We start from the raw sequence: 72,089 nt of genomic DNA, 5'->3' as shown, positions 1-72,089 counted from the left end.
AAGCGAAACAACCCCATAGAGATATGAATGTGTTCTTCAACTGGTCTTTGAGTGCAATCCCTATCATAAAGTACCCCGAGAAACCATCCATAATCGAGTATCTCTCATGTCGAGCCACCTAGTTTAGGATTTCTTCTTGAAATGGCAATGGATAGTGATTTCTCTTGGTTGCGGCATGGCTTGTAGTCGACACATACTCTCCATTTCCCATTCTTCTTAGGGTTTATAACCACTGGCGAGACCCACTCTGATTCTTTTACAGGGTATATGATGCCTGCATCCAGCAACTTATTGATCTCTTATCAAAGGGCCTCTTTTTGGATTTCCCCTAGTCTTCTCAACTTCTGTGCTTTAGGCCTATGCCCCTCCTTAAGAACAATCTTGTGCTCTGCCTCTTTTGCACCAAGCAAATGTTTGTACTCCGTCACAAACAAATTTGGATAGGACTCACGCAGTTGAACATAACCCTCCTTTTCACCTTTGGTCAAATCTTCACTTAACATGCTCAAAACCTCTTATATGCTTAAACCATGAGCTTGAGGCTACATACCTTCTTCTTTAGGTGGGGAGTCGTCTATGATGACTCCGAATAAGTATGCATCTATCTTCATCATGTTGTCCTCGCTCTCCTCTTCCTCTGTGCTAGTATAGCCTTCATCGTAGCCCGTCTCTGTCTCGTACTTGTAGCTCGTCGTGTCACCCTCATCTTTAACTGCCATAGGACAAGAGCTGCTCTCCTTGGTCTTTAAATCAAGCACAACCTTCCTTCCTCTCTCTTTGTCAGGCAAGGTTCCAAAAGCCATGGCCTACCCAAAATGATCGGATAAGCATTATCTCCTGCCTTCATCACAAAGAAGTCTATCAGGCACTCTATGCCCATCACCTTGACATTCACATCCTGAGCCACACCCAGACATCTGGCTTTAGTATGGTTGGCCATCCTCATGTGTACATTCTACTTGACTACTGCCTTGACTCCTGTCTCTCTCATGGTTGCTTCCATCATGACACAAACCTACGCTCCACCGTCTATGTAGACTTGTACCTGCATCCTCTTTTCTATAACAACATCCACTAGCGGAAGAACATCAGTGGGGATACCTACCCTCAATGCCATGTTTTGCACTGCTTGCACATTCCCCCTAGCTCTCGACAGCCTGGTGCTAACACTTGTGGACCATTGCCTCCTTAACTTTGGATTTAAATCTAACAGCTGACCAAAAGTAATGTTTTCTTTTTTATTTTGAACATCACTTACCACATTGTACTCGGGATAGCCACGCCCTAACTGGAAATCCGCTTGCTTGATTTTATGACGCCTCCTTCTTTTGCTAGGCTCGAGCTGCTCTCTACCTTCATACACCTTTTCTTTGCCTTTGCGAGCTCTGGTTTTGCGCTCTATCTCTGTCTCTCTCTCAACTCTTGCTCTCCTATTAACCAAAACTTTGACATCCTGCTTATCCACCTCGATAATATTAACTCTTGGGACTCCACCTCCATTTGGCTGAGCTGGCTGCACAGGATTCTCCACTGCTTGTTCTCTTGGACCATTGAAATGCCCTTGACCTCGACCTCTACCAAAAAGCGGGTAGATGCCTCCTCTTTCTCTCTGTGGTCGAGAACAATCAGGTGCATAGTGCCCCTCTTCTCTACAATTGTAGCACCTGCCTGGCAGTGGCCTTGCCCTGCCCCTTGCTCCTCTTGGTTGTCCTCTATCCATCACACTGAGCGGCAACTCCTACATCTCCTCGGACAAATCTTGTACCGCGCATACCCAATTTTGTGGCACAATAGCTACACCTCGGTTTCCATGATTTTCTTCCTGCATAGCTTCTCTCGGACTTTGTGGTTGAACATGGGCCATTGTCTCATAGCCTGACACACCCTGCTCTATTTTCTTCTTTATCTTTCTGCTCTTCAACCATGCAATTGCTACAGCACCAATATAATTCTCTGGACTCTTGAAATCGACCTGTTCCCACACTTTGGGGTGTAGACACGCCATGAATTTGTCCAGCTTAAAGTATTGTCCATTAGCCAATTGCATGGTTGTCGCTAGTTCTTCCCAACACTCTTCAAAATGACCCAAAAATAGATTGAACTCTTCACTTACATCTTGCTTAAGCGCCTTCAGCTTCGCATTCATCTCGATTGGGCACGCCTCCTTGCAAAAGTCATGAAAAAACCTCGCTCGTAGAGCCGGCCATGCTTGCCTCGACTCGCCTTCCAACGCTTCATACCATGCTTTAGCTTTACCACTCATCAGCAAAGGAAAAGTCTACATCTTGCTATTCTCATTCGGCATACGCAACAATAGTATTTACAACTCAAAATCTGACATCCACTCCTCAGGGCTCTCTTTGCCTATGAAAATTTGTCCATAGCTTCTAGCTACCATGAGTTCCAACGCAAAAAAACGCTTCTTTTTTATATTAAATGGGAGCAATCAACATGCTCCTCCTTGGGAGTACCAAAAGATGGAGAGGGAGAATGGGGTAACATGCCTGGCACAAACACAAGGGCCTCTCTATAGCTCAGGGCATCCAGAGCACCCCTATCCTCTCGGAAAACACCTTCGAAAACACACTTTACACTAGCAGACCACCGCCTACCCAATTTCCACTGCTCACACACTCCCCTTACCCACCACACAAAGCACACCTGCTGCCACGGTCTGTCTCCACCCTTACACATGCTCACAGCCACTCAATCTCACTCTCTCACACAAAACACCGTCGGTCCAGGGGGCACACACATCCACACTGCCAGCACCGAGGAGAAACATGAAAGCAGGAAAAAGGGGAGCAGGGGAAACAACAGCAATAGGGGGAAACGATGGGTTGATTGCACTTCAAAACGCATGTACACTAGTTTGCACTACCATCACCATGGCCATTTTCAAGAAAAAAGTACAAAGCGGTTGATCTATCAGAGAACTCCTCTTTGCAGGCTTCAAACGGCACCAAAAAAAGGCCCCTAATGTGAATAAAATTCGACTTTTATGGGGGGGGGGGGGGGGGGGGGGGGGTTCAACTTTGGAAATTATCTCTTTCATTCCCCATCTGGCATCTTATTTTAGCATCTTTGGGAGGAGGTAACGCCTTTGGCTCCATCTTCTCTCTCTTGCTCTTCTTGCAGTTAAGGGGGTGCAATAGCGATGTCGCTATTGCCCCTAGGCTTTATAATTTTATTTTTTATCTTTTACCCCTTTAGGGTTACTCAAACCTTGCACTGCTCCTCTTTTTACCCTTTGACCACCTCTTGTCCGGTTCATACCTTCCTCCTCTCTCTCTCTTTTCTCTACCCTCTCCTTCTCTTTGGTCCCGGCCTTGCCTTGAACTAGGCCCACCCCTTTGCACTTGGTCCCCATGGCGGCCTCTGGCTCTCTCTCCTTCTTCCTCTCTTTTGCCCTGGCTCCATCTTGCTCTTGCCTTGGCTTGCCTCGGAATGACCCTTGCCATTTCCTTGTACACATGGTGGCCCTCGGGTTCTCTTTCTCTCTCTCTTGCACATTGCGGGACCGCTCCTTTGGCACTTAATCTCCCGGCCACCCCGGCCCTCTCTTCACTTCTGCGGGACGCACCCCTTACCCTACCATTAGCGACATCGCTAAGGGGGGGGGGGGGGGGGGGGTGTCTCCTTTCAAAATAGGGGGCAGGGCTAGTCCCCGTGAGAACTCAGCCACCATTGGAAGCACCATGCCACGTCAGCACCGTGAGCGGACTCCACGTGGCCCGTCGGCTCCTACCTACCCTTGCAACGCCATACAGTGCCACCAAAATAACGGGCATTACCGCCCAGGACAGCGCCTACTCCGTCACGCCCCGCTTGCACCATCATTGAGCTCCACGGGGTAGCTCACCCCTCTTTCATGCCTATGGAAGGGTCACACCCTGCCCCATATACACCAAATATCCGCCACCCTCCGTGGTCTTAAACCCACCAAAAATATTTTGAAAACCCCAATTTTTTGGCCTTCTTCTCCCTGCTCCCATGTTTCTGCCAAATGGTTGGAATCTTGGACTGCCAAGCCGGGTCGGATTTTCACTGAGTCGGCCCCAGGCCATGCAAACCTCATCACCTTCGGACTCCTTTGAGCTCGCTATCCGAGGCCACAAAAAATAGAAAAAATCATCTGCAAACTTTTCACCACCGCCAAATGCCCCCAGCTTGATCCTGTCGTTTCTTGCTAACAAAGTACCCGATTGATGCACCCTCGATTTTCGTTAGCTCCACATGATGCATACTATCTTCGAAATCTTGGTGAGACCAAAAAGATGCCAGATGGCACATCCCTCGATGCGTGCAAATGGGCTCAGACCTGGCCCCCGAAAAAATTTCAATTGACCTTGACTTGCTAACCAGAGTCTCAATCGGCAATCCGAGGAGACAGGCACGCTCCATAATTCGTGCTCTATGCATGTATCCACTAACACCTGCTTGGGCCACCTGTCCCCAGCTGCCTTGCCCGTGAGGGATCTGCAACACCTTCTATCTTTGAATTGCAATATCTTGAGCACCGTGGCTCTGTTTGATGAGCCGTCTGGACCGGCTTCTATATCATACTAAAGCCTACATTCCAGAGCACTGACTTGGCTATTTGGGCACCTTCATCTGCTACCCCAATTGAGCCCTCTTTGAGCCTCCTCGGTCTAAAAAGCCGCATTGAGCATACTTTTCCACTACCTCTTGGCTGCCTAGGACCTTGGTACCTGCCCTAGCCTTCTGCACTACACTTTCCTACTGCCTTTTGTGGGCATAGACCACTTTCCAGCACGAACCAGCACCAACGTTAGTCATTTGGTTAAGAAAAGATCTTGAGCAAAATGTTATGTTCACCCTGTAAATTTAGTAATAGGAACTGCTTTCAACACTTTCTCCTTGTTAAATAGATGCACAACTTTTGAATTTAGTGTTAGTGCTTTACTTTGAACATACTCCAATGTTTTTAGATAGAGCCTTAAACCTCACGTGGGGGTCTCAGATGAGATGGTAGTGGACTGGACTTTTGAAATTTAATTCAATATACAAAGGAGATGCTATCCAAAAAAACTTGGAATTAAATGATGAAAACTACACTTAATCTTAGTACGGCTGATCATCTAGAAACATATGGTCATACCAAATCTATACACACACACGCACACACGCACATGCTTGATTAGCTTTATCAAATTAGGATTGAGGCATCTAGCTACACTCACACTTATTCTTTAGTCATTGTTATAGCTAAGGGTTGTGTTCTCCTGGTGGTGAGCATGGCTTAATATAACCACTTTTTTAGTGAATATGGCTTAGTGGGAGAAATACCTTGATGTATTAACCCTTAAAGTGTGCATGATTGAAGGGTTACCCCCCTTTTCCATTATAATTCCTGTCGGCGTGTATCTAGTATCCTCCCCAATGTAGGATATTGCATGATGTGGCCGTTGTGATTGGTCCCCTACCCCTTTCTCTCATGGTTATTTCTTGGTGTGATGCTGGGCAGCTAGGCGCGGTGTTTGGCCCTTCCATTTTGTGATATCATTTTGATGCACTCCAGTAGACTGGCGAGTTGATGGGACAATATGGGGTCACATCTCTAGGCTACAAACTCTACATATTGGCATGCTACTTATACATGTGAGGGAATTATACCCCCTGAGTTTGGTGTGTTTTAAAAGAGAGAGAGAGAGAGAGAGAGAGAGAGGGAAAATGGCTTGGCTCTGCATTATTACACTTATGCTTCTTGCATAATTAAGTGGGAAGGATTCTACTTCACAGGCGCTATATTTTTTTGTCCATCAAATTTTGATCTAACTTAATCTTTGTTCTTTTTCTGGCTGCTAATGAAAGAAGGATTGGTTGATGTTTTGTTGCTTAGTGTTAACAAAATAGCTCACTCTGTGACAGTAAAGAGTTGTAGATTTTGGTCGTGAATAGAGTTCATTGGGAGTACATTTTGTAAAAAACACCATGATTAATTGTTTATTTTCTATTTTAATTTCTTTACTGAGGTGGTTAGATAATGGACACCAATTGTTAAAAAAGGGGGTACTAGCTCTGATATATGATCCTAAAACACCAAGGCTCCGCATACGTGATCTCTGATTTTCAGCTTGGGAAACATACTGGTTAAAATTACCATAGACTTTGGCTATACATTGATGGAAAGACTTGGACACGAAATTGGATAAGGTTGTTCGTGGGTTATTGCTAGTCTTTTGACTAATGAGGATGCTATCTGTTATAGTGAACACTTGGCCTGTTCACTTTACTGAGCTTGAGACCTTTTGGGAGAATTGGGTTATTGATGTACTAGTCTAAATCTCTATATAACCGTATGCTTATCATTAAAGAGAGTTTGGTTGCTTATTGTGGGTGCTCATGGAGAAGAAAATGGTGGATTCTAGCAATATCTTTTTCTAGTATGACTTTGCTGCTCTACTACCTGGGATTTGGCATAAGTAAGTCAAAAATTGGTCTATGAGGCTTTGGTATGGGACTGGTGACACTTTGGATAAAACAATTATGTTTAATGAAGCCTACTTCTGACATAATGATTGCCCTCCCTAGTTGGGGTTTCATATTTAAAGGATTTCTAGGTATAATAGTGGCTCATTGGGATTTGACATGAGTTTCATTAGCTGCTGGTAATACTGTTGATTGTGGTCTTGAGTGGAGATTTGGTCTATGGATTATTTACCGTTTTTTTAGTCCTAGTCTCTGGCTATTGCTGGTCTTTTTTGGCTATACTTTCTTTTGGGACCGGACTCTATTCTCATAACCTGGTTATATTGGGGTATGGTGTGCTGGTTAAAAGGATTGATTTTTGACTTTGTTTAAAGACCACCTAATTATGGATCTACTCGTTTTTGACTTGTAATATTATTTGTTGAAAAGACTGGCTGGGTCCTCTATGTGACAATCCTTATTGTGACAGTTCGGAGTTTACCTTGGCTAAATCCTAGGTGATCATGGCTTTGTTCACTATTTGCTGGCTTGGTGTGTTGACTTGGTTAGTAATTTGATGGCTTTGATCACATTTATGATGGCCTGACGTTTTTAACAGCTTCAGGTGGTCTAGCATTGTTCTTTTGCTCTACCTGGCTGATGTTATTCTAATGTTAAACCTTGAAGGAATTCCATTATGGCATTTTTGTAACTTGAGTCTTGATAACTAATTTTCAAAATTGATGAATTAGTGTTAGCTAACCCGGATTTTTTGTGGTCTATACTTCTTGCTGCTAGGGAATAGCACTACTGATTACTAGTCACTGGCTTCAGAATGCTCTCAGTCGTTTAGTTGAGTTTGGTTCATCTTGTTAAAGGGTTCGACTTTGAGCCTTACAACATAATTGTTGTCACTATACAAAGCGTTTCTAAACACTGTGAAGCTACACATTTAGGTTTAAATTAGGGATGGTTGGACATGAGGAAACTCTTCAATACGATAAACTGTCACTATAAAGTTTGGAGCATATGGTGCTTACTCTGAAATTGCAGTTTTGACAAGGATAATTTTTTGAAATTACTAGAGTTTTTTCAATTAAGTACTTTAAAGAAATTATTTTAAAAAAGCATGTATAAACTACTTAGAGTTTTCAAATATTTTCTTGGACATTACAATTTGGAAAGACGTCAAAATACTTAAGTTTCCTTGTTTATACGTTTGTATTTTCAAAGCACTATTTAGGACGGTAACTAGGCTAATAATTTTTAAGTTGAAGGTTTGCAGCTGCAAAAATCCAACAGTGCTACACATAGTATGCCTTCACAGTCCCAAAAAGTGAGATCAAAACAGAACAGTCTTGAGCTCTCATCACGGAGAAAGTTTTAGTGATCACTCTAGGAAGGGGCGAGCTGTAAATTCATCAAACTCAGCTCTTGTACTAAAAAGCACAACGTCAGCTAGAAGCCCTAGAGCTTTTAAATCAGAAGCCATTAAGAGAGCGTATGGTTGTTGTAAGTTCCCAATTGACCCGAATTCTCTCAAAATCTAATGACAAGTGCCAGTATGAAGATCATCAAGGACAAAACTTTCAGTTAACTTCCTCAAGACAAAGTCAAAAGCCGACAAATCCAATAGTGTTCAAGCAATTGCATGGGATCAAGCTCACATATGCATATCGAGATGCGGATGGAAATGAATACCAGCAGGTACATGACCGTGTACAAAACCCTATGGATAAAAAAGATGAAGTGAAAGATTATTTCAAGATGGTGAAAAGCCTCAAGCTGCCAGAACAGGTGTGACAAAAAAGTCAAAATCAATAGAAGCTAAAGCTTAGAAGGCTACAAAAAATTCACCACCAAAATCTCCTCCAAAGAGACAAATTAATCCCTCAACAAAAAAACAAACCCATCCTTCCACCTAGATCTATTGCTACTCTCAATCGAGCACATTCATTGGGCAATGGCCAATGGTACTCCGCTTTTGTTCACACTCTAGGAAAGCTCTCCCACCTCCTTTTGCTAGCTTATTCACATCGTGAACATTTGAGCTCTTTACCTAGAGGGGGGAATGTGTAGATGTCCAAGATGGATTTCTCAATGTCATTCCTTATCGATGTGTTCTTCTCAATAATAATGCAGAGATCTCAAGCTCAACATGTACAAATCCTGGATTACTATCACTGATAGACATCATCACAAGCACACCTTGGTGGATACACATATCTTCACCAATGATACTAAAAATGTACCACACCGAGCCAGTCTACCTACCGGAGTGATGGCACACTTCTTCATTCACCTCACTCATTAACGGCTCACACTAGATTGTTGTGCTAGTTTCCCTTTATGTTGTTATATTAAACTTTCCTTTTATGTTTTATAGACCTCGAATTTTAGGTTAATGAAGAAGAAAAAGAACTTTTTTTTTGCCTCCATCTTTGTGCGTGCATGTGTGTGTGTGTGTGTGCATGCTCTCTCTCTCTCTCTCTCTCTCTCTCTCTCTCTCTCTCTCTCTCTCTCTCTCTCTCTCTCTCTCTCTCTCTCTCTCTCTCTCTCTCTCTCTCTCTCTCTCTCTCTCTCTCTCTCTCTCTCTCTATGGTATATGAGTCTGGTTGTGCTTGATGAGCTTGGAGCAGCAAGCAGGAGCAGCCGAGAAAGTGGTCTCGAAATTCTCCAGCACCATCATCAAACGAACTCCAATTGAGGTGCTTCTTTTTGGAGATTGTACATCTCAAGAAAATCTATGTAATCCTTTGGACTACAATTGTGCAGCCGAATTTCCATTCCGGGCACGTTTTGACCCCCATTTTAGAGTAAGAGTGCATTTGTATGCAAAAACGCTAAGATTTGAGATTCTACAGATCTACATTTTGGTGGTTTAGAAGGCTCCACTTTGTTGCATTAGGGGAATTTTGAGGTCACTTTTGTGCCCTGTAAGAATATGTAGAGAGAGAATATATACTTTATTTAAAAAATAGTGAAATGTTTGTAAAAAGGTGAGTTTGCGTCCTTTTTACCTCCGCCGAAACATGTCATTGTCAAATCTTTCTAGGATCTTTAGTATTCTAAAAAATAATCCCTCCAAAACTAACGAAAACGTCAGTTCTGGCCCAAAATTCAAAATTTCACTTGCTGAAACAAACCTTTTCTGTGTCGTCTTCTTCCTCGTATCTGCAGAGCTTTTCTCTATAGTACTATCTCTAACAAATATTGTTAATAGACTTCCATGGAGAAGAGAAGCTTATACCATCTACACATTGAGCTAAATGAAGAATATTGTCCAGTGCGCAAGAGAAACAAATGTGCAGAGGTGTCCTCGTCCATATTTGAAGCAATGCGGCCAGATTAAAAAAAACACATTGATCTCTGGACTGATGGAAGATTGTATCCAGTGGACCCAATGACAAAGAGCACTCCCCCATTATCAAATTGTTCATCTTTGATAAAATTTGTGGGTGATGGTCAAAGAGGGTTGCTGGGTTATACACAGAGTCTTGCGGTAGAGAGAGATATTCTTAAGTTAGAAGATCATTTGGCCAAACAAATGATAAATACTCTTAAACAACAGGTTGAGGAATGTAAAGAGAGCAACGAAATGCTACAAACTCAGCTCAAACAAGCTAGAAGAAAGAATGCAATGTTAGGAAACAGACAAAGAGAAAAGAAGTCAAAGAACATTGAAGCCTTGAGACATGGTGGAGGAGGTTGCAGCAGGAGAATCAGAGCAGCAAGGTATATATGCTTATTTTATATTGTTAAGTTTCTACTATTCTTTGTTAATATGCTTAGGTTACTTTTCTTTGTTAATATGCGTAGGTTACTTTTCTTTGTTAGGTTGTTAATCTTTTTGTTAGGTTGTTATTAAGACCCTATTGCAGCTGTTCTTTATTAATGATTTAATTTAGTTGATCACTGCTTGTTTATTTTTTTGGTGTCATTTGGACAAGATCAATAATCAATTAATTTTGTACCTTTTGATTTAGGACTTTGCTACAACCAAACTCTGCATCAAACATGGAAATGGCAGCTAAACATTATTGTGATGTTTTACCTCTCAAGGTTGCCAAAAAGATTTTCACAGAGAAGAAGTTTAAAAAGGCAAAGGAGCAGTGCATTGAGGGATTTTTGCAGAGCTCTTGCTTGGACAAGGAGGATGTGTAAAGAGAGCAACGAAAAGCTACAAACTCAGCTCAAACAAGCTAGAAGAAAGAATACAATGTTAGGAAACAGACAAAGAGAAAAGAAGTCAAAGAACATTGAAGCCTTGAGACGTGGTGGAGGAGGTTGCAGCAGGAGAATCAGATCAGCAAGGTATATATGCTTATTTTATATTCTTAAGTTGCTACTATTCTTTGTTAATATGCTTAGGTTACTTTTCTTTGTTAATATACGTAGGTTACTTTTCTTTGTTAGATTGTTAATCTTTTTGTTAGGTTGTTATTAAGACCCTATTGCAGATGTTCTTTATTAAATGATTTAATTTAGTTGATCACTGTTTGTTTATTTTGTTGGTGTCATTTGGACAAGATCAATAATCAATTAATTTTGTACCTTTTGATTTAGGACTTTGCTACAACCAAACTCTGCATCAAACATGGAAATGGCAGCTAAACATTATTGTGATGTTTTACCTCTCAAGGTTGCCAAAAAGATTTTCACAGAGAAGAAGTTTAAAAAGGCAAAGGAGCAGTGCATTGAGGGATTTTTGCAGAGCTCTTGCTTGGACAAGGAGGATGTGTAAAGAGAGCAACGAAAAGCTACAAACTCAGCTCAAACAAGCTAGAAGAAAGAATACAATGTTAGGAAACAGACAAAGAGAAAAGAAGTCAAAGAACATTGAAGCCTTGAGACGTGGTGGAGGAGGTTGCAGCAGGAGAATCAGATCAGCAAGGTATATATGCTTATTTTATATTGTTAAGTTGCTACTATTCTTTGTTAATATGCTTAGGTTACTTTTCTTTGTTAATATACGTAGGTTACTTTTCTTTGTTAGATTGTTAATCTTTTTGTTAGGTTGTTATTAAGACCCTATTGCAGATGTTCTTTATTAAATGATTTAATTTAGTTGATCACTGTTTGTTTATTTTGTTGGTGTCATTTGGACAAGATCAATAATCAATTAATTTTGTACCTTTTGATTTAGGACTTTGCTACAACCAAACTCTGCATCAAACATGGAAATGGCAGCTAAACATTATTGTGATGTTTTACCTCTCAAGGTTGCCAAAAAGATTTTCACAGAGAAGAAGTTTAAAAAGGCAAAGGAGCAGTGCATTGAGGGATTTTTGCAAAGCTCTTTCTTGGACAAGGAGGATAAGGTAGGCATTAGCAGAGATGGTTATAGCAAGCTGTTTAGAAATGTGAACTCAATAAGGTTAAGATTGAAACAGACCTGAAGAGATCTTCAAATGGAAACAATGTGCCTAGAAAGGTCTTTGTTGGTGGTGTGAAGGCCAGAGCTTTCCTAGGGTTTCATGGCAAACTAGGAAAGGTAAATGCCAAGAAGGGTTCATCCAATGTGAAGTATAACCAGTGGAAAGCTCTCCACAATGCCATCAAAGATCATGGTCTTGAAGGTACATCAAGAAATGAGGTCCCATAGGATGTGGGCAAGCACATAGGATGCCATTGTGGCAAAATAACCAGCTCTAGAACCAATAAGTCCAGGGAAGAATCCAAAAATTCTGATGGCTTCCTCTTTTTCCACCAATATTAACTTCTCTAACCCTGGAGGAAGCTGATATGAACCAACAACCTTTGCAAGTGCTTTAATTGCAAGCATTGGCAGCAATGGTTCTCTTGTAAACTTGTTATGGAATATAATGACAGTCTCTTTGTTGAGCTTCCCAATAAAGTGTCCCAAGCTCTGGTTCCTTCCTAAATTTAATGGTCTGGAACCCTTCCCCCTGCCAAGGAATTTGTCTATGTCCAGTATTTCAATCTGCAAAAATATGTCTTGGTTAATTGTTTGGCACATTAATTAGACAAAGCAAAATGGTCATAAACATACCTTAGGAGACTCATCCTCCTCAAAAAAGGCAGGTTCCCATATATCAATGGATCTAGTTGCCCTTACTTCATAATCTCTGGTCTTTTCCTCTCCCATATGCTCTATTTTAAGCCTTTTTTGGATCTCATTGAACTCCTCTTCAAAACGTACACCCTGTTGCTCATATCTCAGAACAATGTCCTGCACAAGCTTTCCAACACTTGAGCTGTCAATAAAATTTTCTGCCTCTGTGTCCAAGACTGCTAAGGGGCAAGAAGAGTAATCAATGAATCCTATGTCATTACATCCCCACTCAGCCAAAACTTCCCTTAGATCAAAAAGATGTTGAATGTCATTCAGCAAAACATATTCCTTTTTGTTAACTTTGTATGTGGAAAATGTTGTTGTGCAATGCAAAGGATCAACATCTTCATCCTCAATGTCAACATTCTCCACTTTAGTGATGTTTTCTGCTTTAAATTTTTCAATGTCCAACATCTCAATGCTTTGTAGTTTCTCTTCCTCTTCATGGAACTCCATCTCCCTCTCCTCTTCCTGCTCTTCCTCCTGGTCCTCCTCAGCCTGAGAAATCTGCTTTGGAATCTGTTTGCCCTCTGGTGTTGCGAGTACACTGAAGAAAATGATAAGTCCAAGTTCATACTCTACCAACTGGCAATGCATATTACCATGAAATTCGAAAGGCTTTATGATCTTTTTCTAGTCTGGATGAAGGCTTGAACACTTCTTTGCAATACCTGTCCTTGCCAAGCTACCTGCTTTGCATATATCAAGAAAATGAACAAGATTATCAAGCCTGTGATCTTTGGTCAATGCTGTATATATCTCTATCAATTCACTAATTTGTGTGGAGAAGCCATCCACAAGTAGTTGAAGCTCAAAGGCATCATTAAAAATATCTTTAACACTTTGAAATCTTGCAAGCTCATTAACTTTGTAAAGAAAAGACATCAGCCTCTCATCAGCGGTCTCTTGCATATCCTCTGTATCCATTAGGACAATCCACAAATGTCTGAGAAAGAGAAAAGAGAAGTCCATCAAGACATTAAGAAGTAGACATGACATTAAGAAATATATTTCTTCTATGACTAAAATATATCAATAAAGTACCCTTCCTTAATAATACAAAAAACTAATAATGGTTTACAAACAAGTATGCAAGTTGTAAATCTAAGCAAGCAAGAAAGAATTACAACAAATTGTGTCACTTGCTATGCGAGCTGTGAGGGTGAGGAGAGAGTTGGCACTCAATAAATTCTCTTACGGCGTGTCACTGGGTAAGCGGTCGACACCTTCAAAATTCGCGCACGGGGTGTCGCGGGGTGTCGCTTGGAGGCTTTATTTCTAGCCTTGTGAAGGACAATGAGCGGAAAAGTGGGTTGGGTAGGTTGTTTATATGGCCAAAAATGCCGCCTCGGGGGGTGTGCCAAGCGGTTTCCGCCTCTAAGTTTGTGCCCAACGGCTAGTATGCGCCTAGGGAGTTGCGCATAGCGCCCTATACAAGCCCGAGAAGCACTCAAATTGAGCACATTCTTGCCCAATTTTTTCCGATTCTTGCTACGCTATTATCCGATTCTTGCGGCGCTTTCACAACCCAATTTTACCCGCACTTGGAACAATTGTCACCCCGTCACCCCGTGCGCGATCTTTGTATGTGTGAACTTTTTCCTCGCTTTGCTATTTCGCCTACGGGGTGTCACTTGGTCGCGAGCCGCTTGGAAGGTGAAAACTTCCAATGCTATGGTTATCCCGCACGGGGTGTCATAATAGGAAAAAAATGTTTGTGATTGTTACTAATGTTTGTTGTTTGTTGTGCAGCAATCATTCCTATTCCTTTTGAAGATGGCAAGGACCAAGAAGAACAATCGTCACCCCGTCACCCCGTGCGCGATCTTTGTATGTGTGAACTTTTTCCTCGCTTTGCTATTTCGCCTACGGGGTGTCACTTGGTCACGAGCCGCTTGGAAGGTGGAAACTTCCAATGCTATGGTTATCCCGCACGGGGTGTCATAATAGGAAAAAAATGTTTGTTGTTTGTTACTAATGTTTGTTTTTTGTTGTGCAACAATCATTCCTATTCCTTTTGAAGATGGCAAGGACCAAGAAGACTGCAAGGAAAGTTGATGAGCCTCTATCCAAAGATGAAGAAGAGATTCCTAAGCGTAGCAAAGCTTCAGCTAGTACTTTACCAAACCAACCATCCACTTCTAAAGATCCTGGCAAACCAACCTCTGCTGGCACAAAGAAGACCAAATCTCAGAGGAAGGATTCTTCTCTACCCGACCCTAAAACAAGCAAAAGGAAAGATACACATCAGAGGAAAGCTTCCAAGCCTGTGCAGCTTAAGCCTCTCCTTACAAAGAGAAAGTTCAAGCAGGGGGTCAAATGTCTAAGAGAGATAAGGAAGGTCATAAAGGCCATCAATCTTGCAATTCCCAAACTGCCCTTCCAGAGACTGTGCAGACAAGTTGTAGAGGAGTATAAGATTTCCATGAGGTGGACTAGTACTGCATTGGCATGTATCTAGGAGGCTTCTGAGGACTTTATGATTGAGATTTTCCAAGATGCCTATATTTGTGCAGCTCATGCCCATAGGGTTACTCTGATGGACAAATACATGATCACTCTTAGGAGGCTGACATACATGTTTTCAAAAATTTTGGAGCCTGTCCCTATGCATGATATAAAGGCATTCAATATTCTCAACATTCCTCCATGGAGGAAGCCCAAGGAGCCTGAAGTAGGAGTTTTTGATATTACTGAAGAAGAGGAAAAGGAAAGGAAAAAGAGAGCCAAGTAAGACAAGGAAATTGCAGAGAGAAAGGAGCTTGACCTGTTGGAACCTCAGCCAGTGCCCCTCTTGAGGAGTGTCAATCCTACTGGTTTTGTTGTCACTCTATTCAGTGGGGAGGATCCTAGGGAGGATTACAATTCACTTGACTCTGAGACCTTGGAAATTCTCAAGGACTGGACCAAGGAGATGAATTCTCCACTCCTTATCACATGCCTTAGGTTGTTTTTGTTTTCCTCTGTATTTTTGTTTATAGCAAGAACTCTTTATATAACAAGAACTCTTTATATAACAAGAACTCTCTACTAGGTTAATGATGCATTCATATGAGCCAGACCTTCAACAAAAGGTGGAGATTTTAGACCCTGCTATCTCCCAATTTCTCAGGACAGAGACAAACATTAGAGAGCTCACAAAGTGGTTGACTCATGTGGACTTGGAAATCTGTGAATTTTTCTTGATTCCTTATCATGAGAGGTAAGTTTTCTACCTACACCTTGTGAAGAGAATTTGCTAATTCACGTTAGAAGGCTAACTGAGGCTTGTTTTTATAGCTCACATTGGAGTTTAATTGCAATTGATATTGTGAAAAGAAAATGCTACTTTGTCAATTCTCTTGCTGGAGTACATGGTCAAGCAAAATTGTAAGTATAGCAGCAGACACATTTTGTAAACCATAAGCACATACTTTTAGTAAAGCAGAACCTCATTTATAAAGAATTTTGGATAGTGCTACTATAAGATTTATAGATGATGAATGACATCCATTTTGTAGTGGTGAAGGTTGGAATTCTTTATGCTTTGTTCACTTCAATGGATTATCCTCAAAGATTTTTTCCCAAAAATACATGTAATGAATTGCAGGTTCCAATCCAGCCTGAAAGCCATTCATGTGGATGGAGGGTATTGACAAATGCCAAGCTCCTCTTGGACTTCATATACTCAATGACAATCAGGATATAGAAGTATAGCATATTTCATATTTGCCAGCTGTATTTTTTCTCATTTTATTGTTCCTAAAACTTGCTTTCTATTGCCTTGTATAGATCAACAGAGAGTGCTATGGTTGATAAGAGCAAGGATTATCAAGTATATGATTGAAGCAAATGGAGAACTGCAAGAGGTATTTGAAGATGATGATGTTGAAGAGAAGGGGAAAGCAAAGCTGGAAGATGAAGAAGAGAGTGGTGAGCAGGAAAAGGCAGGTGAAGAGATGGATGATAAGAGAAAGAGGAAGCAGCCTTCAAGCCCTCCAGTCAAGCCCACTTCAAAAAGAAAATCTCCCAGGACAAAAGAGCCCACTTCAAAAAGAAAATCTCCTGCAAAAGCACCAACCCCATTAAGGAAGTCCCCTAGGGACAGGAAAACTCCTGCCAAAAAACTATTCTAGCTTATTGTAGCCCACTTGTATCAAGCTTCTCAGTTCTCTATTGTATCCAATTTTCTATTCTATAGCCCACTTGTAACCAATTGGCCCTGGTATGGACCCTTGTATGTAAGTGCAAATATTTGAAATTGAATACTTGTTTTAAGACTCTGTTACAAAATCAAATCATTGGATGTTTGAAAAAGTTGCATTTCAATAACAAAATAAAGATCCTTTTAAATCATGTGATACAAAATAAGATCCTTGTAGGTCATGTGATACAAAATAAGATCCTCGCAGGGCATGTGTTACAAAATTGCCTTGAAGGATGTTTAAGGCACCAAATGTACAATGCCATCCAAGATGTCCTTGCACTGTAGCCTGCTTTCATTCCTTTTTGATACCTACAAAAACAGTCAAAGTTAAATAAAGAACCAATAAGAGAACAAGAGACTTTTAGGCATAATAGTTACCTTTCTACCATTTACTTGAAAGCAGAATGTTGTGGGCAGTTCAATTTCATCATTTTGCAGGTCCAATCTCAATTGTTGTAAGCTACACATGCCTCTTATCTTTACAATTGACAGATGCTCATTGTTTACCCATATATCAATGTCTTCTATTGGGCTGTCAATGAAGTCCTCCATGTCTTGATCAAGTGGAGTTAGCTGACCACCAACATAGTGCCATCTTCAGTACTAAAATGACATAATGAAGTTTTGTGTCCCTATCATGTATTTGCAAGCAATTGAGCCAGCTTGCACATAACAAGTGATTCCATTCACTGTTTTGGTGTTCCAACCCTCATCCACAAATTCAAGTACATTTGTTGAGTCTAAAGTCTTCACTGAAAACATTGTTCTAGATTTTCTGACTTCAGCATTAGAGAACAAGTCTATAGAAACTACAATGGGCATGAATATAGAAATTCTACTCTGTCCATTTTGATCAGTCGTGTTGTAAGTGATAATGGCTTCAATGGAAGTTCTTGGTCGTTTTGATCGTGATGAAGATTCCATGGTGAAAAAAGAAATGAGCAGAGAAGTCTAGTCTGAGTTCAAGAGAAGAATAAGCAGAATGTGCAAAAAACGGTTCAAAACTCGAAAAGATCATGAGATATAATCCAAATGTTGTTTTATGATGGCAATGTGCAAAATGAAAACAATATAATATGAGAAGTACGTCTTTCTAAAAGCGACAGCTATTAAATGCCTTTGCACTTTTACTTGTTTACATTGCTATTTACCAGCTCAAAGTTGCGGTAAAGATAGACTATTTGCTTTTTTTGTGAGTTTTCAAAAATAGAGGTTCCGTAACGGAAGCTCTTTAACCATTGGTTGAGACCACTCTCTCTCTACACGCTAAAAGGCACAAAAATGACCTCAAAATTCCCCTAATGGCTGTAGTGTTCACACATATTATATGGTATTGTGAAACAAATATATGTACGTATTTTGTGGTTACAAGTGGTAACTAACTATTTTTAGCAAGCTTCTCAGACGAACAAGAAAAACCTCCATGCTTGGAAGTTCAGAATGACCAATTTCCTTATGGGTAAAGATTAATGGGAGTACATTGATGGAGAGCATGTGACAGCACCACTGTTACCAGACAGCTCGGAAGGTCATGTACTTGCTTTTTGTGAGTGTGCAGGACTCTATGATTGGGCATATACAAGTTGTTCACACTCCTAAGGAGGCTTAGGACACGTTATTGTTGTTATGTGACTAACACACAGGCAAGGAAGTACAATGGAAGACTGAAATAAATAGAGTGCAAAAGAAAAACCTATCTACTATCAATGACTATTCATTGAAGATAAAGAATATATGTGAGTCACTTGCATCAATTGGTGTTACACTCGATGATGATGATAAGTGGAAGTATGTCTGTGAGGTTTGGGTCCAGAATACAAACACTTTAAGACTCTTATCCATCTTTAAGAGAACATTCCCTCATTTTTATAGATTTGGTGACCTTACGGATTGTGGAAGAGAAGAAACTTGAGAAAGACTCCTTTATGCATGGTAGAAACAATTTTGGATAGGTCCTTTTCAACAATAGAGGAAGAAGAACAGGACGTGGTACAAGTCATGGAGGAGGTTGAGGAAGAGGCAACCACCAAGCAAAAACATTAAAATAATAATGAGAGATAGTAGAATACAGATGGTTGAGGAAACTTTCAAGGTAGGGGGAGTCCAAGAGGTCATGGAAATGTGCAGTGTAACAATACATGTCAACACAAAAATGTAGTATGTTGGGCTTGGGAAGACATGGTTATTTTTAACGTGACTATCTAGACATGAGACAGTAAAATAATTGCGCAACCACTACCAAGAATGTAGATGAGCCAAAGAGGCTATTTATGATGCAGCACATGCTAAACACTATGTCTACAAATGTGGAAAAATCTAGTGATAATGTCTGGTATGTGGATATCAGTGCATCAAATCACATGACCAATCATGTTGAGTGGTTTAAGGAACTGCAGACTTTGTAAATTCCAGGTTATGTAGAGACTGGGGCTCAATGATATTGCACATCCCATTATGCATATGGAAAATGTACCATTTTGTATGGTTAATGGTAAAGTAAAGTACTTGGCTGAAGTACTGCATGTACCCAATATCACAAAAAAATTGGTTTCTATTGGGAAAATGGTTGAGGAGGGCTTGCACGTCAGGTTTAACTATGATGGTCTCTTTGTTGAAGAGAATAAGAAAAATGGAGGTTGGTGACACAAGTAAATAAAGTGGACACAATGTTTACTTTGGATGTAAATGTGCCTGAGATGAATGCTTCCATGTCTACACAAGGTGCAAGACTCGTTGAAGATGTTGAGATTTGGCACAAATATCGATCATGTAAATTTGCAAAACCTAAAGATGATGCAAACTAAAAGGATAGTTATAGGTTTTCCAACATTTAAAGTTGCTAAAATGCAGAAAGTTTGTGAAGCTTGTCAATTTGGAAATCATACAAAAACATCATTTCCTCATGATAAGCATGTAAGAAGGAATGCATTGGATTTAGTGCATACATATATATATATATGGTCTGGCAAAGACTATATCTGTGGGTGGATGTACTTACTATGCTAGTTTCATTGATGACCATACAAGGAAGGTATGGGTCTATTGCATGAAGTAGGAAAGTGAGGTATTTATGCACTTTTAGAAATTCAAATTTATGGTTGAAAGACAAACTGGAAAACATGTAAAGTGCCTGAGGCTAGATGGAGGGGGAGAATATTTTCCTAATAAATTCAATGGTTTTCTAAAAAAGCGTGGAATTCAGAGGTAGTTTTTATGTAGGTATAATCTATAGCAAAATGGTGTTGCTATATGTGTGTGAAATAGTTTTGACTAATTTTCAACCAGATAATTTTAAAAAAATTAGTTTTTAAAGAAATTTGGGTTATAAGGATAAAAAATCAATGAAATTAACTAGAAGAGCCAAAATCAAGTTTTGCAAGCAAAAGCGAGACCAACAAAGCAAGATCTCCAAGCATGTTAAACTTGGAAGGATTTGGTACACATCAATTTTTTGGCCAACTTATGACGGACCAAATTCGCAAAATCGAGGGTAATTAGTGACCAAATGTCCAAATGACAAGCCGTTTGAGCCACAGGTGGTAGGCCATGAGCAATCAAGGCAAGGAAGGTAAGTATGTACTAGGGACTCCGGGTAAGTTGAGCACTTATAAGAAAAATAGGGCAAATCATGCCTCATTTTCACTTGTTGAGAGAGAGAGAGAGAGAGAGAGAGAGAGAGAGAGAGAGAGAGAGATCTTGCTTTTGCAACCTAGAGCTCAACCGAATTTTTTCTTGCTATGTGCTTTCAGAGCCACCACAGGGAATGAGATTCTATTGGTATGTTCATCTAACACCCCTCGACCAACGTAAGCAACATAGCCTAAAAACATCAGATTAGCCATAGTAATAAATTCAAATATGGATTTTTGGCAAACTTCAAGAGGTTGGTAGATGAGGCAAACTAATATTAAACTCAAAATGTTTTTGCCAGTGGACTCTCCAAGCCAAGAACTTCCAACCATCTAATCATAGTGAGATTTGGGGGTGGAACATGGATCACGATCCATCTTCCCCAACCTTAGAATCCAAAGAATTTATACCTGATGTTTGCCCTATACAATGCCTTTACTCATGTGCAATCACAAATTGAAGATCCATGTCCCCCAACGTGCCAGAAAAGGACCAAAACTCACACACAGCTAGATCATATTAAGGGGAACTCGCTCCTCAAATTTGAGCAAAAATGGACACCTCAAGTACAAAAAAAAACCTAAAATCTTAGAATTTTTATCCACAAATGGTCGTTTTCACCCAAGGTAAAACAAAAAGTGATCTAAACCCCAAACGTGTATACCAAGGGCTTAGGGAACATGTTAAATGCTTCCCCACAAGTTTGGTAAAATTTGGACTCAAAACGTGGATCATCCATGTACCCCAAGAACATATTTGGCAGATTTTTGGTCCAAAGTGTGTGTAAGGATGAAAATAATCACGTGATTAAGTAGAGTTGTTAACTTTCAAGAGATTGGAAACTTCAGATTGTCAAGAGTTCAAAAATTAGGGTTTTGAGGGAGCCAAACCTTAAGTATAAAAGGAAACATACGGTATGATATAAAGGTCAAAGACTAGCCAAGAAATGCCTACAAAAAGTGCAAATATTGTTGACAAGGCTAGGAAGGACTATCAGAGTTAGATGGATGACCCGTCTAGTGCATGGAGGCTACAAGAGATGGCCAATCTCTCAAAATATCCAAGTCTAGTGTGCTCTCAGATAGATTGGTCTTAGGTGTGTGTCAAACACCAAAATCCACTTTCCTTATCACAAGCTTTATCCATGAATTTGTATAGCTACGGTGCTTCGAATGCAACAAAACTTAATGCCTAGCATGTGCAGAGTGTCCTCAACATCCCATATGTGCTCGACAATCATAGCTAACACTCTGGAAAAATCGTGCTCAAGATTAATAGCATGTTTACATAAGCCTAATACGTTGATTTTATGTAGTTACAATGCTCCAAATGTGACGAAACTTACTACCTAGAATGTGTGGAGTATCCTCAACACTCTCATGTGCTCAAATGTCATTTTTGACACTGAAACAAAATTTTACATAAGGTAAACAACCTATTTTAGGTCAGTCGATTTTGAACTTTGAAGCACTTTATAATTCCTTAGGACGTGCTCTATTCATTCCTATGGTTGAAAATCAATTTAGATGCATGTATTGTGCATAGGGAATGAAAATAGCTCGTAGATGGGCACGCCTAAAAACACAACTTCAATACGAGAAATTTACGTAGAAAGAGAGAGCTTTCACCTGCGAGCACGTTGATATACTCGTATTTGCAATGCAACACCGCACGAGGGGACACGAAAGATTAAAACAGCAGAGAGCTCACAAGACTATACTGCAACGTATGCTCACTTTCATTATCCAAAACCGAAACCCTTATAAAAGTTGGCTTTTGTACCTTAGCCATAAGGTTTAAAATGTGAAATGTTTGGGTGCCCAAGACCTTTGAGGCTCCACAACTTACTGTATCTGCAACTTAGGCACACTAACAAACCTATTCTTTACATCTTGGAACTCTCATTGAGCCCGTAACACATTACAATTATCACAATGGCTAAATAAATTGGGAAATTACAATACATGGTCAGTTTTAAAAAAACGTGAAAAATGTATGATGGAGATCTTTACTACTTCTTCATATTCATCTTCAATGTGCATTCATAAGGCTGCGATCTTTAGCAGGTCCTGTTAACTGACATCGGCTCAGTTAACATTCCCCCTTTTGATTTAAGTGTCCGTCCTCTAGCACTATTGAGAAGTGTCCGTGGAGGCTATGGAAGTTTTTTGATTGGTTGTTGATGGGTTGATTGTCTTTATTTATCATTGAATTGGTTGATGAGGCTCATTCCACCGTAGCATCTTATTGGTTTGAATTTGTCTCTAATCTAAGAGATGATGTTGTATTTGCCTGTTGTATTTGCATAATGGCGAGGTTGTTGTTTATTTATTAAGTGTATGTACAAGAGAAGTAGAATGATGACGATCTAAATTAGTGTCTAATACCTGGATGACCAAAGGAAAAAAACCAAGTGGAAAAAAGTGCCTTTGGGATACGCGCATTATTGGAGTACTTATTAGCATGGGAAATAATATTAAATTGTTGAAGGGATTATTTACCGATGGATGTGGAAACAAAGGGGGTATCAAATATGTAAGTGGAATGATGAAACATTTGTTTTCCTACTATAGTCCACTCAAGGTGCATAGGTAGAAGCAAAAAAGAGTTTCTGATGCATATGTCCAATGGTGGGACATCCCACATGCATACACAAAAATGCATGGTCAACAATAAGATGTGCAAGAAGGATTTTGGAGGGCTTCTTCAAAAATAAGCTATAGCTATAAAAGCATATGACACGGATGTACAAGATGGTACCACTTTAGAAAGGGTTTTTGTTGTTGAGGATTTGTGCTCTCATCTTAGTTTGCATTGTGCATGAGTGTTGAACTCTACTTCACTCCACCATGATTAAGTCAATAGACTTTAACTCTTATGCTCATCGCATCTAGCATGAGCAACATGACTTAGATATGCTCAACTCTTCTAGCTTGAGCGTAATCCTAATCACTATGACTAGTAGCACAAAGTTTATTAAGACTTCAAGCTTCAGGACTAGCACTTTGCTCATTTTTTGGCTTAGCAGTCCGACTTTGACATGACAAAGAATGTTTTTTGCACCTTGGTGACGACTTTTCACATTCTTGAGCTTACTACAAACATTTATTCAGGTAAAAGTAAGCTTGAATCCTCTTTTTTGAATCCTCAAAAAAAGGATTATTGAAGAACCAAGTTGGCATTGAAGGTTTCTTTTGCCATACCTGTTTTATCTTGGAATCTACAGCTTTTTTGGTTGAGTTGTCCTTCTTTTATTGCGAAGACTCTATTGTTCGTTTGATTCTCCAATGAAGCATGTTGTAAGGAGTCTTTGAGGTTGTTGTAGGCCTCTGTTTTCTGTCGTCATCTGGATTTTGACTCAGAGCATTGGGGGACTTAGGAATCCAAATCTCTTGATGACCTTTGTAACTCCTTTGTTGACTCTTCTTAGCTCTAGGTCTTGTTGAGCTATTGAGATCTTCATGTAGGTCTAGTGTAGTTTGAGTTGGCTTGTGGTTGACTGGTATCCAAATCTTTGTATAGCCTGTGTAAAATCCTTATCCAAGAGGAAAATTCTTTGAGATCCTTCTTTGTTCTATATTCCCTTGAAATTTGTGGTTGATTGTAGCAGTATTTGATATTGTGCTTTTATAAATCCCCTTTTTTGGGTGATTCCCTAGAGGTTGTGTTTGGGTCAGTAACTGACTCAAAGTTTTGAAAGCCTAACTTGCTTGAAGAAGCTAATCCATGAGGGTTATTTGATTGAGAGGCATATGTTGTCACTCCTTTAGGGCTAGTCAGTGGAAGTTACGATTTTTTTATGATTCATGTGACTTTTGCAACTCTAAATCTAGCATTAACGGTACTTGTAACCGTTACGTGCTACCATTTGGAAAGTAGAGCAATAGTACTATATCTTCTCTATGGGAATTGTGTTGGTCTAACCATTGATGTCCAAGGATGAAATCTGCAAGCATGTCCTTTGAATGCTTTACTTGAAAATTTACCTGCTCTTCAATCTTTTGGATGCTAAGAGTAGCAACCAATTGTTCTTGACTCGCATCCATACCTAGCATTGCTCTTTTTTGCATGGAGTAATCTCTATAATTCTTTGGATGTTGTCTACAACCATATTGCACTTTGCTTCTTTATCTAATAGAGCTTTGCATTTGACACTTGCTACATTTGCAATACTAAGGACTATAGTTATCCTCATTAGAGGTTCTATTGAAGGTTTTTGTCCTGCTTTTGCCTAGTCTTGTCCTGATATAACTTGTTCTCTATGGAAGGTGACTTGAGACTTTGTTTATCAATCAGTTGATTCAACTGGCAATGTCTGGATCTTTGGATGTCCTATTGACTCTTGGTTGTTTGCATCCTATTTCTTCTTTACTTCTTATCTTTATGGAATTCTCTGCTCAATAGCTTTCATGGCTTTTTTTGCTCTATTTGATATGCACCTACTTTTGTATGATCTACTTTAAGCTCTTCTAAAGTTCTGTTGTGTCTCCATTTGAATTGTACTTGTGTTGTCTTCTGCGGGTGAACAATCTTGAACTTCATTCTTTTTTGTCTTTGAAGACTGCATCTTGTTTTCACTCCACATCTCTAAAACCTTTTAGGCCATTGGCATGCCCGATATGATGTCATTTGTTTATATCTTTTGTTGTGATCACATGGAACTAGACTATGATGGTTTTTGCACTTATCTGAATGGTCGTAGAAATGATTTCCCAACATTCTGTTTGCTTGTTTCTAGATATGCTAATGAATTGAGGAGCATCTTCCAGTTGTGGTTTGCCACATTTTTTTCAAAAGCGAAATAACATGAGATTCTTGTATAGCTGAAAATCTAGCTTTACTTCACTTGTCAGCTTTTCTTCATGTGCACCAATAATGTTGCACTTGATTTTTTCTCAAGATTTTTTTTTGTATTGAGTTGATTTTGTTATCGTAGTGTCTACATCTTCTTTGCTTTCGTCACCTGTTTCGACTGATGTTGGCTCATTTTACGGTGCTACTACACCCTTTGTTTGCAATTGTTGAGCATTGTCTGCCTGCATCTGAGTAAATTTTGATCTTAAAATATCTACTATACTTTCTGGCATGCCTTCTTGTTGTTTGATGGGATCGTTGGTAGAAGTGGTACCTGATGGTACCAACGATGGTGAAAGGTAAGTACTCCATATGTGGAGAGTAAATGTACTCATGAACATAGATAAAGGGCACTAGCCTTTTCTTATGTGTCACAATCAAATTCTAATTCTAATCGATTTCTTGATTGATTTACATTAGTAGAAAGCATTCTAGTTTTTGGAAGGACTTACGTGAGAATGACGATAAATAAGTTATGCTCAATTAGAGCATCTCGTTTGAGGTAGTTTGTACTATCAGTCTAAAGGTTTCTTTTGGCCAAAGGAACGGTCTTTTAAGAGGATGTTTGATTTAATCATTCAATGCAATTTTTTCTATGAGCAGATAGCTTCGCATATGAGTTCTAGAATTAGTAATTTAGATAAAAGACATTGATATTCCTATAGAAAGCTGTTTCTTGGTGTTTTTGAAGATGACAACTCGGTGACCTATAAGAGGAGGAAATTGGATGGGGAATTGCATGCTTTAATTCCCCAACCTTTCATGGTTTTTAGGATAGCAATGTGAGAAATGAGTGGCATGGGCTAGGCAATATCCTGAGAGAGCCTAGAGGGTGACCCACACCACTAACAGGGCAACACAAATTCAATCACAAGCTGACTTACAACCTTGGAAGTATCCTAGAAACCTTAGGTGGTTTTGAGATGATGAATGAAAATATAAGCAAAAACAACAACACGTCATGAAGAAATTGATGGTGTCGCGACTAGGGTGGGTGGTGGCGTGCAGAAGCCATGGCGCGATAGAAAAGATGCAGAAGATTGAACGAGAGAGAAAGAGAAGACTTGACACAGAAGACAAAATAATGCTATGTTAATTAGTTAACAAACCTTTACAATATATAGAGTTAAAATATGACCCATGCACACTGAGGTTCTATTGCATGCCCTAAGAGGTCATTCCCACAGGCTTGACACATTGGGCCACAATTGGGCTTGCATAAATATCTGCAATCTAAGAAGCCCCACATTCTTAGTCACTTCATCAAATTCAAAGCCTGCTTAGTCTAGGAAAAGCTCCACCTCTGATAAAAAATCAACCCATGAAAGTCTATTGTAAAGCTCAATATGAACCATGTGGAAATTAAGACAAAGATCACTACCATGGATGCTTGTTTTGAGCAAAGTAAACATGTTAATGCAATCAAGAGTATCACACAATGGCATTGGACAACTTCCTTTCATGAAAAGTTCCTTAGTTGTGTTGGATTTTTCAATTGAAACCTAGTAAATTATCAACACACAAATCCATTTGGTGGGACACAAGGGAAACCTTTGATTTCCACTGCTTGAAGTGAAGATTACAATATTTTCACAAAGATTATGATAACACTCAATTGCATTGCTTCCAAGCTATGCTATGATATTTTTGCTCAACCAACCAAGTGAAATTGATAAAGTGGTCTTTCCTAGTATCCTTGCTTCAAGGCAACCTGAAATCAAGATTGTTGACAACTTTTGTGCTAAGTTTTCCTAGTATCCTTGCTACAAAGAAGCCTAGAATCAAGATTATTGATAATTTTGTGGTAATTTTTAGTAGATCTAATGGAGATACATCTACTAGATTTCAAACAACTCTCATATATTCAACATATTCAAGGATGTTTCAATATTAAGAAATAGGATGACTTGTTGAAGTGACACAATAAGAAAAGAAATTCAAATGGCTAAGATAATATCATGGGTGCATGAATGATAACAAGCTACTTGTCTCCTTGCTAGGTACATATCTAAAAGTTTCCAAGTGGCCATGCGCATGGTGATTATGAATAAGTAAGGTTGCCTACATAATCACTTTGAGAAAGTCTTATAATATTTGCAACATCTTTAGCTTTTTCATCTCCTAGGGCAATGCACCATGTCTCGAAAGGGGCTCTTTGCTCCACATTGATCAAGAAGGGTTTTGCAAGCAACCTTTGTCCATGGGAACTACATTTTTGTGTTACTTGGCATTAGTAAATCCATTGACATTATTTGAACCCCGTGGAAATACGAGTCTACCAGAGTTACTCTTGTTACAAGGGAGGAGTCTACTTTGGTATAAAACGAAGGTGTTTCTCAAAAAAGAAAGCTCCTTATGCATTCATGGTGTTGCAAATGGACAGCATAGGGGCTAACTTGTATCATCAAGCCATTGAAATTTCCAAGTCTCTTATCACGTTCTTGAAGTGCATGTCTATGTAGCAGTAACAAGACTACAGGTAGGGCATGCCTTCCATTCTTTATAAATTCTAGAAAGACACTATGCCAACTCTCTATTGTACTTGCATATGGCACACACTTAGGATATGCAATCTATACTTCTCTAATATTTGAGCAAACACTCTCATGGTATGAAAAGGTAAACTTTGAGCTTTGCTTCTTTTTTTTTTGGTAGCTCCTTAAAGATGGGGTTTAGAGTTGCAAACATTCTCGAATGACCATGTTAATCATCAAGTTATTGATCCGTTTTGAAGTCTGCATTGCATCAGTGCTTTGCAAAAAATTGATCCTAGTTTATTTTACAATTAGAGACTTATTTAGCATCCCAAATTCCTTTCATTAATTTTCCATAATGATATTTATAGATGCTCTACTTCAAAGACTTGTCAAGAATCTATCAATAGTGGCCTAAATATATCATCAAAATTAAAAACACATGAGAATCTCAAACCCTTAAAACCGTATTTCTTGAGATAGTTGATGGCTAAATAATCAAAAAATTGCCACAAGAAGGCCAACCATGGCCAATATTTTTAGCACCAAACAGAAGTGAGTGGGCTATCCAAGAACACCAACTTTGGTCAAATATTTATATACTAAAGTTATAAAATCAATGAGTAACGAGCATGCTACATGCATATCAATCACTATCAAGAAGGTTCATGATTGATAAGGTATGCTGCTTTAATACTTTAAGTGAACCCTACCTAGTGAATCTTGTCTATAACGGTTTCAAGTTTTGAGGTCGTCCTAGTGTGATCACACAAAATTGGAGCATGGACAAAGCCCGGGCACAAACAATCCACAGCTTTGTTCCCAAAGCATTGCAACTAGGACAAAACCCTAACTAGTCTTGCTTGGTGGGCCTTGATATGTAACATCTATAGAATATAGCATAACATATGCAAATTGATATTTAACATTGCTGGATGTGAGAAGGATGGATACAACTTTGTGCATGTGCGAGAGAGAGAGAGAGAGAGAGAGAGAGAGAGGACACAAATATACAATGTGAAGTCAAGCACCTCTTTATATGGGCACAAAAGGTCTTTCGACTTTTCACTTCCATCTGTCTTTTCATTTCCTAACACTTAATATGTTTTGCAAGAATTTTTATTTTTCCAAGATTGGGGAGACCTAATCACTATTAAAGCATTTGATTCTTTAATACGCCACATGTTAAAAATGTTACTATGTATTCCCTACCTACCATATGCAAAGAGTTGTATGTATAATTAAAATATAGATATGTTGATCGACATCAAGTGTATAGTTCTGAAAGCATCATGCAGGTAAAGCAAACTGAAGGAAGCAATGTACAAAATTCTAAAAAAAGCAAATTGATAAAGCATCAATGGATTGAAAATTGAAATGAAGTGCTTTACTGATGACCTGAAATGTGTAGACATGTAGTAGTGTTAGTGTGTATACGCGCTTCACCAGGGGCACTTTTCTCCCACTGGGTTTTTCCCCTTGGACATCTGGTGTGAAAGGACGCCTTATCTCTTAGGGTTTCATATAAGCTTTGTAGCTCTGAGTTTGTAGATACATTATTATTCCAATACACAGAGATAGACTATAGAGATCTCGTACGCAAGCTCTGTGTCTTCTCCTTCTCCATCTTCTTCCTACTCTGAGTTGCTGTCTTCCTTCTGTTTCCTGTTTCATCATCTTCAACAATTGGTATCAGAGCAAGGTGATTTCCAGAGCCTCTACTTGCGTTTTCGCATCCGCGCGCGCAATCGCAGTTTTCAGGCAGTTTTCGGAAAATTTGCTCGTGGGAGCATCCTCGACGTTCCGGGAGGATTCTGAGTAGGTGACCTGGGGTTTTACCCCCCTTTCGAAGCCGTTCGAGCCCTCAGAATTTTGTTCGGAGCAACGTAGCAGAAGTTACCTTTCGGAGGCGTTTAGATCAAGAGGGTGTGCTTTTTGACAGATTATCTTCAGGTAAACAGTTCTTTTGGGAAGCAGCTTGTCTTAGCTTTGTGCTGAGATTTTGTGTAGAGTTTTGCTTGCATTGGAGAGGAGATTTGTGAATCTCTTGGAGGTTCTTTTGCTCTCTTGTGTGCATCCACAATATGGCTCAATCTACGGAGAAAGAGATTTTTGGTGCGTTTACATCCGAAGACAAATTGGATGGTACCAACTATTCTCTTTGGTCTTTTATGGCCAAAAATGTTTTGGTTGGTAAAGGATTGTGGGATTATGTATCTGGAGATGAAGTTCGTCCAATTAGCATTGCACCTGCCACGCCTGGTCGTGGTGCAGCTATTGGTGCAGGACCCTCACAAGTCACTCCAGAGCAAAAGAGATGGAATACTAAAGATGCACAAGCTATGGCTGTGATTGCCTTAACCATAAAGAGGACAATCACACCACATATCAGATCTTGCAGAACTTCCGAGGATGCTTGGAACACTCTGCAAGCTATGTTTGGAGGAAGAAACGCTGCCAGAATAGAGTTTTTGAAGAAACAACTTGACAAAATACAGATGGACAAAGGTGACGATATCGTCGAGCATCTTACAAAAATCAGGGATCTTAAAGAGCAATTGCTTATCATTGATGAAGTGATTCCAGAGAAGGACTTGGTTTCCAAAACACTCAAATCACTACCACCATCTTATTTGACTTTTCAGACTTCTTTGACTCTGTCTTTGCGAGCTAATCCTGAGCCTCTTCATTTTGAAGAGTTAGTGGCTTTGCTATTGCAGGAGGATCAATCATGTAAGAACAAGTCTTTACAGGTGGATGGTATGGATCATGCTCTTGTTGTACATAACAAAAACAAGGGTAAAGAGAGTGCTCATCACTCCAAGTCTGGTGCAGGACAGTCTTCAGAGAATTCTAAAGGTGATTCCGACAAGTCCAAGAAGAAAGGTAAATGTCACTACTGCAAGAAACCTGGTCACTACATTAGTGAGTGTAAAAAGTGAATTACTAAAGAAAAAAAGAAAGAGTCAAGTTTGGTTGTTTCAGCTTCTGGTGATTCTTCTACAGCTAAAGAAGAGTCTGCAAACTTTGTGCAGGATTCTTATGCTTTTGTAGTATGTTCAGATTTTTTTGCTTACAGTGTTAACAAGACACAAATGATTTGGTACTTTGATAGTGGTGCATCCAGGCATATTACTTCAAGGAAGGATTTGTTTTGTTAATTGGATGCAGCTCCAGCAGGAAAGAAGGTGACATGTGCAAATAATGCTTCTTATCCAATCAAAGGCGTTGGTACGCTGGAAAATGGACTATTTGTGCTAGATCGTTATGAAAAGCAGATTCGGGTATGTATTGCAGAAACAAAGACTCAGGCCATGCAGGATGCTGAGTTGTGGCATGCTAGATTTGGGCATGTTAGTTATGGCAGTTTGATGACTTTACAACGTCATAATATGGTGCATGATTTGTCTTTATTGGAGATGCCACCAAGACATGTATGTGAAGGTTGCGTTCTTGGAAAGATGCACAGATTTGCATTTTCGCAGGATGGTTCAGTTAAAGGGACAGGAAAGTTGCAGCTTGTACACAGTGATGTATGTGGTCCTATGAGGACGCCATCTATAGGAAACAGCCTTTATTTTGTGACCGTCATTTATGACTTTTCCAAGTTTTGTTGGGTGTATCCACTCAAAGCAAAGTCAGATGTGTTTGCAGTTTTTCAACATTATGTCGCCATGGTTGAAAATGAAACAGGTTGCAAAGTACAGACTCTTCGTACCAATCGAGGAGGTGAATACATGTCAGGTGCATTTAAGGATTTTTTGGGAAAGAAAGGCATTAAACACCAATGCACTATGCCATACACACCACAACAGAATGGTGTTGCAGAAAGGAAGAACAGATCTTTAATGGAGACGGCTAGATGTATGCTCAAGGCTAAGAGTTTGCCTCATAAGCTATGGATGGAGGCAGTTGCTTGTGCAGCACATGTTTTGAACAGGTGTCCTACTCGTGCCTTGAAGACCATTACTCCATATGAAGCTTGGTATGACAGAAAACCTTCAGTCAGTTATCTTCGTGTTTTTGGTTGTCTTGCTTATGCTCACATCCCTCAGCAGTTACGTGGGAAGCTTGATGATAAGGCAATCAAATGTATATTTGTGGGGTACAGTAGTGGAAGTAAAGGTTATAGACTTTACAATCCTGCTACAAACAAGATTTTTGAAAGTCGTGATGTAATTTTTGCAGAAACTACTGCTCAACCTATGGTTGCTTTTGATGTACCGCATATGCCGACACATGATGTATTTGAAGGTTTGCTTCCTTCTTTTGTGGAAAATTAAGAATCACAACAGGTTGATAATCTTGATCAATCTTTTGATCAGCATGTGACACCTCATGATGTAGAGGAAATTGTGTGTGAAGAGCAAGAAGTTCTCAGGGAAGAAAGAACCTTGCCTAAATGGGTTCAAAAAACTTTGCAGGATAGCAAGTTGGATGCACCGTTGCCACGAAAAACACGTGCTGGTACTACTTTTGGCAGAGAGCAAGTAGATTTGGCTTGCTTTAGCACTCTTTGTGATGCAGATGAGCCTGATTCATTTGAACAAGCTTTAGAGTGTGTTTAGTGGAAAGATGCTATGCAGCAAGAAATTGATTCTATTCATAAGAATCATACATGGGATCTAGTGGACTTGCCTACAGGTAAAAAGCCTATTGGTACAAAGTGGGTTTTTAAGGTAAAAAGGAAACAAGATGGTACTGTTGACAGGTACAAAGCAAGGCTTGTAGCAAAAGGCTATGCGCAACAGAAAGGCATAGATTATGATGAAACCTTTGCTCCTACTTCTCGTGCGTCCACAGTTAGATCACTAGTTGCAATTGCTGCTCATCATGGTTGGAAAGTGCATCAGTTGGATATCAAAACTGCTTTTTTGAATGGTGATTTGCAGGAAGAAGTTTATGTAAGTCAACCAAGTGGTTTTGTTGTAAAAGGTCAAGAGCAAAAGGTATGTAGATTGCGTAAAGCTTTGTATGGTCTCAAACAGGCTCCAAGAGCATGGTATGAGAAGATACATACTTATTTGATTGGCCAGGGATTTCAGAATAGTCCAACAGAAAGTACTTTGTATGTCAAAAAGAGAGATGGAGTTCTCATTATGCTAACACTTTATGTGGATGATATGCTTCTTACAGGCAATAATGCAGATGAAATTGAAGCATTTAAAGATGCTTTGAGAAAAACCTTTGAGATGTCTAATCTTGGTTTGCTACATTATTACTTGGGTATTCAGTTTGTGCAATCAGAGGATGGCATATACATGTTGTAGGCAAAATATTTGCATAAAATTTTGGACAAGTTTGGTATGCAAAATTATAAACCAATCTCTACACCCATAGAAACTGGATCAAAGTTGAGCATGCACGATGCTGGAGAACCTTTTGATGTACATACTTATGCAGTAGCCGTTGGTTGCTTGATATATTTGGCAGGCAACACTCGTCCAGACATTCAATTTGGGGTTTCACAAGCAAGCAGATTTATGCACAGCCCAGGTATGCATCATTGGCAGGCTGTGAAGCGCATACTTCGTTACCTTTCAGGTACCCCTAATCTTGCCATGTTCTTTCCAAGGGGGGATATGTATGGAAAGCACAGTTCTATGCAGCTTCTTGGTTACAGCGATTCAGATTGGGCTGGTGATTTTGGCACACGACATTCCACCATAAACATGGAAGAAATCATTGTCGAAATATTCTTTAGTGTTCAGTAAAAGGTGTCCATAGTAGAGGAAGAAATCTCTCCCCACCCTCCACTTCATCCCTGATAAAGCAATGAAGTAGACCTTGTAGGTGGCATAGCCTCCACCTATTGAGCATGTTGAAGGATTAACGGTGCGGCGGTGTTGCACATGATGAGACGCAGGGCAGAGTCTGGATACGAAAGAGCTCTATGGTTGGTTGTTGAGGGTGAGGTCGTGAGAGACACTGGAGAGGGTCAGTGAAGATTTCATAGGTGTGCGTTATTTGCTGAAAGATCATGGTAGCGTCCTCAACGTGGTGGTTGTGATGTTGTTTATCAACGTGCCATCTAAAGGTGACCTTGAGATAGACAACGTGGATGTCTTGCATGTTGGCTGTTTCGTCCACCCCTCTATTCAGAACCCATGGTACCACAACCATGATATAGAAAAAAAAGCGTGGAACGCAAGAGATTTTCAAAGCATTAATCTGCAGGCTCTTGGCCGTGGGATTCCATCTTGGGAAATGGCCCAGATCATGACAAGTGTTCGCTAAATTCGTAGACGATTGGCGTGTATGCTAGCCCGACAGATTGATGGGACAAAAACAAGCGAAATAGTGGGAGCGTTCTTCAGTGATAGCAGTTTTCCATCAGTGTTGTTTTTAACGAGTTTCTTTTTGGCGATGTTCTTATCAGGCTCAACTGTTGAGCATGCAAAAAATTAGATCTATTTCTCTTCAAGCTTAATCAATATGCTACATGCCCTATATTTATCCTAATGCCTATTTTGTGTCTGGCAGGGAGAACATATACTCAAAACATAGGCCGTTTCGATTGCACAAACGTAACTCCAGCTGTACTACACTGCAAGGTTCGTTATCTCTATTCAACTCTCCATGAATATGCGTTTTCTTGGCGCAACACATAAACGCTACGGGGCAGGGCACGACTTCCCTTTTTTATATTTTTTGGAGAGACCACAGTGCCAACTCTCCACCATACTTTTGTATGGCACTTTTGCATGACGTGCGTTACATACTTAGCATCTTCAATTTATGACGCTTCATTGCAAGATGAAATGTTTAACTATTCACATTCCTTTTCTGTAGCTTGAATCAAAGATTGACGTGTAGCTTGGACAGTCCAAAAACATATGTACAACATTTTGTTGAAGATGATGAAACAGGAAACAGAAGGAAGACAGCAACTCAGAGTAGGAAGAAGATGGAGAAGGAGAAGACACAGAGCTTGCATACGAGATCTCTGTAGTCTATCTCTCTGTATTGAAATAATAATGTATCTACAAACTCAGAGCTACAAAGCTTATATGAAACCCTAAGAGATAAGGTGTCCTTTCACACCAGATGTCCAAGGGGAAAAACCCAGTGTGAGAAAAGTGCCCCTGGTGAAGCGCGTATACACACTAACACTACTACATGTCTACAAATCCCCCCTTAGTGATAGTGTGAATCCGTACAAAGTAATAGATCATCATGTGTATGAGAGTAAGCCCAAAGCTTTTCGGAAAGCTTCAAACTTTTCTCGTGATAACGCCTTCGTAAATAGATCTGCAATGTTATCCTGTGTAGGACAGTAAGTTAGTGTGATCTCTCCTTCATGTAGCCTTTCCTTGACATAGTGGTAGTGAACCTCTATGTGCTTTGTTCTTGCATGAAATAATGGATTCCTTGCAACTACCATAGCACTTTGACTGTCAGTGAAAATGGTAGTGGGTGCCTGTTGACACTCACAAAGATCTGCCAATAACCTGTGTATCTATACACAATCAATTGTTGCCGTGAAAGCTGCCCTGTACTCAGCTTCACAAGTTGATGTAGCCACTGTGGGTTGCTTCTTGCTTAGCCAAGATATACATGCATTTCCCAAGAAAAAACAATTCCCACTTAATGTATTTTTCGAACTGCAAGAACGAGATCTGGAGTTTGCAACAGCTGCTACTGGCAATGGAATTCTTCCTCAGCAGCCGCGCTCTGCTATTGTGAGCTTGCTTCAAAGCCTTCCTTCCTTTTCCCCCGGAGCGACCCCTCTCTCTTTGAATGGTGCTCCTTGGGAGCCTTCAAACTGGTGGCTTTTTCGCAGTCCTAAAGGCCCCTCTCCTTTGCAACATAGAATGTTTTGAAACCCGTTGTGAACTTATTACATCGCAACACTCAAAAGTAGCATGCCTGCAAGTCATCCAATCGAAGTTATCAGCAAGGGTCAAGATCAGGCCAAGCAACTGGGTCCAATGGCCGGATTTTGTCCCTTTTTAGTATAATAGTAGGATACTTCCATGTGATGGCCGATCCAATTTGTACTTGTATCCAAGACCCTCCTCGTCCCCCGCATACACATTCCAAGTCGAATACTTAATATGGGCACCTTTTGCACAGAAAAGCTCAGCTACAACTGCATGATTATTTTTTTTGTCAAAGATAGCATCAATGGCAATATTGAGATCGACCTTGTGGAGGCTCTTTTTTTGAGCTTGCTTTTCGGTTGGGAATATTAAGAGATGTCTTCGAAATCGAAATCGATGTGGGAACAATATCATCATGAATTATAGTGCCCATATGGGCGTTCTTCATAGTGCCACATACCTTCAACATGCATGCATATGTGATTGCATCTAGGTAAATGCCCTCACTTTGTATCCACTGGAAACAGCTCAAAGATTTCTATCCCTACCCTATCAAGTATATCCTACAATCAATGCGTTCCAAGAGATGACATTGTAGATAGAAAGCTCCTCTAGCACTTCCAAGTTGCTAGCGTAGATGATTGAAATGCCCTCGCTTTGCATCTATTGAAAACAATCCAAATCTTCCTGGCCTTATCCTTGTTGAGCATATCCCACAAAGAATGCAGTCCAAGAGATCACATTCCGGACAAGAAGCTCCTTACGCAAGTTAAACGCCCTTTCTTCGCATCTACTGAAAACAACCCATATTTTCCTATCCTTGTCCCTCTTGGACATATCCCCCAATCAATCCACGCCAAGAGATGACATTCTGGAAGAGAATCTCCTGACGCAAGCTTTGTGCTTTTGAAGTACATCACATTTGGCATACATGTTGAACAAGGCAGTGCCAAGCACTACGATGCCTTCAGAGATATGGAGAGATATCCTTGCTTCTCCGTTTATAGAAGGCCCTTAAAAAAGGGATTGAAATCTTTAAAAGGCATCTTGTTCAAGGGCTTTTGGAGGGCTCCTTTAAACCCATCCCTTGTTACCTCTTATAGCCTATCGTAATGGTGATATTGATGATGTAGGGGGTGGTTGAAGCACTCCCTGCTTATACTTGTGGCTCTATGGGGTGTGCCTCCTCTTTGAGCATGCACTCTACTCAATGGAGGGCTTATGGTGAGCGCTCTACGAGTACTAGTAGCACGGAAGTACCAGTCTCTAGCGAGGAGGCCCAGCTCTAAGGAGGTGTTCACATCAAGCATAGTTATCAGTTACGTCTAAGGGCAATTTCCTTGAAGCCAAGCTTCTTCACCAATCATCCAAAACCTGATCAAATCTAAACATGGCCGCCTCAAATTTTTGAAGTCCAAATTTTTGTACAAGATTCTTCTCCAATATAGTTTTCACCTTCCTCATAAAAAAATGTGGCTCCATAAAATCATTTTCCAGGGAGTGCCACCAAGTTTTACTATCACTTCTTTAACCTCAGATTACAGAGAAAACAAGGCTTTGGTACAAAAAAAGTTGAAGCCGAGGGGAGAGGGGCACATGGTTGCATTTTAGACATGGCAGTGGGTTTCATTGAAGAGATCCAAGTGACACGGCTGAATGTGTGTACATGTCCAGCATTTTTGGAGTCTGTAGGCCAGAAAAGGGGCCTGCCTGTGAGTACCAGCTGTTTCTGCACCACTTATATAGACCTTTGTTGAATTCTATAATAGGAAGCTTCATAAACAATTCAAAGAATTGAATTGTAAGACCTTATGTGCGTACCAAAAACTCTCTGCACTCTATTGCTAATGCACCTTACAAAAAGTTATGCATTGACACTATGTGCCTTAAAAAATTAATCTCTTCCGAGAAGAATTCACTTTTCTTGCCATTGTTGAGCAATTGACACTATGTGCCTTAAAAAGTGGATCTCTTCCAAGAAGAATTTACTTTTCTTGCCATCGATGAGCAATTTCGATCCGGATGTGATCATGCAGCAAGTTTGACCTCCTCGTAGTTATCTACAAAAATGTTACCGCACATGTTCAATTCATGATAAATGATTCTGCTTGCTCCCTCACAAATGTGAGACAAGCAGAACAAATGTGTTTCTCAATGAAAAAAAACAACAAATTGTCTTCCTGAGACCAAGGAAGAAACAAGGCATCAATATTGCACATGGTTGTGCTAAAAGAAGGCCTTGCGCTGCTGATTGCTAAAAACATTTGCTTTCGACTCTTTAGGTTTGAACCAACTGTACACAGCAATTGCCTACTTCAGCATATTGTCCCGCTTCTGATCATATCTGTTGTCATATTCAACAATGTCGTTAATGCACTTCCCTTGAGCTTCCAGGGCAGAAGCTATCAGACAACAGTAACTAGGAATTGAAATGCACAATAAAAACCCAAAGCATGTATTCATTGAACCAAATGCCCTTTGGTCCTTGTATCTGAGGTGCTGTCAAAGCAACTGCCATACAAACAAGCAATAAAAAATCTTGTCAATGTACTCACAATCACAGCTAACCTTCGTAGGCATGGTTCAAAGCACTCAAGGCGGTGCCTGGGTTTTTGCATACTTCAAACCACACACATACAACCCATAAGGCACATGCTACGATACTTTACCAATTTCACCTACCTTGAGTTCCGTTCTGAAGTACCTTCCTCACATAAAATACACATAAGAAACAACATAGAGAACAGACACATTAGATGAAAACACTTGGTTCACTTTTGTTGGCCGTTTTTCCCTGATCTGGAGCATGATAGCTGAAGTCTATTGAGGTCTCCGAGGACAGCCCCGCACTTGCCAATGATTCAGGAGGCTAAAACAAAATACGTCTATTTTTGGTGCCTTAATACCAGAACTGCACCTAAAGACATGAGTGAGTCGTATTTCAACATGATGCAGCTACAGACTCCAAACCTTACATTGACCTGTCGAAGCTAAAGCTTATCTGGATGGCCTTAGGGCCCGATCATACGCTGCCCCTGACAAATGTACTGCAAATGCCCTTCTGCGTGCTGCATACACCCCGGCTCTCACAACCGTCACTGATCTGTGTAGTGGTACAATGAGAAAATTCAACCATTCAACCTAATATATAAATATTTTCTTTTAACGACCATACCCAAAAGATAACATCCCACAAACTTACAAAGGGAATCTAAAATGTCAAAGGTCCCTTGAGTTTGCTGAGGCATAGTATCATGTCCATCATTGATATACCTACAAACCACAACGTAATATCTTAGGCACCTGTAGAGGCCAACAAAAATTCTCATTCCCTCTCTCTCTCTCTCTCTCTCTCTCTCTCTCTCTCTCTCTCTCACACACACACACACACACACACACAGCATAACAATGCACACCATCACACGAATGAAAGTGTCAAAGTCACTCATGAGCACAAAGACAATGGCGCAAAACAGTATTTTCAATTTGCTTGGAGCCAGCGAATGCATCCTCACTCAAAGTCACACAACCAGACATAGAAAATTGTAGGGCATATTCACATTAACAGGCAAATTTCTTGCATGCTATAAACGGGCAAGCAGTACAACTAAATGCCAATTTCCATGGCATCTGCAACACACAATTTTCACAGGCACATTTTAGTGATAAAACATACGCATCTCCGTGAAGACAACTTTAGGGCAGGACTGACCAATCAACCGCAACAAGGTACTAACACCTGCAATACGTACAAGAGCATATGATCCAAATACTTCATGCATAGAAACTTTGAGCTATACGATAGTGTTCAAGTTGCACAGTCATCTGATCTGACTGGATTTGCTGGGACATTCATTTCGTCTCGAATTCCACACTCACAACACTATGTTCTTTCTCCTCTGTCGTAAGGCTGCTCTTTAAAGATTCTCCAGTCTGCTGCAGCTTGTGACTCACATTCCCCTGAGCAAAATCCAGGGATAATCCAGTTCCCAAGTCAGCACTTTCCATCGCCGAAGCCAGTTCTTGAGTGAAATCATTCAGGTCAAATGTTAAGTCCATTTCATTGGCATCATCTACCAGCTGTGGAAAGAGAAATTCAGCTTTTGAGTTGAAAGCCCGATCATCCACAGGAAATTTGTCCCTATTACCAACTGCTTCCAGCAGTTGTGCAGATAGTCCCTCCCATAGGGTGTTTGGATAGGGTGGCACCACTTCTGACACCATATCCAAACTTTGTGCAAGATACATCTCAGATATATCGCTTGATTTTAGCACAGCTTTGTCTTTGTGCAACTCTCCTGCGTCGTTTTTGTTGCCAAAATCCTTGGAGTCTTCACTTGTCTGCATGCAAACCACCCCCATGAAATCCTCTATGTCATTCATAGAAGGAAGTAAACATCTTCTTTTCTTTGCTTCGTTCCCAATTTGATGGACTTCAGATTGCAGCTGAAGATGTGCAAGAAAGGCTGGGCTGCAAATTGCTCTTGCTAAGAAATTTGTAATCTGTTCTTTTCTCCTTTCAACCGCTTGAACTCTATCAGCCAATGCCCGTGCTTCTTTCTCCATTGTCTGTTGCTGTTGCCTCAACATCACAATCTCGGACACTAGAGAAAGGTGATCGTCCTTCAAGTGCTCTATTGCACCCTTAAAACCAGACATTTCATTTTCAGCAACGGAGAGAATTGGCTCTTGCTCTAATTGCTTATGTTCCACGAGTAACCCTGCAGATTTACGCCGATGAATGTTTTTTATTAAGTGCTTTCGCCCTCGCAAAAAAAACTCATGGGCGAACTCGTAACGGTCAGTACTAACCTTCTTAAAGCCCTGCGTGCATAGGATAAGTAGGATAAAGTTAGTGTGAGCAAGATACACAAATGCCCAAACAATACATATCAAACTGATACTTCCATAGACCGATCTCATCACAATGATCACTTTGGAATTCCTTCACGATTCCTGCTAAACTCTACATGTTAGAAAATCGGAAAAACAAATTTTGCTCACATAAGTGTTGAGTTGGCGAACGAAACTTGAGAAGTTGTTGTGCTTAAAATACCGAGGTAGAAAGTTCTGCGAGAATTCAGACAAGCTCCAAACAATGAAACTGTTGTTCCCGTTGCTCCAAGAGACGACAGAATTGGAAGCGGCATCCTCAATCATGTCGTACGTTTTAGTGAGAAAACGTGGGGTAAAAGTCCCGTGACAGCTCTCCATGGGCTGGGGAAGCTGAGCTGGAGATGCAACTGGTGGAGGAGCTGAAATGTGCGAACCTGCCTCATCAGTAAAAGGCACAGAGATTTCACCGTTATGCAAAGCTTCCATGGAGGCTGCATCGTAAGAGAGGGCCTCCGTCAGTGGCGCTGCATCGTTGGAGTCCTTGGTCAGGATATTTGTGCCATCTACGTCGTCAGAAAGAGGGAATGGACAAGAAATACAATCAGAGATTGTTTTCGCCATGGCTAGATTGAAAAGGAAGAAAGGCAGAGAAAGGTTGAGGCTGATTCTCTGAAATGCACCGTAATGTTCATTCAGATCAGACTTCTATGTGCTTGCAAGGGGGTCGCGACGACATATTACATTTTGGCAATTTGGACTGTGGAGTGCTGTTGAGTAACATGTTTCATGCGAAGCTTCTGGTTGTATCTGGAACTTTTTAGAAACCTCACAAAAATCTAGATCGTTGACAACAATTGATAAAATCACGAGGCACGGGCATGGGAGATAGGATAAAAGGCCCCAATCGATTCAGGGCCGCGACATAAATTAGGCACGGTAAATTATGTCGCGAAAGAAAACTTTTGTACCCGAATTTGCTTTCCTTCCTTCCGATCTATTAACATGTCAAAATTCAAGGAAGACGTCTACACTCCACAACCCAAGTTTACTTCCCCTCATTCCGATCCATTTACGCGTTAAAACTCGAGGAAGACGTCTACATTCCACAAGCGATGTGCGCACGCAAATGTGGTTAAGACACATGGCTCTAATCCCTGGGTTGTGGGTTCAATCTCCAAGGGGGCAAGGGGGAACAAAGTAAAGTCGGGTAGGGTGGCGTCTTCAAGGAGGGTTGCTTTTTGGACTGCATAAAGGATTCCTTAGTGAAGGGTGGATTTTTTGTGCAAATCTGGACCAATGGAAAAAGCTTGTTGATTAATGCCACATGACAAGCTAATGATTATTTTAAATTATGTTTTATAGGGCCTTGTGAGAGGGTGTTGACAGTTGTGTACATGTGTCTTTAAAGAGGGGCATTGAGTTTTGTGTCAAACATTATTTTTTATGTCTTTGGAATATATTGTAATGTAAATAGTTCATTGTATAACAAGGTGAGAACTCACAGTGGCCTGCAGAAGACAAGGGAAGGTTAGGCTTTTGCGATGAGGAGGTATGTGGTCGAATGGTCGGACCAGTAGTTGTAGTTGGTGCCAGACATGGTTTGTGACAGCTCAGTGCTAATCCATATGTGGTCGAGTGCAGAGCTGTGTATTGTGGTTGGATGGTGTATCAATTGATAGAGTCCATGCTGGTGCATGAGGGTGGATAGCGTTTTGTATGTGCTGGGTTGATCAAGTGCGTCAATGTTGAAATCTCCCATTATGATCAGTGGCCGCATGGTGCTCGCTGAATGAAGGAGGCTAGAGATGCTGTCTAGGAACACTGGGAACGATGACGTCGCTGCCCTGTAGAGCGAGACGACTGTCGCCACGCTCTTGTTTGTGCAATGGAAAGTTGCACGAACTGTTTCAAGAGTGTGGTTTAAGGATTTGTGTGTTTGCATGGGTATTAGGTTGCTTTTGTGGAGAATTGACACGCCGTGTAGTCGTGTTGAGGATATGTTCTGGAATCTTGGAATGGTGATCGCATGTAGTCGAGTCTCTTGGAGGCAGAGCACGTCAAAGGCCATCAGACTTGTGTCATGGATGATATCGTCTGCATGCTTTCTAAGGGAGACGACGTTCAGTGATTGTACAATGTAATGTGTATCTTGGTGCAGATGTAATTGCTTTTGGATGGGAGAATAAGTTAATGCTTCTGTTCTCAATCTATGGAGCTCTTCAAGGACACTTGGGTCGATACGGACATTGTTGGGGAGTAGGCTGTCTATCAAATACATAGTTGCAGTGTCACAAATGCGTGTGAGAGCAGTGTAGGTGAGTCCATGAGATCTAATTCCTCTGGGGCTGAAAGCTAATGTGTTGAGTGTAAGCCCTTGTGATCGATGAATTGTGCGTGCTGCAGCAGCAGGCTGAATCGGGAATTGCTTGCGTGTGAGGGTGTTGAGGTGGTTTTTTCCAATTTGGAATTCACGTGCGATGCGAAGAATTGGCGTCCAACTAGGCGATGTGAGTGGTGTGTGGAGATGGGCGTGTTCATATCTTTGTTTTCGTCCTATATTGGGATTGGTGAAATGAATCCAGAGACATGTTGTGCTAGAGACTGTAGTGCAGAGCTTGTAAATGCCTTCCGCACCATTTATGAGGCCGTCGGCAATGTCTAGATTTCCGGCACATAACTCGACCACCAGGCTTGGTTTCAAGCACAATGTTGCTTGGAGCCCTGCAGTTTGCTTGGCATCCAACGGTATTGCTATTGTTTTGCTGCAAGTATTGGCATGCTTGTCAATTGCTTTGAATATGTGTGGCTCACCGGGCAACTGTGCGAAGACCTTTTCGTTGTGCTCGCCCTTTGCTTTGTTAGAGTAGAATAGGCGCGATATGGTTATGTCAACAGGCAACGCCCTGTGGAAGGAGTTGTTAATGTATGCAATATCGTTGCTAGTGTGTGAACCAATTCTCATTCGATTGAGCACCTCTATAAACTGTTGATCAGTTTGTCTCATGGTAATCATTAGTTCATAGCACTTAGGGAATTCGCACCAGTATGAAGGTGCGACTGCCTCAACGAGAGGTTGCTTGCTTGTGAATATCCAAGAGTCTTTGACTGGGCTAGCTTGGCAAAGGTCACCACAAAGTATGACGTCAAGGCCACCAAAAGGCTAGTCGTGTTTTCTCTTGATGGCACAAAGACGTGAGTCGACCAAAGAGAAGACACTTGACCCTATCAAGGAGACTTCATCGAACACTACAAGTTCCAAATCTTGATAAAGTGAGGATAATGCATCTAGCTTTTCTGCTCCAAGGCTTGTGTGTGTGGTAGTTATCAAAGGAAAATGTAAAGCTGAGTGTATAGTTGTACCACCAATGTTGAACGCTGCCTTTCTTGTATATGCCATTAGTAGCGCCTTGGGAAAGTCAGGATTGTGACCTGACATGTGCATGTAGAATCGAATGAGGGCTTCAACCAACAGGAGCAACGTGAAGGTTTTTCCAGTCCCTGCTCCACCCGTGAGGAAGAGATGTATCTTTTTTGATGGCGCTATGCATTTTCTGAGCATGATGTCGTTGAGTATAAGTCGTTGTCTGCTGTGAGTTTAGTTTCTTTATTGACATGTGGAAATCCTCATTGGTCATGGCAATGTGTTTGGAAAAATGTACAGCAAATGGTTTCTTGGTCGGTTGCTTTGATGGGGTATTGATCATCACGTTGGCATTGTCGGAATTATTTAAGGAGCTTGGATTGCTTGTGCTACGTGATGTTGTGATGGTTGTAGTGAATTTGTCTAGTGAAGTTTGTTCGACAACAAATTGTGATTCGTTGTTTTGCATTGTCTCGATGTTCGAAGTGTAGACATCGATCCAAGACAAGTCTTCACGTAGATGCTCATTCTCATTTCTTGACCATGGCAAGAAGAGAAGGCACTGTTCTCTGTAGTGGTTTTCAAGGTCTTTGGCTTTACTGTATCTAACGTAATGCGTGCCCTTCGCAGCAGCTTGTCAGGTCTGGAGGGGTTTCTAGTTGTGGATACAAACTGAGCCAAGCACATGGTGAAGAAGGAGCGAGGTCTGGACACATATTTGTCAATGATGGAGGCAGAGAATATTTCCGTTGTGTCAGGGTGCAATTTTGCCAAGGCAGTCTTTCTTTTCAGGACAAGAGCATGCTCTTCAGGTGCATTAGTGTTTATGTACATGAATTCTCTAGAGGAGCTATACAGTGGAAGTGAGAGGCAGATGTAAGCAGCTTGCTGTGAACTAATTTGCTGTGTGTTAAGGATTACGCTACCAACTTTTCGTAGTCTTTCTAATGTTGTTGCATTGTTTGCAACACAGGCATCAACTTGTGTCTTGATTGCTTCTATCAATGTGTTGTCCATTTTCGTCATGTATGAAGTGCAATAGCTTGCTGCTCCATGTGCGTGTTAAGTATGGAGCCTGATTTACCCTTGTAATTTTCTGTGGTAAAAGCGCACATTTGTAAGGCCCCCATTATGAGGAGAAGCCATCGTGCGTGAAGGAAAATCACTCACCGGAAACCAAAATTTTCACGGACAAGAATCAGGGGCAACTTTATAGGCCTCGGGGACGGAGGCCCCCGAGACTTTTTTTTTGGCTGGAATATTCCTTTTCGCCGGAATATTATGGCCGGACAGCGGCCGGAAAACAACCGGTCGGTTGCCCGGTGGCCGGTAGTCAATGGCCGGTGGCCGGTGGTCGGAAGTCAATGGCCGGTGGCCGAATTCAAAAGCGGACTTGTCTTCTCAAGGGTGGCCACACATGGGCGGATTGGAGGGTCCGATTTGGACTTATTCGCACAAGGGCGGCTACACATGGCTGTGTCTCATAAGAGAGGGCAACCCTTTTGGCCTATAAAAGGAGGCCATTTCTACACACATTTCATAGTGTGAAGTTGATGCAACAAGGTGAGTGTGAGGTGGTGAGAGTGAAGCAAGGCGGGAGCTCTATCAAGGGTTTAATCCCTTTGTAAACTACTTCTTCTTTTGAAGTGCTAAAGCCATTGAGTGGCTGCTTTCCCGTGGACGTAGCCCACATTGGGTGAACCACGTATATCGTGTGTACTCTCTCTCTCTCTCTCTCTCTCTCTCTCTCTCTCTCTCTACTCTATAATCTCTTGTGTGTGAAATCTATCTCTCTCCATTAAGTAATCTACTAAAAAATCTATTTAGCTACGTCTTATTTTCTAACAACTGGTATCAGAGCAAGGTTTGCTTGTGGCTAAATTATCTCAAGGAAAGGATTCCTTGAATTGAGTGGGAGTCATGGAGGAGGAAGGGAAGCTCAAGATTGAGAAGTTCAACGGCAAAAACTACCAACATTGGAAGATGCAGATTGAAGACTATCTCTACCAGAAGGACCTCTATTTGCCACTAGGCGGTCTTGCGAAGAAGCCCGCAACAATGGCAGATGAAGCATGGATTGTCCTTGATCGAAAGGCACTGGGAACAATCCGGTTAAGCTTGGCGTCAACGGTGGCCTTCAATGTTTCGGAGATGAAAACCACGGAGGACTTGATGAAGTCACTTGATGACTTCTACGAGAAACCATCGGCATCCAATAAGGTATTTCTTATGAAGCGCTTGTTCAATCTAAAGATGGCAGAGAATGGTTCAGTTGCAGAACACCTAAATGACTTTAACACAAACATAAGTCAACTTCGATCAGTGAAAATCAATTTCAATGACGAAGTGCGAGCTCCCCTTATACTATCATCTCTACCGGATAGTTGGGACAGCCTTGTGATGGCTGTAAGTAATTCGATCTTTGGCACAAATACTCTTAAGTTTGATGATGTTGTGGGTGTTCTCCTAAGCGAGGAAACGAGAAGGAGAAGCACAGGAGAATCATCAAGTGCTGCACTATCAGTGGAAACAAGAGGAAGGCCTAAGGAGAGGTTCAAAAACCAAAAGGGTCGTGATCGCTCAAGGCGGAGCAAGTCACGCACAAAGTCAGTTCTTGAATGTTGGAACTGCGGCAAGAAGGGCCACGTCAAGAAGGATTGCTGGTCCAAGAAGAAGAAGGAGATAGAGTCTCAAGACAACAAGCCAACATCGGAGGCCAATGTGGCAGGTAAAGTAGAGCAAGATGCTCTAATTCTCTCATTAGACAATGTGTCTAATTCCTGGATAGTAGATTCCGGGGCTTCATTCCATGCGACACCACACAAGCAACATTTCCAAGACTACACCAAAGGTAATTTTGGGTATGTATACTTGGGAGATGATGAAGCTTGTGAGATTGTCGGCAAAGGTACAGTTTCTGTCAAAACTGCTAGCAGAAATGAATGGAAGCTTAAAGATGTTAGGCATGTTCCTTCTCTTCGCAAAAAATTGATCTCTACAGGACAATTGGACGATGAAGGTCACAACATTGCATTCGGAAACAAACGATGGAAGATCTCAAAGGGATCTTTGGTGGTTGCCAAGGGAGAAAAAGTCGGTACACTTTACTTGTGTAATGTTAGCACGCAACCTTCAGCTTGTGCAGCAACTAGAGAAGTTGACAGTGCGGTGTGGCACTACCGACTTGGGCATATGAGTGCCAAAGGAATGCAAATCCTTCAAACAAAGAAGCTTCTACCAGGTTTGAAAGAACTGGACTTAGAGTTCTGTGAAGATTGTGTTTATGGTAAACAAAAGAGGGTAAAATTTTAAAAATCAGGAAATGAAAGAAAAAAAAAAAACTTGAGTTGGTTCATTCTGATGTTTGGGGTCCTGCAAGTACACCATCACTTGGTGGCTCATTGTACTATGTAACATTCATAGACGATGCGACTAGAAAAACATGGGTTTCTGTCATGAAGAATAAATCCGATGTATTTTCCATATTTCAAAGGTGGAAAGCCTTTGTGGAGAATGAAACAGGTACCAAGGTTAAATGCCTCAAATCCGACAATGGAGGCGAATATTGCAGCCAAGCTTTTGAAAGCTTTTGTGCTAGCAATGGCATTCGGAGGCAAAGGACAACCCCCAAGGACACCTCAACAAAATGGGATTTCGGAAAGGATGAACAGGACAATCATGGAACGAGCACGAAGCATGCGGCTACATGCAGGCCTACCGCTTGAGCTTTGGGCGGAAGCTGTAAGTACGTCTGTGTACTTAATCAATCGGTCACCCTCAACGGCATTGGATGGGGGAGTTCCAAAAGAGGCATGGACAGGTAAACCGGTGAATTACGCATTTCTCAAAGTGTTTGGGTGTGAGGCTTTCATGCACATAGATAGAAGCCTAAGATCAAAGTTAGATGCAAAGTCCAAAAAGTGTTTCTTCATTGGCTATGGAGAAGGAGGCTTTGGGTATCGCCTATGGAATCCTGAAGATGTTAAAATCTTAAGGAGTAGGGATGTAATTTTTAACGAACAAAATATGTACAAAGATTACTTGGAAAGAAAACAAACAAAAGAAACAGGTGATGAGTACATGGAGCTTGAGGACGGTGAAGACTCAAGGACTGCAAACGGTGACAATGTGCAACAACGTCAACCAAATGAGGAGCCTCAACCTATTCCCCAAAGATCTACAAGAGCAAGTAGACCTCCAGAAAGGTTTGTTCCTTCCTTCAACCATCTCTTGATCTCAGATTCTGGAGAGCCGGAATCATATGAAGAAGCTATGCAACATGAATCCAAAGAATAATGGACGAAGAGCATGCAAGTGGAGATGGACTCACTACATCGCAACCAAACATGGGAGTTGGTTGAGTTGCCTAAAGGTAAGCGGGCACTTCAAAACAAATGGGTGTACAAGCTAAAGGAAGAAGAAGGTGGGAAGAAAAGGTACAAGTCAAGGCTTGTGGTAAAAGGTTTTTCTCAAAAGAAAGGTATTGACTTCAATGAAATATTTTCTCCTGTTGTAAAAATGAACTCAATTAGGCTTGTCTTAAGCCTTGTGGCTACTCATGATCTAAATCTCGAGCAAATGGATGTAAATACGGCATTCCCTCACGGTGACTTAGAGGAGGAAATCTACATGCTTCAACCAAAGGGGTATGAAGTGAAAGGTAAGGAGAAAATGGTTTGCAGATTAAAGAAGAGCTTGTATGGTTTAAAGCAAGCATCAAGACAATGGTACTTGAAGTTTGATCGATGGATGTTGGATCATGGATTCACAAGATGCAACTCGGATCACTGCGTCTACACGGAGAATTTGGGAGATGGGAAATTCATCATCCTAATGTTGTATGTTGATGACATGTTGATTGCAAGTGCTAAAATGCAGGACATCAAAGACCTAAAAGAGGAGCTGTCCAAATCTTTTTCAATGAAAGATTTAGGTGCTGCAAAGAGGATACTTGGTATGAAAATATCAAGGGACAGGACAAAGAATACAATAAAGCTATCTCAAGAAGATTACATCAAGAAGGTACTAGAAAGGTTTGCAATGCAAAATGCAAAACCAGTTTCTACACCTTTGGCTGGTCATTTTAAACTAATGAAGGATATGTGTCCAAAGACACAAGAGGAGATAGCCTATATGTCTAAAGTTCCATATGATGCAGCGGTAGGTTCTCTAATGTATGCTATGGTCTGGACAAGGCCAGACATTGCACATGCAGTGGGAGTTGTGAGTAGGTTCATGGACAACTCAGGTAAAGAGCATTGGCAAGCTGTGAAGTGGATACTTAGGTATCTAAAAGGGACAACAACAAATGCTTTGTATTTTGGAGGAACTGATATTTTTCTAGAAGGGTATGCTGATGCAGATATGGCAGGTGACAAAGATACTCGAAGGAGCACTACTGGCTATGTGTTCACGGTTGGAGGCACAGTAGTAAGCTGGGCTTCAAAGCTGCAGAAAGTGGTTTCACTTTCTACCACGGAAGCAGAGTATGTAACAATGACGGAGGCAAGCAAAGAAATTCTGTGGCTTCACAGATTCTTAGAAGAGCTTGGATTCAAACAAGACAATTGTGTCTTGTACAGTGATAGCCAAAGCGCTATCCATCTTGTGAAGAACTCAGCCTTTCATTCAAGGACAAAGCACATTGAGGTGAGATATCACTTCATACGCACTCTTTTGGAAGAGAGACAACTAAAGCTAGGAAAGGTGCATACAAGTGAAAATCCTGCAAACATGTTTACAAAGGTGGTCAACAAGGAGAAGTTGAGCTTTTGCTCATCTTCAATCGGCATTCAAGGATAAGAAGCCAGAATGGAAAGCAGTCACAGGTTTGGTTTGGAGATCAGTCTCCAAGTGGGAGATTGTTAAGTATGGAGCCTGATTTACCCTTGTAATTTTCTGTGGTAAAAGCGCACATTTGTAAGGCCCCCATTATGAGGAGAAGCCATCGTGCGTGAAGGAAAATCACTCACTGAAAACCAAAATTTTCACGGACAAGAATCAGGGGCAACTTTATAGGCCTCGCGGACGGAGGCCCCCGGGACTTTTTTTTTTGGCCGGAATATTCCTTTTCGCCGGAAAATTATGGCCGGACGGCAGCCGGAAAGTGGTCGGAAAACAACCGGTCGGTTGGCCGATGGCCGGTGGCCGGTGGTCGGAAGTCAATGGCCGGTGGCCGGTGGCTGAATTCAAAAGAGGACTTGTCTTCTCAAGGGTGGCCACACATGGGCAGATTGGAGGGTCCGATTTGGACTTATTCGCACAAGGGCGGCTACACATGGCTGTCTCTCATAAGAGAGGGCAGCCCTTTTGGCCTATAAAAGGAGGCCATTTCTACATACATTTCATAGTGTGAAGTTGATGCAACAAGGTGAGTGTGAGGTGGTGAGAGTGAAGCAAGGCGGGAGCTCTATCAAGGGTTTAATCCCTTTGTAAACTACTTCTTCTTTTGAAGTGCTAAAGCCATTGAGTGGCTGCTTTCCCGTGGACGTAGCCCACATTGGGTGAACCATGTATATCGTGTGTACTCTCTCTCTCTCTCTACTCTATAATCTCTTGTGTGTGAAATCTATCTCTCTCCATTAAGTAATCTACTAAAAAATCTATTTAGCTATGTCTTATTTCCTAACAGTGCGTTTAACATGAATTGTATCTGTGTTCGCATCCCAAAGCAAAGTTATTGATTTGTTGAAGTTGTTTGTGAATATATCGATTGGTTTGCGTCTGAGAAAAATAGTGGGACCTGAGATAGTCGCTTGCAATGCAAGCAAGTACTGTTCCATGGAGAGTTCTGTTTCTTTTAGCCATTCTTCAAATGTAGGTGGATTTTGTAAATCAATTTGGCTAAGTTGTCTTTTGACTTGTTGTAAGTAAAGCTTACCTTGTATAGCCATGTTTGTCTCAGGTATTCCTTGTCTAAAAATAGTTGTGAAACGTGGAAAACCAAAGCGGCAACTTTTGCTCTTCTTTTGGCAAGTTTTGTGATGCTTGTGCTTGTGAGCTTCAGAAAGGTCATTTGACAAGAGGGCTCCATTTGTGCTGATGTGGGTATCTATGAACATTACAATATCTTCATCTTAGTGCGTCGTGAGTGACGCAGCATTCTCTACCCACATCAAACCATGATCATGCTGGCTATCGCGGCTCTGGAACTCCGTGATGAAGAAGAAGTCTTGTACCTTGCCGCATATGGAGGAATCAGTGCGCAACAAGCGTTTCATTGCGTTAAACCTGTTGACATAGAAATGAGCGGTCCCGGGGCTCTTGGCTCAGTGGGACCAGCTTCTTTAGCGCAGTAAGAAGCTCTTTCCATCTCCGCTCTGCGGAGGAGAATGTGACAAAAAATGTAGGTGGCCCAAGTTGTCGAATCATTGCGAAAACTTTTTTTTTCATCTTTTCCTTGTAGTCAGGGGATGTGCGGAGTGCCTCGAAGTCTCTAAAGCCTAGTCTTGAGCTGAGAAGTCTTTCTATGTTTGTGTCGTCTACTACTTGTCTTGCAGTCAACGTTGCACCGGCTAGCTTTCCCTTGCGCATTCGGCACCCAAACAGAGGAATCAACTTGGTGTGACATAATTTTGATAGACTTGAAAAATAAATTCTCGATGCTCAATGCGAATCTTCTATCAACATTCATGAGCTCCCACTTTGCAATTGCTTGGTAATCTTTCATTGCGGCTTCTCTATATTTTCTAGGGGACCCAAAGAAAAGTGTTGGGAAACTCAATTCCTCGCAATACTCGTCTTTGAAAATGCTCAATGGAGAATTGCCCTCGCAAGGTGCAACATGAAGAATCTTGCCACTATAATCAACAACCTCTGCCGCACTTGTGACCCCGTGAAGCATGACATCAGTCTGCTCTTCCTCAACCTCATCATTGGGTGTAGTGTCGCTAAGGGTATTCGTAGAAGCTACACTTAGGCTAGAAAGATGCACGAGCCACTTGTTGTTGATGGTGACACCTTCTCGGATGTAGAGAGGTGTGGGTAGCAGCGTAGTGGTTGCACGCATCGTGAGTAGAGGTCGTACAACGCCACTTAAGTAACATCTATCGTATTCAAGTTTTCGTTTGATTCCCACAAGAACAGAAGCCTCCTCCTCAATGAAGCGAGGTAGCACATCATGGCTCTTTTCCAAGTTGGCAAGCACATTGACGACACTACCTCTAAGCCCATACTGCCCATCGTATGTAAGCTCACGTATCTTAGCGAAGGGGATACGAATGGAGACCAAGCGTGCCTCTACGGTGTTAAGGTCCGACACGTATGGAAGTGCTGGATTGAACCCTGCCTCTTGCAAGGCCCATAGACATTCACTATTGCTCGACAACTGTTTCTTGCATCGAGCGCAAGAAAATGCATCCCCATAATGTCTTCGTTTCCTTGAAGTGGATTCTACAGCTGAAGGTAGAAGCTGGCATGTTAGTTGTCCACATTTTTTGCATGGTGTAATGGGCGTGTCTTTGATAGTTTTGTTATATTTCTTGATCGGCTTGCTCAGACTAGCACTGGTGTGTCGTGTTTGCGCACCAGTGACCAGACCATGGTCTTTCTTCAGGCGTGAAATCTTACATTTCACGGCTTGGGTTGTGTGCAATGTGTGCGGGTGTATATCTTGGTAGATGCGGACTATCTCAACATCAGGTAAAGACTCATTCAGCAAACATAACTGATGCAAAGCGGCCACCTCATCTTCTTTCCAGACAATGCGCGCATGGCTTGGGTGCGCCATGAGGATGGGAAGGTATGCAATGCCGTTGCTTGTTTCAGAAAGCAAAATGCCCTTTGCAAGAAATGATTTCGATGGCATCCCCAAGATTATTGTTCTCATGCTTTCATTCCTTTTCAAGTATACTTTTAACCTGCAGCTCACAAAATAAGCGAAGGCCGCCAATACGTCAAAACTAAGAGTGAGTGAATTGGTGCATGTTAAATACAAAGATGAGAATTCTAGGGCTGTCATTGTTGTATTGGCCTTGTTGGCAGGGAAGAAGAGGCATGCACCCGGGACAACACGCCTCTCAACCAAGAAGCTCTCGAACAAGTTGTTGAGCAAATTTGATCGAAGCTCATCAGGTGCACCTACGGATGTTTGGAGATGATGTAGCACAGTGAAAATGTCTGGATTATTTGGAAACTGTGATTCAAAAACGGTGTTGACATCGAAGCATCCCAAGCGAGTCATTGCGAAGCCAGGCAAAGCCTGTGAATCTCTAGCTGTGTTTTGTGTGTGTGTTCTGTCTGTGTGTTTTTCTCTGTGTGTGTGTGTGTGTGTGTGTGTGTCCGTGCGCACGCACGCGCGCGCGCGTGTGTGTGTGTGTGTGTGTGTGTGTGTGTGTGTGTGTGAGTGAGAGAGAGAGAGAGAGAGAGAGAGAGAGAGAGAGAGAGAGAGAGAGAGAGAGAGAGAGAGAGAGAGAGAGAGAGAGAGAGAGAGAGAGAGAGAGTTTGTGCTTTGAAAGCTTAGAAAGATGGAGAGGAAGGAAGAGCAGGAAAACAAGCTATGAAGGATATTACGTTGAGAAGAGTCAAAAGAAGTAGAGAAATCTCTTATGAAATTGGGATATACAATGGACAAGCCAAAATTTAATTTCACGGACTTTATAGTGGTCTAGACAAGGAAAGCGTAGTTATTCACGGGAAAGACCAAAAGCTATGGCAAATTCATGTTCTCAAAGCATCTAGGTTTCGAGTAGAGGAGTGAAAGATATCATAGATCCATTTGTGCCTATTTTGAACACACCCTCAACAGTAGACACTGATAAAATATCCATTGCCTCTGGAATACTCTCCATGTAGATCTCCTTGAAGCTCCTTGGCAAGTTTAGAAGACGATCCACCATATACCCTGACACTTGAATTGACATAGCACGCTTATCTTGAGGGTCGTGTTGATGATGCTCTCTTTATTGCAAAGAGAACATTACATTTGACTTCCAACCTTCTTCACCTTTGGGGAGTCACAGATTGAGCATCGGGAATGCAAGAGAGCTCTATTGAAGTTCACAAAGCGCAAAGTCCCCACCACCTACAAAGGATAAAAGCGTGAAGAGCACTAAAGACTTCTTTATCTAGTTGAGTACAAAGCATGCAAAGTCACCTCTCTATTGTAGCCAAGAATCTCACACTGTTTGTGAAATGCTAATGTCAGTTCTTGTTTTAAGCGTTTTCCTCGCACGAGAACCAAAGTTGTGACGTCCAAAACAGATAATGTGCACACCTTGCCAACAAAGAGGCCAATATTCCTAGCCACAAACATGACAATATCCTCCCTAGCCATCTGGGCCATGATTCGATCATAGTCATCCTTTCGGGAGTTGAAAAAGCTCACCTGTATACGATAGAAGGTTTGTCAGCTTTGCTGCGAACAAAACATCAAGCTAATATTTTTTATACACACAACTGCTTTGTCTTCTGGGGTCGGGCCATCAACAACAACCAAATCTCCGAATGTGGTGCCAATCCTCTCGTGGAAGTTACGACTTTACAAAACAACGAACGCTAGTGTAGTCAAAGGCGGGCGGGGGCTAGTAGTCTCCGAAATTGTAGCATCAGCAAGAAATGTGCTTATTGTCGTCTCAGGATAGAAAGCTAAAGACACAGGGAATGGATCACAAGCTCGAATCGTTGTCGATGCATCGACATGCAAGGAAAGTAAAGCTGATCCAACATCATTATGGTTTTTATCCCTCACAAGTGGACAATCAATTCTGACAAACAAGCCAATCTTGAGTTGCTTGGTGTAGGTCTCAATAAAGGGATCTGCAATGACGACCATGATCGTGTCGATGCAAACGGCATCGATGATGTCGAATTTGAAGTAACGTGCGCTTTTCTTTTTGCCCGGGGGAGATAGAACGGAATGTGCCGTAGCAATTCAAGATTTTCCCCTCTATGGAGAAATGTTTGCTGCCCTCATCTATATCACCAATCACGAACAGTGGCAGGACTTCCTTGACTATCAGGCTATTTCCTTTGTCTTGTAGCCTACCACCATCAGAGACATTGCGAGCAGCTGAAGATTCGCCAACTTGAGGGAATGAGACTCCAGCTATGTCTAATTCATGAGATGGGCAAGCAAGCTGCTGTTGAGAAGAATATGGTGCTTGTTCTCTCTCCTCTTTTAGTGACAAATCTACTTTGGTTGGAAAAGAAACAAATCACCATCTTAATGCGATGCGGCAGTTAAGAGTGGATTGCAGCGGAGCACATCATAGGTACACCAAGACTAGTTCGGAAAGAGTAAATGTATGCGTTGGCCATACCTGTGCTGCCAGCAGGATGGCTATTAGGGCTTTCTTGAAGTAGAGCACGCCTACTCTTCTTCGCAGCTATGTTTTGCTCGTAATCCGGATTTGGGGGTGACTCAGCAGAGCTCGCAAGTGTCGGCTGCGACAAACACTTGTTTACAGGACATGGAGGAATTTCAACAAATCTACGTAGCTCTACAACAGCACAAGAAAATGAAGCAACAACTTAAGCAAACATTGACTAGTTGAGCAAAGTAAAATGTGCATAAGAACGACCAACAGGCAGCAAACTCGGCAAAGTCAAGGAAAACCAAGCCATAGAAACAAAGTTTTTCAAAGTACAGAGCATGACTTGCGGCGCCACATCGGAAGGCCAAGCGGAGAAGCCCAAGAGACAAAATGCAGCTAGCACGAAGCGCAAGGTAGCTAGGACACAAGTAGACACCGCTCCAAATCTAGGTGGCGAAGAATGCAAGCCCTCGCAATGTATAGCGTGCGCCTCAGTTCCAAAGAAACGCTAGAATGAAAAGCACAGAAAGGTCACGCACTCCTGATGCATACGGTGAAATGATGGTCAATTAGCTAAAACAGATTATGTCAATCATACAACTTGGGAAAACCAAAGCTATTCATTAAATCTTCACTCGTCTCTTCCACACCTCTCCAGCATCTCTCTCTCTCTCTCTCTCTCTCTCTCTCTCTCTCTCTCTCTCTCTCAAAAGGTAAATGCAATAAGAACTATACAGATCTCTACACAAGACCCCAGAACAATAATATACTTGATGGTACATTTAAAGCAAAAATTATGGATCGACTCCACATACCAAAACAACTACTGATCAACCACTATTTCCCAAGTGCAGCACCTCGACAACCATTAGATATGCTATTTTGCACTCATAATCTTGCACCGCATTTCACGATCTAAACTCTAAAATTTCAATTTGCTCAGTCTGGATGCTTTATACTAGAGCACACACTATATCCATCTCATTGTCAAATGTTGAAAACCTATCAAAGTTGCCACTTTTATGAACATGAGAAAACATCCTTACTCCTCCCATCTATCGCTAGGCAAGACAAGCACTATAATACAGCTCATTGAGCAAGTATGATAAACTAAGGAAAGTTTTCCATGGCAAAGGTAATGCAAATGTCTATCGTGCATCATGAGGACTAGTGCAGGCTATTATGGTAGACATGGCGAACAAGAAATACACCTTGAGATCCATAAGAACTATTGCTAAAAACTACCATATCCTTACTACATCAGCGAGGGAACAGATCTCTCTCTCTCTCTCTCTCTCTCTCTCTCTCTCTCTCTCTCTCTCTCTCTCTCTCTCTCTCTCTCTCTCAAACATACACACACACAAGAACTCTACAAGCTGAGACTCTAAAATGGCTCCGAAAATGACGGCTCACTTAGATAGTGAAGGCCATCACAATTTAATTCAGTAAGAATAATCACTTCATCAGCAATAGCTTCAAAGCCGTCGGCCACAACATGCTATCTAGCCTACCAAGCTTGTTTCATAACATTCAATAAAATACCAATTAGGCCAAACTCAATCTAGCCATAACATAATAGACCAGCAGAAAGACCAACAAACCAATACAACAATTTGTCGACATGCATTGTAAGCGGCGGCTCCGCACATCAATCCAAGGACACAACCTACACCCAACAGTCTAAGCAAAAGCATTCATGTCTAGAAAAAGCTTTCCGAGGTAGTGCAAGCATTTGTCGAAGCACGTCACAGGGGGAAAAAATAGCGTTGATGTGCGGCAAAGCTGACCGGCAAGTGGAAAGCAATCAGTTCAGTCAATGCTACTACTCATGAATCACAAGCGAACAGAACAACAGTCAGTCAAAGCAACAAGTGGGACCACCTCACAAGGAATAGCAAACATGCCACTACGTAAATCTCAACTACACCACTCGTATGCAAGGAAAAAAATAGCAGTATGAGTGAACATTCGACAGCAACACAAAGCAATGCTCATTGTGTCCGCTTATACACGATCTTGTCGAGAAAGCATAGATCATCTAACCATGCTACTTATGCATTTAAAATAGAAAGAAACATTCATTTTGTCTATGAAGCAATGATATGCACATGCATTAGGCAGATAAAGAGAACATTTGTTGCTAACAATTAATGGATGAGAGAAATCTTATCATTTATTAAGATAGACGGCCAATGCCACATCAGAGCCCTTGAACTCGTCACAGGTCAGACAAGCCTCTAAGAGCATGGACAAAATCACCAGCCAAGTAAAGATAGAAAGGGAATCTACAAGATAAGTACACAATCTACAACATCATAAGCCACACCGTTGGAAGTAAACGTACGCAAGGGAAAACAAATAGCAGAAAAAGCGCACGTTCAACACCAGAACAAGTCGACACACTTGAGTGGTTCGCCAGCAAGGGAACAAAACCAGGACCAGCAACAAATATGCGACACAGACACGCAGCAAGACAATACCTCCAATGAGTCTTCAAGGCAACGAAGCAGTAAATTGATTACCATCATACGAAAACATAAAAAAAAACTGCCAGCAAGCCAGTGCAACAAACCTCCGGAGAAATCCATGCTCTTAGCATCACTGGGTGAGGCATTGCTTGTACTTCCTTCATTAGAAGACTTCATCACAATAGAGGAGCTCCAACGAATAATTGGTGCGAATACTTGAAGCCACAACACGCTCTCGGAGAAATTCAGACCACGCTAAAAAAGCCTTGAATTCTTAAAAGCTACACCATAAGCTTCAAGAGAACTCGGAAGAACACCCCATAACCTTGCATATGCTAACTACACTCACTTTAAATTTAAATATTACAGCATATGAACAGCCGCAAGGCTTCTCAAGACAATATGAAGATCTGAAAGCTTAATCACTTAGAGAATATCCCAACAACACCCCAAGACAAAACATTTGAAGCTTATACGTTTACAAGCTTGCTGGCACAAAAGAGGCAGAAATTACAAGCATTACTGATCTTGACTTATATAGAAGATACAAGAAGCACGTGCAGTGCTTTACAAAATTAGTTGCAGACAAAGAAGATAGCTACACGAAATGATCACTGAGAAGTGTCTTCCAAAGAAGTCTCACACGGACACAGACACCACTCTGGCACTCGCTGAAGACTGGCATTCAATACATCTGAAACTGCAGAGACCTCGAAACTGCACCCGCCTTGAAACTGCAGCCCCCTTGAAAGCTTAAAACTGCAGCCCCCTTGAAAGCGTGAAACTGCAGACGTCGCCCGCCTTGAAGCCTTCAAACTACAGACACCGCCCGCCTTCAGCTTTAAAAGCGCCTGAAGAAAAAGCACACACGGCATATCCTCTGCCAGCAAAACCAGCTCCACGCTTTCTGCCAGCGAGACGTGGACAAGCCTCAGCAGCTTTTTTGCGTGGCCGAGCTGCAAGATTCGTAAGCCCTCTACGCAACCTTGACACTCATATGACCTGCGCAGAGCTTCCGTCCTCCATCTCCCCAGCACGACCTCGGCTGCCAGCGAAAAAGAATTTCCTCTTTTGCAAAGAAGCCCTTAGTAAACCTAGACACATGGCACCCATCCGGCTTAAAAAAATCCAAAGGCCTCAACTTTGCAACAATTTTGCAACACGAACCCTATGGCCTTCCGGAGGCCAAAAAGCATCATATGCCTTATGTAGGCCATAGTGAATTTTCACCTTGTTGGTTTTGGGGTAGAAGGGAATTGAAAAGGAGGAAAGGAAAGAGCTTCGTATGCTCGGGGGTGGAAGATGGTACATGAGGGTGAAGAGTCATCCGTGAAGCAACTCAAAAGGGCAAGTGCTTTGCAGGAGAAGAAGCAAGCAAGGGCTGCCAAGAGGAGAAGCTCTTGCTGAAGCGAAGCTAGTGGCCATGTGCCCCTCTATATGAAGCGGTGATGGCCATGGTGCGGCCAAGAGTAGACCATGTGGATCCTGTACATGGGTTTTTTCTTTGAAGGAGAACCAGTCATTTCCATTTTTTGGCATCGTCTCTCCCCCCTTCCCCCTTTTCTCCTTTGCTCGTCTCTAGGGTGTGTGGTGCCGGTGTGTGCGAGCGTGTGCGTCCCTCGGACCCTCCGTGTGTGTGAGAGAGAAAGAGAGAGAGGTGTTCAGTTGTGGAAGAGCTGGAAGCGGGCAAGATCGGTGTCATCGTTGTCTAGCAACTGTGCAAAGCTTGTGTGCATTGGGTGAAGTGTAGGCTCTCCCTGCTAGTGTGCATTGTTTTGGTTGAAGGTGTTTTTGAGAGAACATGGGTGCTGTGAATACCATGAGCTATATAGGGGCCATTGAGTGTGTGTGTTGGGTGTGTTCCCCATTCCCCCTCTCCAGTGTCTGCCCGCCCACTTGAGTTTTAAAAAAATAAAGATTATTCTTTAGTTCAAGAAAATTTCTTTTTATGGGTAGATTCAAAGAGGAAATTTTTCTATGTAAATGGTGTTCTTTACAATTTAACTCCTTCTTTTAAAATTTTCCAACTAGATTTTCTCCTTCTTTTCCTCCTTTCAATCAACTGTTTTGATTTTTTAACCGGAGCAAGGTTGAGGTGAGGCACAGTTTTCCCAAACAGTGGGCATGCATGATTGACATGTATACATTGACAAATATATGAGCTTCAGAACACATTAAGGCAAAACACATTAAGGCCAATATGAGACAAGGAGTGCAAGAAATGAAATATATTGACTTCAATGTAGGGGAGGGGGCTAGAGACAAGTAGTTCTTTTCCTCATAGTAGGCCCCTCTCTCTCTCTCTCTCTCTCTCTCTCTCTCTCTCTCTCTCTCCTTTTAATCAAGCACTTTTAATGTTTATCAATTTGTAAACTCATTACATTTAGTATGATTTTCATATAAAAAGCCCTAAATCCCATGTGGTAATCCTATAAATTAGGTGGCACGTTTATTTTTGGTTGAAAATATGGTCTTTGTACAAGAAAAATTTTGTTTGTTTTTTTTATTGACTACTTTTACTTTTGTAGAGGTTAGTATACATAAGGTGGGGGGTTTGTGTTGATGTATGGAGGTCGTATGTAGGGGGTTAGATTAGAACTTATATCCGTAGATAGGGGGCTGTATGTGTAAGGTACCATATATGGGGGGGTTTCATGGGGGGTTGCTCACAGGTGACATCCCCCCATGAGTAATAGTGAATCCCCCAAGACTCTTAGGTTGTGTAAAACTTAGAAGATAATGGCTTTACCCTTCTTTCTTTGCAAAAAACGGCAATCCTTTCATATGCATCCTTTCTTATGATAATGGTAGCATTCAATGTTTCTTGTGTCACATACACGGCTCTCTCGCTACATGCATTCTTTTAATCCTGAGAACGATCAGGACTACGACTATGACATCTCTAGCTTTGATTGTTCCTTTGGCTACTTCCACTTTCCATACGCATATTACTATGCCACTAGTGTCAAGAGATGGATGTCAAATCTCTTTCGTGAGCAAAGTGCTAGTAGATCATTGAAAACAAGGTTGCCCTTGGGGGTAGAGATACTAATGGCAATGTTAAGGGTATCCCATGTGTAGGCAAAGAACATAGCAAGAAAATGGCTTTCATTTAATCATAAAAAATAAGCCCCTTTGATTTCAATTGAGTAAACACACTATTAAATCGTTCAGATGTGAATTGACACTGCTATCTTCTTTCATGTTAAGATGCATAAGTGTATGTTGAGTGTATCCCATGTGTAGAGAAAGAGCAAAGCAAGAAAATGGATTTCATTTAATCATCAAAATTAAGCCCTTTTGATGTGAATTGAGTATACACATTGTTAAACTCGTTCATATGTGAATTGACATTGCTACCTTCTTTCATGTTAAGATGCATAAGCTTCATATTCAGAAACACCTTGTTCATCGCTGCACTCTTACTATCCCATGATGAGCATAATGACTCCCATAATTTCTTTGAAGTTGTCTTGTCTATAATCGTAAAGAAAATGGACTCACCAAGGTGCAGGAAAATGGTTGCCATAGCATGAGCATCAAGCTCCTCCCATTGAGCATCAATGTGAACACTCTCTTTACACTCTTTCAATGGCATTGTAAGACCCTTATTGAACAAGACATCAAGCATATGCTGCTTCCATATATGTGAAGTTTGTGCCATCAAACATCTTGATATAAATGCTCTTCTTTTTCAAAATTTTCAGCCATGAATGACAAGAGAAAATTCAAGAGTGAGACTAGGAATTCATGGCAAAATTTATGTGAAATTTTTGGTAGAGTCTCCTTTGCACAAAGATCAAAATCTCAACAAGAAACTCAGCAAAATCAATGCAATGTCAATGAGAAAAGAGTGTCGTATACAAACTAGAGGACTCGCAAGAAAAATCTGGTAGAGTCCCCTCCTTAGTACAGAGATCAACATTTCAAGTCAAATAAAGACAAAATCAACGCATAAAGTATCAAGAGTGATCGTTGGGAATAAACCACCATATAATGTTGAAAGAAAATATTGAGAGACTACCAAGCTCATAGTGTTTGTTAGAGTTAAACCTTAGGAGGATTAATTTTGACAAAGGTGTGAACCGTCCTCATAATAATCAATATTTAATTCTCCTAAATGATTTTCTCATGTTAAACTGATCATTTAATATGGGGAAGTGCCAGGGGAGAAAAAGCTAGAATATTGGTTAAGCTAGCAGACCGGCCACAGTAGGGATCCAAAGGGGGGGCCATCTGCAAAAGAGCCATGTGCAACAATGGGCTAAAAAGACCCTAAGGTTCAGCCCATTAAGACTTCCAAAATGCTAAGGTTCCAAAATTCAAAGGTTGTGTCCAAAGGTCAACCATGGGGGGAATTGGATGCTTTGTGTGTGTCCCAAAAGTCTTTACAAATCCCTGCATAGGACGGGGCGAGCCTTGCTTGTAGGGGATGAGAGAGAAAGTCACACACACACACACACACACACACACACACACACACACACACACACACACACACACACACAAGCTCCCTTTACACAAAGGGAATGAGGGACACATGTCAGCTCCCTAGCCCAAATGCCCACAAGGTGTACCCCTATTGAATTAAGCCTTGGAGATGGCCTTGGAGGTGGACCAATGAGAATTAGGCTAGAGTAAATCTAGTTTAATTAATTTAAAAACACTTAATAAAAGAACCAATGAGAATTAAGTCCTCTAGAAGACTACTGGACACTCTCCCAAGGGGTCCAATGAGCATTCAACAGCCCAATGGCTTGCCTGATTCCTATTGGCCAGGAGGCAAAGGGGTCCAATGAGAGTTTAGTTGAATTATTAAATTACCTAAAGGTCTCACAAAAGGGGAAAGGGGGACACATGTCAGAAGGCTATCACTTATACTGCTTAATTACCATTGGCTAGGCATGGGGATGTCCAATGAGTATAGAGCATGAGCAAATAGCAAGAGGGGTCGACCAAGAGACAGAGGGGGCTGATTTTTGCAAGGAATTATCACATACACACTCACACAATCTCATGTGTGAATTAAAGAAGACTCTCTCTCCTTCTCAAGCTTTAATGGAAAGCTTACCACCTACTCCAAGCTTGTGAGAAGGGAGGCCTACACCAACAACTCTTGGCTTTGTGATGCAAATCCAACCAAGAGCCAAGCTTCAATGCATGCTCATCTCCTCTACCATGCTAATTACTAAGCTAAGCTATGCTAATATGAGTGATTATGTGAGGAGATGTACATCTTTCTCGTAAGAATACTCCTACTTCCTCTCAATCTACTCTCATACCCTGCTAGCTCTCACCATCTTCAAAGGTGTGTGAGGTCTTGAGTCTGATACCGGGGAGAATTGATGTTGTGTTTGATAAGTGTTTTGCTTAGTGCATGAAGCTTTCATCTTCATTGCACTAGCTAGTCTTGAAGGAACACAAAGAATTGTATTGTACAATGTCTCTCTTGATGGGAGAAATCATAATACAAAGCCTCTTGGAGGGGGGACCGGCTCCATGTAAATCGGTTCCTCCACTGTTGTCAATAGATTAATTTCTCTCTCTTTTGAAAGTATTGTTCATGCTATCTAACTAGGTGTTATGCTTTTTGTTGCTCTCTCCACCCAAGCACTATTGTAATTCTCATTAGGAATCTATTCTAATGAAATGCCCACTATGTTTATGCTAATTTCCGCTACACACATGTTTTTAGGCGATGAAATTTTACATTGGTATCAGAGCACAAGATTTCTCTTTTCTTGCTCAAGAAGGGAGGTCCTCAAGCTAGCTATAAATGGTTGGTATTATTAATTGCATGTGAGTAAGTAGAATAAGGATTTTTCAGCCTTGCAGTGCGCCTGCCTTCGTGTAGCTAACGGGGCATCACCGTCGAGAGCTATGGTCTTAATAGTGGAGTCCTATGGGGCTTGCCTACGGCTTAACCACTATTGAGCTATTAGAAGCTTGAGAGGAACCGGTGCTGTTTTGGTGTTGAATGACCCTCTCTTCTATTCCTTGCAATTAATGGTATTCGAGCCACAGGTACAGTAGCTTGAGTGCTTTTTCTAAAGGGGTAAAGAGGAGTAGCAACTAGGGCTTGAAGTGACAAAGTACACCTAAAAGTTGTTAGAATGGCTGACAATAGTAAAGTGTAACATTTAATGGCCTAAAAACTTGTGTGTAGCGGAAATTATCATGAACATAGTGGGCATTCCATTAGAATAGATTCCTAATGAGAATTACAAGAGTGCTTGGGTGGAGAGAGCAACAAAAATCATAACACCTAGTTAGATAGCATGAACAATACTTTCAAAAGAGAGAGAAGTTAAGCTATTGACAACAGTCGAGGACCGGATTTGCAAGGAGCCGGCCCCCCCTCCAAAAGGCTTTGTATTATGGTTTCTCCCATCAAGAGAGACATTGTACAATACAATTCTTTGTGTTCCTTCAAGACTAGCTAGTGCAATGAAGATGAAAGCTTCATGCACTAAGCAAAACACTTAGCAAACACAACATCAATTATCCCCGGTCTCAGACCCAAGACCTCCCACACCTTCAAAGATGGTGAGAGCTAGCAGGGTATGAGAGTAGATTGAGAGGAAGAAGGAGTATCTTATGAGAAAGATGTACATCTCCTCACATAATCACTCATATTAGCATAGCTTAGCTTAGTAATTAGCATGGTAGAGGAGATGAGCATGCATTGAAGCTTGGCTCTTGGTTGGATTTGCATCACAAAGCCAAGAGTTGTTGGTGTAGGCCTCCCTTCTCACAAGCTTGGAGTAGGTGGTAAGCTTTCCATTAAAGCTTGAGAAGGAGAGAGAGTCTTCTTTAATTCACACATGAGATTGTGTGAGTGTGTATGTGATAATTCCTTGCAAAAATCAGCCCCCTCTGTCTCTTGGTCGACCCCTCTTGCTATTTGCTCATGCTCTATACTCATTGGACATCCCCAGGCCTAGCCAATGGTACTTAAGCAGTATAAGTGATAGCCTTCTGACATGTGTCCCCCTTTCCCCTTTTGTGAGACCTTTAGGTAATTTAATAATTCAACTAAACTCTCATTGGACCCCTTTGCCTCCTGGCCAATAGGAATCAGGCAAGCCATTGGGCTGTTGAATGCTCATTGGACCCCTTGGGAGAGTGTCCAGTAGTCTTCTAGAGGACTTAATTCTCATTGGTTCTTTTATTAAGTGTTTTTAAATTAATTAAACTAGATTTACTCTAGCCTAATTCTCATTGGTCCACCTCCAAGGCCATCCAATAGGAATTGGGTACACCTTGTGGGCATCTGGGCTAGGGAGCTGACATGTGTCCCTCATTCCCTTTGTGTAAAGGGAGCTTGTGTGTGTGTGTGTGGCTTTATCTCTCATCCCCTACAAGAAAGGCTCGCCCCCTCCTATGTAGGGATGTGTAAAGACTTTTTTGGACACACACAAAGCATCCAATTCCCCTATGGTTGACCTTTGGACACAACCTTTGAATTTTGGAACCTTAGCATTTTGGAAGTCTTAATGGGCTGAACCCCATTGTTGCACATGGCTCTTTTGCAGATGGCCCCCCCTTTGGATCCCTATTTTCCCTCCTTTGGCACTTCCCCATATTAAATGATCAGTTTAACTTGAGAAAATCATTTAGGAGAATTAGATATTGATTATTATGACATTACCTCTCTCTTGAAATCATAGTCGTCCTTGACTATGGTGTAGAAAAGATAAAGCATATTCATGAATCCTTTTCTTAGCCGGTAGAGGATCCTTATGTTACCCTACAACATCATTCCAGAATGGATGACTAGTCCATTTGGTGCTTGAGAGTCTGAGGCTGCCGCAAGCATGTCTGCACATTAGTCCTATCAATCTTCCATAGTAGAGTGACAAGCTCTACTTGGTGTTTGGGAGACGTCGTCTCCGCAAACTTGATCTAAGCATGCATACTACTTCATTTTTGTGCACAATAAAGAAAAAGAGAGTCTTATAAAACACATTTTTAACATTTTTGACATTTGCTTACTCTTGGGAAGCATTGTAAGCATTGACAAGGTTTAGGTTATCCTTTAATTGTATGCCTTGCATCCATCTAGCATCTTCAAAAGGATAATTCTTAAATTTAATAAGATATCGTCGGATAGTCTTACCGCCTCTTAATACCTTGTCTTCATGTCGGAGAATGGACTCGGGCTGCAACACCTCCTCTTGGTCCTCGATCTCCAGTGGGTCTTCAATAGTTGGTTCTTGAGGTGGCTCTCCTTTGTAAGGCTTTAATAGGCTTACATGGAAAGCATTGTGTATGAGCCAATGATTGGGCAACTTGAGCTGATAGGCCATCTCATTGATTGGCCTAAGAATATTATAGATGGGACCATAGTACCTTTTTGCTAGTTTAGCATAGTAATTTTGGTGTCCCGTTGGATTCTTGCCCGTCGTGTGCCTTAATCGAGCCTTGGGGAATTTTAATAAGATCCAATCATTTTCTTTAAAGGCTTGGGCTCTTATGTGCTTGTCAGCAGCAGCCTTTTGCCTTTGCTGTGAGATAGAGATAGCATCCTTAATCTTTTGAAAAGATTCTTGTAGGTCCCGGCTATACTCATCTGCAGCGAAGATCTTCCCATGTACTGAGGCGGTCTGGGGTGGGCAACAAGAAGAGTGGCCTCCAAGCACTCTTCTAGGCTCCCATGCTGCTCAATTGGGTTGGGGTTGGAAAAAACAACAAACACACACACAAACCCGCAACCTAACCCTACACAAATTTGGGGCACCACCTAGTTTTGGATGCGAACTAGGACGCGTAGAGAGAGAGAGAGAGAGAGAGAGAGAGAGAGAGAGAGAGAGAGAGAGAGAGAGAGAGAGAGAGAGAGAGAGAGAGAGAGAGCTGCTTTGAAACGTATCGGCAATGATCAAGCAAACACAACTATATATTTAAGAAAGAGAGAGAAAGGGGGAGGGGGTGCTTGTTGCATTAATACCTCCTTACAAATCTGTCATGACAAATCAAAGTGAGATTAGTATTTGTTCAACATAGCTTGCGTAAATTTCACCACAACACATCACAAGAAAAGCCACCCCAATCACTGTCTTAAGGCCAGGGGAGTCCTCTCCACCCTGTCGCCCTCTTACAGTATGTGGGATTTATGGCTAGATTGATGACAACACCAAAGACAAGCTATCAAGAACTTAACAAAAAACACCAAGACACTTACGCATCATTGTTGTCCATTACTTCATGTTGGAAGGGAGACAAAGTATCCAAGCTTAGTCCAAATCCACCCTCCTTGATTCAGCAAATGTTGGGCTTACACTAGTAGGAGAAATGATAGATTTCTTACTCTCAATTCAATGATCACTCTCTCTCTTACAATGGCATAGTGTTCCCTTGCTAATCCCCTATTACAACACATGCACATGCATAAGACCATGAGCTTCCACTCAAGAGCTCCTTCTAGAGAGGTTGAGCTTGGCTTCTCAAGCTATAGCATAGTGCTATTGCTTATGGCTCCCCCCTTTTGTGCTAGCTACACCCTCCTTTTATAGCAATTTTGAAGGCTAGGGTTACTCCTCTAACCATGGTTGGGTTAGATTTTCAGCAATTTATCTAATTTCTTTTGCTTGGAATTATCAAGAAGTTGGTGGGAAAAAGAGAGAGGAGAGAAATGGAGGTGATAGGACTTTTCATAGTGGGTTAGTGTTAGTAGAGTTAGTATTAATTTACAAATGGAATTGGATATTTACAATGGGAGTATCCATGTAGGATACAAATAAGGAAGAAAAACTCTTAAGAGGTAAGAAAAGGTGGATTTCTTACAAGGTTGATGCTCCAAGTGTCTTGAGTAGGGCCAATTTTGACGCTTGTTGACGGTCCACTAGCTTTGACGGTACATTTTTTCTCCACTCTTGACCTTCCTTGAGAGACAAGGTAATTGAAGCTGAGTAATCAACCACCATGATGCTGTCTTTTAAGAGAAGAGGCTGAATTTTGTGGTTTTTTTTTTGATAGATATGGGTAATTTGGAGGAGGAAAAATGAGACTAGGTGGTCAATTTTGGAATGGAATTGTGTGTGGGAGGTATGAGTTCACCATGGTTTCTCTTATTCTTCAAGGTTGAGGAGAAGGTGAGTAGTGTGCAGAGAGGAGTGGTGAGAGAGATGGGGATGATGAGTGGAGAAGTGTGTGTGAAAGAGGAAAATGATAAAGTGGAAGAGAGAGTGTGGCTGCATAGCATGGGAAAACTGGGGTCCACTAATAAAATCATAGCTCACAGCTCGTAGCTCAAAAAAATATGAAAAAATTTGAGGCAAAAGTTCAGCCCACGAGCTACAACTTTTGTTTGTATCACCTTTTCAAATTCGGAGAGCAAGTGAACTTTAAAAATTCAGCAAAACCGACCGTTTTTTTCCACTGCACAAGGTCCTTGTGGGGTCCTTCTTTGGATGATTCTTTTGAATACCTCCAAGAGTGAGCCCTCCATAGTGCATGTATGCATGCCACCTACCCTTGACCTTATTTGGTAGGTCTATAATTGAAGATATTGTTGAGATTATGATATAAGTGAATAGTACAACTAAGAAAATCAAATATTGAGGGGTCTAAAAAATATGTACATGTCAAATATAAATAATATAAGTGGAAAAAATATAAAGGGGTCAAAAGAAATCTCTCTCGTTATGAGGCTACCATAAATATTTTTGGTGTTCTAATTTTTTAGAAAAAAAAAAAAAAACAAAATAGATGTAGGAAGGGAAAAATCACAATAGTGAAAAAATATACACATAAATAAAACTAGTTTTTTTGGATTTTTGTTGGGGTGGAGTTACACCAAATATAAGAGAAGCTTACATGAAAATATTTCTATATGGAATAAAGAGTATGAAAAATGGTAAGAAAAAATTGTGATAATGGTGAGGCAATGTACAGAGCATAAATAACACACACCTAGGTAGAAATATTTAAATAAATACCAAAATAATTATGAAAAAATCTTTTATTTAGGCCCTATATACAAAGAAATATTTACATACGCATGGGCCATAATATACTTATATTTTTTATATTTTTTATTTTTTTGGCTCAACTAGCCCAATGACTAGCTAATTGAGGGTTTTTTAAGAAGATATGGGAAAAGTCCCGTGACTCACGCACGCCTATGTACAGTGAAATGGTAGGGATAGCCACAGTGTTTGGGTGATTTTGGTAGGGTGAGGTAACTCACTGTGGCAATTACAAAGAGCCGAAAAACGGCTATCATTAGCCCTCCCCCTGGATGATGGTATATTCATGTACCATCATAGAGCATCTTTTCCAAAGAGAGTGATTCATAGTCCTTGACGAGATCTTTATTGTTTGGCCCCTCAGAATTTTGGCTAGAGTTACAGTCATGCTTCATGTAACAATACTTACATGAGACAGTGGCCTTTTGACAGATCTTTGGTAGATCCTTTGGTAGAAGGCGACTCAAATAGGGCTTCAAGCGATACCCGTTTACTTTCCTGGAGTGCTCTTTACCATTCAAGTCCATAAGCTGATAGTAACTTGAATTGAAAGCCTTCTTGACTATGTATGGCCCTTGCCATCTTGTTTCAAATTTGGCATCAAAACGATTATCGAGTCGATTGTCATACCTTAGCACAAGATCTCCTTCATTGATGCCTTTGTCCTTCAGTTTCTTGTCAAGCTTCTCCTTTGTCTGTGTGGCTTTCCTCTTATAGCACTCGTATGCTGCTTCTCTTTTCCACTCAAGCTCAGCTAAGGTAAGAAGTCGATCCATCCATGCTTCTTGATCATCTTGTGCTGATTTGCCATGAAGTCGCATTGTTGGAATGTTTAGCTCAATTGGCTGTAAAGCCTCTTGACCATAGACCAAGTGAAATGGTGTGAACTCCGTGGCTTCCCTATATGTGGTTCGATACGCCCACAAGGCACCATCCAAGAAGTCATCCCACAACTTTGTCTTGTTTTTCACCATCTTTCTAATGATGCCTGCAATGACACCATTAGCTTTTTCTACCAAACCATTTGATTGGGGATAGTAGGGTGTACTATGACGATGTAGAATGTGAAGTTCTTCACAGACTTCTGTGAGTAATCCCTTTCTAAACCCTGGACCATTATCAGAAAAAATCTCCAAAGGTGTGCCAAATCTACAACAAATGTGAGTGTAGACGAATTTTCTCACTGTCTTCTCATTTACCTTTGCCACACTTTGTGCTTCCACCCACCTAGTCATATAGTCTACAGCCACTAGAATGTAGAGTTTACCATTTTTTGTCCTAAGCAGAGGACCCATAGCATCAATGCCCCACTTTTCAAACGGTCCATTTGCAAGCACGATTTGCCTTGGACCATAAACCAATCTTCTATTCCCATTTACCTGACAATTGTGACAACTTTTACACCAATGTTGGACATCCACATGCAGACTTGGCCAAACATACCCCGCAAGCAAAATCTTCTTCATAGTTAATTCTTGGGCAAAATGACCACCACATGCTTCTTTATGCAAACCTTTTAGAATGGCTAGAATTTCCTCAATAGTTGGTACTCTTCTGCATACTTGATCCCTCCCTCTTTGATAGAGGGAGCCTTCTAGGAAGAGATATGCGCTTGCCTTCTTCATGAGTCTCCTCTTCTGAGCCTTCGTGAAGTCTTGTGGAAACTCACCCTCCAAAATGTAGCCAATAATGGGAGCCAATGACTCCAATCCCTGGTATCTCAGTTTCTTGACAGCTGCTGCCACCATGATGACCTGCACTTCTCTCTCAACACATGTAACTGCTTGTTGTGCAAGTAAATCGGCATCTTCATTCTGTTTCCTAGGAATATGATATAGTTGCACTTCTTCAAATTGATTAAACAATCTACGAATGGCATGAACTTTTGTCCGTAAGCTTTCATTCTTGCATGCCCAAATGCCTAAAATCTGTTTAACAATGAGAAGTGCATCTCCCTTTACCATGAGGCGTTGTATACCATGGCCAATGCATATTTTTAAACCATGAAGTAGTGTGTCATATTCTGCTTCATTGTTGCTAGCTGAACTTGGTAGATTGAACTTCTCTTTCATGACCACCTCTCCACTTGGGTTGAGCAACACTAGCCCTCCCCCTGCTTTTCCTGTGGCTCGACGAAAAGCTCCATCAAAGAACAAGGTAAAAGCATTAGGAATACTTTTTGGTGGTGGCAATGGTAGGGTCTTTACTTCAGGCACCTTAATCTCCTTTTCATGCACCCTATAAGTGAGAATCCCTGCCAATTGTGCACGCACACTATCTTCTACCTTGAAAGAGTATTGAAACTCTTGCAACTCCATAATCCACTTTGAGATCCTAGTACTAAGATTCATTTGAGATGACACCCAAGGGAACAAATTCTCTGCAGTGAGAATTACAAAAGGTTTTGGTAGCAGGTAGGATCTAAACTTTCTCACCACAAACATGAGAGAAAGCATCATGAGTTCTGCTTCTGTGTAGTCTCTCTCCAAAGCATTCATGACCCTACTAGCAAAGTAGATGGGTCGCATCCGTGTACTGTGGGGATCTTGTTGTAGCAACACGGCACCAATTGTTTCCCTTCCAACACTAGAGCTAACAAAGAATGTGTACTCCCAACAAGGAGGCATGAGTGTTGGTAGCTCTGACAAAATGACTTTAATGTTACAAAAATACTCTTCAAGCTCATCAGACCATGCAAATTCTACTTGTTGTGTCAAATTTTGCAAAGGATGAAGCAACTCCGAGGCTAAGTGAATGAAGCGTGACATATACTTCACCTTCTGAATGAAAGAGATGACCTCCTTAAGACTCTTCGGTGATGGGAGCTCAATAAGAGCCTTTGCCTTTGAAGGATCCACCTCAATGCCTTTATAGGAAACCTTGTGACCGAGCAAGATCACTTCATCCTCACCTATGTGGCACTTGTCGGGGTTGAGTTGACCTCCCATGTCGTAGAGCTTCTTTAAACCTTCTTCTACCCTTTGTAGATGCAATGATTTTGAGCTATAAATGCAGAAATCATCAATGACCACCCTAATTGACTTTCCAAAGAATGCTTGAAACACCATGTTCATGAAACGTTGGAATGTTGCAGGAGCATTTGTCAGACCAAATGGCATGACTCTAAAAGCATAACAACCCCAAGGAGTGATAAAGGTTGTTTTCAATTGATCTTCCAATGCGATACCTATTTGAAAGTAGCCTGAGTAGCCATCACACACAGTGTACTTCTCATGACCAGCTACCTCATTTAGTATCTCATCCTGAAATGGGAGGGGAAAGTGATCTCTTTTTGTTGCCTCATTGAGTGGACGGTAATCCACACACACCCTCCACTTTCCGTTTTTCTTAGGAGTGACAACAACGGGAGAGACCCACTCTGAATTCTCCATTGGATAAATGAAACCTGCTGCTAGAAGCTTTCTTACCTCCTTGAGTAGAGCCTGCTCCTTAATGACTCCTAGCCTTCGTAGCTTTTGAGCCTTAGGTGTGGCCTCTGGCTTCAACTCAATCTTGTGTTGAACAACATCTACTCCACGCACATCGGTGTAGTCTTTAGCAAAAAGCCTCGGAAATTTCCTTAGCACACATTTGAACTCCTCTCTTTCATCCTTTGTAAGTGTTGTAGACAACATACCTTCTAACATTCCTTCATCTTACACCTTTTGGTTCTCTTGGGAACCTACCTCTTCCAAACCTCGAGAAGAGGTCTCCTGGTTGTTTGGCTTAA

General features: G+C 41.3%; 1 protein-coding gene across 2 annotated transcripts; it reads right to left on the bottom strand.

The window, feature by feature from the left end:
* Positions 1-37,452: 37,452 nt before the first annotated feature.
* On the bottom strand, positions 37,453-41,128 carry LOC147427835 (heat stress transcription factor A-2d-like). Of its 2 annotated transcripts, none has more exons than XM_086497054.1 (4): positions 40,480-41,128; positions 39,152-40,299; positions 38,678-38,778; positions 37,453-38,578 (listed from the first exon to the last, which is right to left on the bottom strand). In XM_086497054.1, the coding sequence occupies exons 1-2, from the start codon at positions 40,930-40,932 to the stop codon at positions 39,328-39,330; spliced, it is 1,425 nt and encodes a 474-aa protein (XP_086353180.1). In that variant the 5' UTR covers positions 40,933-41,128; the 3' UTR covers positions 37,453-38,578; positions 38,678-38,778; positions 39,152-39,327. The 2 variants fall into 2 exon arrangements, with proteins under 2 accessions (XP_086353180.1, XP_086353179.1); XM_086497053.1 differs by having other exon boundaries at positions 38,678-38,748.
* Between the last annotated feature and the right edge of the window lie 30,961 nt (positions 41,129-72,089).

This window comes from Adiantum capillus-veneris, chromosome 23, assembly GCF_014529385.1.
Source record: "Adiantum capillus-veneris isolate H3 chromosome 23, ASM1452938v2, whole genome shotgun sequence".
NCBI classification, from domain to species: Eukaryota; Viridiplantae; Streptophyta; class Polypodiopsida; order Polypodiales; family Pteridaceae; genus Adiantum; species Adiantum capillus-veneris.
This window is presented reverse-complemented; position numbering and strand designations above follow the sequence as displayed.

Bases quoted from the DNA above. Each gene is read 5' to 3' on its own strand.
- LOC147427835 (XM_086497054.1), bottom strand. From the start codon at position 40,932: ATGGCGAAAACAATCTCTGATTGTATTTCTTGTCCATTCCCTCTTTCT. The intron at 40,300-40,479 runs GTGAGCAAAATT...CTATGCACGCAG, and splicing joins TTCGCCAACTCAACACTTAT to GGCTTTAAGAAGGTTAGTAC.